At 34.9% G+C, this 72,089-nt stretch overlaps 1 pseudogene; it reads left to right on the top strand.

The window, feature by feature from the left end:
* Positions 1-43,139: 43,139 nt before the first annotated feature.
* On the top strand, positions 43,140-63,465 carry LOC141710964 (cytochrome P450 CYP736A12-like; annotated as a pseudogene).
* Positions 63,466-72,089: the final 8,624 nt, after the last annotated feature.

Below are 72,089 nucleotides of genomic sequence, written 5' to 3'. Positions count from 1 at the left end.
TTGGATTGAATAGTCACAGAAACATTCATATCACTATCAGAGGTTAGAAATTCACTTCAGATAACAATCATCACTTAAGTAAATTTCAATTTAAGCACAGACTACTTAAAGATAGTAATATCTGTAAATACTGATCATAAAGTCTGATGTATCAGAACATAAACTAAGCAAATTTAGAGAAAGAACCTGAAACCATTCCAAGTTCATTTACCAATCTTGTAAAAGTAGCTTCACATAGTGGTTTTGTGAAGATATCTGCTAGTTGTTGATCTGTTGGAACAAAATGCAATTCCACTGTACCCTTCATCACATGTTCCCTTATGAAGTGGTACCTAATGCTGATGTGCTTTGTCATTGAGTGTTGAACTGGATTACCTGTCATAGCAATAGCACTTTGTTTATCACAGTAAATAGGAATTTTAGAAAATTCTAACCCGTAATCCAGTAACTGATTCTTCATCCAAGGAATCTGTGCACAACAGCTTCCTGCAGCAATGTACTCTGCTTCTGCAGTTGATGTGGAAATTGACTTTTGTTTCTTGCTAAACCAAGAAACTAATCTGCCTCCAAGAAATTGGTAGCTTCCACTTGTGCTTTTCGTGTCAATTTTGCACCCTACAAAATCTGCATCTGAGTAACCTATTAGCTTAAAGTCTGATTCCCTAGGATACCACAATCCCATATCAGCTGTACCCTTAAGGTACTTGAAAATTCTTTTTACAGCTATTAAGTGAGGTTCTCTTGGATCTGCTTGAAATCTTGCACAAAGACAGGTAACATACATGATTTCAGGTCTACTGATTTGCCAGTATCCTTTTCAAACTTGGTTGCACTGGCCATGGGAGTGGATGCAGTTGAACAATCTTGCATTCCAAATTTCTTCAACAAATTTCTGGTATACTTAGATTGACAAATAAAAGTTCCTTCTTCATTCTGCTTGACTTGAAGGCCCAGAAAATAGCTAAGTTCTCCCATCATACTCATTTGATATCTTGACTGCATTAGCTTGGCAAACCTATTACAAAGTCTGTCATTTGTAAAACCAAAAATGATATCATCAACATATATCTGCACTAAAAGTAAGTCCTTTCCATGGTAGAGATAGATTAAAGTTTTATCAATAGTCCCTCTGTTAAATCCACTTTCCAGAAAAAACTGAGCTAATGTCTCATACCATGCTCTTGGAGCTTACTTAAGGCCATAAAGTGCCTTATCAAGTCTGTAGACATGATGAGGAAATTTTGAATCTACAAAACCTGGAGGTTGTTCAACATATACTTCTTCTTCCAATTCTCCATTAAGAAAAGCACTTTTTACATCCATTTGAAAGACTGTAAACTTTTTGTGAGCAGCATAAGCCAAAAATATCCTTATGGCTTCCAATCTAGCAACTGGTGCAAATGTTTCATCATAATCAATTCCCTCATGTTGAGAATATCCTTTTGCAACCAGTCTATCTTTATTCCTTGTAATTATGCCATCACTATCAGTTTTGTTTCTGAACACCCATTTTGTATCAACAACTGATCTGTTCTTTGGTCTTGGCACTAGGGTCCAGACTTTATTTCTTTCAAATTCATTTAACTCTTCCTGCATTGCTTGCACCCAATCAGCATCTTGAAGAGCTTCATCCACTTTCTTTGGTTCAGCCTGAGAAAGAAAAGAATGATAGAGACATTCATTTGATATTGATGTTCTAGTTCTAATACCTGCTTCAAGATCTCCAATAATCAAGTCAGGTGTATGTGCTTTAGTCCACTTCCTTGCAGACGGAAGATTATCTCTAGAACTGGATGCTCCCCCATGATCCATGTTATCTCCATCAACATTTTTTGATGCTCCCCCTGAAATTATGCTCTCTGAGTTGGATCCTTCAGAATTTGAGTTTCCAGAATTATCATAACTTGGCCCATCAGAACTTGATGAATCAGAATTTGAGTTTCCAGAATTATCAGAACTTGGCCCATCAGAACTTGATGAATCGGAACTTGAAGAGCCTGTTCTAGGTTCTGATGCTTCTTCAGATGTGGTTGGATCTTCAATATGCTCCCCCTGCACAGGTGCATTTTCCTTTGGCGTAGTCATCACAGTTTCAATAACATCAGAGTTTAACCCATCAGAGTTTGCAGTATTAGGATTTAGACTATCAGAATTTACAGAATCAGAATTTAAAGCTTCATTCTCAAATCTCAGCTGATCATGATCATTGAAATCTTCAAGTCTAATAATCTTCTTATCATCAAAAGAGACATTGATAGATTCAATGACAACCCTTATTTTTAGATTATAGACTCTGAAGGCTTTTGTGGAAAGTGGATATCCAACAAAAATTCCTTCATCAGCTTTTAGATCAAATTTGGATAGCTGTTCAGGATGAGTCTTAAGAATAAAATACTTGCATCCAAATACATGAAAGTACATCAGATTTGGCTTCTTTTTCTTCACCATCTCATATGGTGTCTTTTCATGCTTCTTGATAAGTGTTGCATTCTGAGTAAAACAAGCAGTCTGCACAGCTTCAGCCCAAAAGTAGGTTGGTAACTTTGCTTCATCAAGCATAGTTCATGCAACTTCAATAAGAGTTCTGTTCTTTCTTTCAACAACTCCATTTTGCTGTGGAGTTCCAGGAGCAGAAAATTCCTGCTTTATTCCATGGTCTTTGTAAAACTCTTCCATGATCAAATTCTTGAACTCAGTGCCATTATCACTTCTTAAAATTTTCACAGAGTCTTTGAACAATTTATCCAGTTGTTTGACATGATCAATCAAGATAGATACAGTTTCACTTTTTGTGTGCAAGAAATACACCCATGTGTATCTGGTAAACTCATATACTATGACCATAGCATATTTCTTCTTTGAAATAGACATGACATTCACTCGACCAAATAGATCAACATGTAGTAGGTGATAAGGTTCAAGAATTGAAGATTCAGTCTTGCTCTTGAATGAAGATTTTCTTTATTTTGCCTTTTGACATGAATCACAAAGGCCATCAGGAGCAAATACTGATTTTGGCAGTCCTCTCACAAGATTTTTCTTGATTAGTTCATTTATATTGTTGAAATTTAAATGAGAGAGCTTCTTGTGCCAATCCCAGCTTTCTTCAATTGATGCTCTGCTTAACAGACAGATTGCAGAACCATCAGAACTTGTTGAAAGCTTGGTTTCATAAATGTTACCATGCATATATCCCTTTAGAATAACTTTGCCTGTAGATTTGCTTACAACTTCACAGTGTTCTTCAAAAAAATCCACATGATAACCTCTGTCACAGATTTGACTAACACTTAGCAGATTGTGTTTAAGTCCTGAGACTAGAGCTACTTTCTCAATGATGACATTCCCAAGATTGATATTGCCATATCCTAGAGTTTTTCCCATATTGCCATCTCCATAAGAAACTCCTGTACCAGCTTTCTCCACAAAGTCTGATAGCTGGGCTTTATTTCCAGTCATATGTCCTGAACATCCACTGTCCAGAACTAGGATGTTTTTCCTGTTGCCCTGCAATCACAAAGACCACTAATGATTAGTTTTAAGGACCCAGACTTGCTTGGATCCTTTGGCCTTATTAAGTTTGTTAACATTTGCAACGGATTTAATATCAGAGTACATGTTAACATTTTTCTTATCAGAATTTACAGTATCAGACTTTGCATCAGAACTTACACAAGAAGGAATAATGCTAACTTTCTTCAAAGAAGGTTTTATTTGATAATAATCATAGTACAAACTATGATATTCCTTACAAGTATAAATTGAATGCCATAAACTACCACAATGAAAAACAAGGATTTTGTGGCTTAAACCTAACAGACTAACTCTTAACTCCTGACTTAGAAGGGAAGGAGTTTATATTCTTATTCTTCCTACAAAAAGAAGCCAGATGGTTAGAATTTCCACAGTTATAGCAATTCTTTCTAGGTGCATTAGGAACAGGCATATAATTATTGCTTTTATTAACACCTTCCTTTCCATTCCTATTTTTCCTAGGTGGCTTTACCTTGTTTACATTTTTAATCTCTTTCAGCTTATACTTAAGCTGCTTCTTTGTCATTAAGCCTATATTAACTTCAGCTGGTTTATCCTGTTTTAACTTATCAGAAGTTGACTCTGCCTTAACTTCTGTTTCACTATCTTTCATCTTTTCAGAATCAACCTTTACAGTTTTAGCTACAAACTTAACATGATTTACCTTTGGCTTATTGGTCTGTTTAACAGTAATTGGTTTAATTTGTTCAGCTCATGTTTCACTTTTATAATCTCCATAACCTAAGCCCTCTTTCTAGTTTCCACTACTTAATAAATTCTGAGTTGTTCTACCAGAGTTAGTCCAAGTCCTGATAATCTCTCTTTCCTTTTCTAACTCAGTTTTTAGAGATTGATTCAATTTTAACACTTCATCTCTAACATAAAAAGCATCATCTCTTTCTTTCTGAGTTTGATGGAACAAAACTAACTTTTTTTCTAAATAGTCATTCCTTTTCCTAAAAGCCAGATTTTCAGAAGTTAACCTATCACATGTTAAAGTCTGATCTCTATAGCTAATGAATATGGTTTTAAGATAAGATCTCAACTCAGTAATATCATCATTATGAAAAGCATAAGTTGTTTGAGGTACCTTTAACTCAGCAGCATCAGAACTGCTATCAGTATTTGCCATCAAGGCATAATTCACCTCATTTTTAGAATTTGAGGTGTCTGTCCAACTTTTATTTTTTGTGACCAGTGACTTGCCTTTGTCACCTTTTCCTTTCTTACAATCAGGAGATATGTGGCCTTTCTCACCACAATTGTAGCATTTAATATTTGAGAAATCTCCTCTATTAGACTTTCCAGCTTTGCCTTAAGATTTTCTGAATCCCTTCTTATCAAAACTTCCACTTTTCCTGGAAAACTTCCTTCCCTTTCTGAATTTCCTGTAGGCTATCTTTGTAATGCCCTTCACCATAAGAGCACACAATTTCATCATCTCTTCATCAGCATCCATCTCAGATAGACTTTCAGTTTCTGAATCCTTATCACTATCAGAACTTGATGACTCAGTATCAGACTTTGTGATGAGAGCCTTTCCTTTGCCTTTCTTTGAGGCAGCCACTTTGGGGGATTCTTCTTCAGCCTTAAGAGCAACTGTTCTTGACTTTCTCCCATGCCTCTTGCTTCTTTGATCCATCTCATGTTCATGAGTTTTGAGCATACCATAAATTTCATCTAGAGTAGTTTCATCAAGAGCATAGTTGTCTCTTATAGTAGTTGCCTTCAAATCCCAAATTTCAGGAAGAGCTAAAAGGAATTTAAGATTTGTATCTTCAAGATCATATTCCTTATACACCAGTGACAGATCATTCAAGAGTTTGACAAATCTGTCATATAAACCAGTTAATGACTCATCAGGTTTTGAGTCAAAGTGCTCAGACTCTTGAGTGAGTATAGTCCTCTTGTTCTTCTTAATTGCATCAGTTCCCTGGAATCTTGTCTCCAAGGCATCCCATATCTCCTTTGCAGTCTTGCAGTTAATTACCCTGTTTGACATGACATTATCAATGGCACTATGCAGCAAATGCCTTACCTTTGCATCCTTGGCAATAAATGAGATATCTTCAACTGTATATTCACTTTTCTCCTTTGGTACAGTCTGTGCTGGCTGATCTGCTACTACAATAGAGATTTTGGTTGGCTTATGTGGTCCTTCATTAATTTTGTCAAGGTATTCTGGATCTGTAGCTTCTAGAAACATAGTCATCCTCACTTTCCATATGGGATACTCAGAATGTTTCAGTATGGGAACCCTAATAGTCTCATATCGATTATGGATTTGAGTCTTTGGAGTTTCTTCAGTTTTGGTGGGCTTGGTTGGAGTTTTCTCTTCTTCAGACATGATTGTTTTGGATCTTTACTGTATATGTGTTAATAGATTGGCTCTGATACCACTTGGTAGGTCACACACACTGTAGATGGGGGTTGAATATAGTGTATACTACAATGAAATTGAATTAAGAACAGAAGTATGAAACACAGAATAATCTTATTAATAAAACAGTATTACAAAGCAGCCGTTCTCTTTCAGTGATGAACAAATATCACGAGAGTTGCTAGGGTTACAATGAATAATATTCTCGATTAAGATAACACTTATAGTGTAAACCCTATGCTGTGTTTATATAGACACACAGTTACAAGATAATCTTCTAACTGATATCGAATATAAGTCTGCATCCTATAATATATCAATTAGTTATCTTTTCCTCCAAGTATTCTATTCTTCATATAATTCTTCTCCATGCATATCTCTTCTTGTTTTAGTCTTGATCTTCTTTCCTTCAATCAGCCGCCTTCTTTATATGAACGTCTTCTTAAGTCCAGAAAATTTTGACATAATTTTTGCATTAATTAGATTAAAAATTATTCCCCGTTAATTATTAATTTTGAGCTAAATATTTTTTAAATGATATAATTAGGCCCTAAATAATTTTGGGGGTATTATTTTTATAACTATAAATACTATTTATCTATTATTTAATTATAAATAAATCAGAAAAATAAAATAAAAATTCGGAAAATTCTCTGAAAATTTGTTCTTGTTGTTCTTGAGCTTCTGAGAATCAAATCAATATTTGAAGATGATAAGGAACTTCGATTTCAGCTTATGAGTAATCGAATCGAAGCCCTAATCATGTTCTATCTGTTTATGCCTGCGAATCATTTCAACAATTGGTAATTTTTAAATTCGATAATTAGGGTTCTTGATCGAATTTGGGGATTTTCTATCCTTGAATTCTTTGATGTTTCTAGGGTTTATTAAGCTTCCCGTTGATGTTTAGAGTCGAATCATATATTGTTAGGTCCTGAATTATCGTAGAAGGGGGGGGGGGTTGAACACGATAATCACTAAATTAAAAATTCTTTTGAATCTTTAGCGGATATAGATTTAGTGCTCGGTTAGTGGTTTTGTGTTCTTGAGAGGAATAGTGTTTGAAACGATAAAAGCGAGGAACAAAAGATATTCGGGGAAATATATATTCGTATATAAATCCTCGAGGGTGTTGCTACACTCCGGTAAATAAATTAACCGGCTTCAATCTAAGAACAATAAAGTTCCTAACTTTCATAAAGATTTACAAATCAAATTCTATACAATGATATAGCTTTTGTTTGTACTAGGATTTAATTACCGGGTAACGATTATAATGCCCCTATGAATATACAAGAGTTAAATCGGGCATTATAACGTTACTCCGATGAGAAGAGTCGACAGCTCGATGGAGAATGGGTATATCACCCTGCTTTTATGTGGTTTTAAATAAAAAGGAGATTGATTCGCGTGAGAAATTCATATAAGAAAAGATAGATAAGTTTCAGGATGATTCTACTTAGAATTATGTAGTAGGACAAGCTTTAGACTGGAGGTAACGAGTTGATTGAAGCTGACGAAGAGCCAACGTCGCGAGTTTAAAGGCACCACTGTGGCGAAAAGCTTCGTATCATTTTTCGGGCGCCGCACAAGGAATGATATCTACCTTATTAGATAAACTGAAGATTAACAAGAAGATACGCTTTTATTTATGGATAGAATGTTGAATTGTGTTAAGTGGTTGTAAATATGACATCAAGGATGACGATGAAAATATCAAAGATAGTACCAGATGCCAGCACTGGAGTTAGAGTACGAATAAAATGGTATACAACGGTAAATGAAATTTTTGCCGACTAATGATGGCAAAATGAACCCAATAAGGGGTAGAAGATATACTGAAGTGGATGGACCCTTAGGTAGTCGTTTCTTCAATTAGGTACCTTGTTGTGGTGGAAGAGAACAACAACCAACTCATATAGTAAGGACGACCAAATGTATGATTTTTAAAATTCTAAAACAAATTTCGAAAAAGGTTTTCTTAACAGAATTTCTAAAAGATCTTTATAAAAAATGAGTTTTAAAATTTTGGTTGTCAAATTACTACTTGCGTTCTTGTTGTTATAAGCATTGGATTACCCGAAAGAATATTTGATCGAACTCAGTATCATTAATTCAGAGGGCCAAGTAGAGCCGCTAATACGGATAAGTTTAAAATTTCTTCGGAAAAAGAGTGCAAATCTTGTTTAATAGTATCAACAATCGAATCAACGTGCGAAAACATTATTTATCCAATTTATGAAATTATTAAAGTTTAAAAAGGTTCGGTGACCCAAAAGAAGCTCGAGGATTATTGAAGAAAATGGAGGAATCTTCGAGACGATTGAAGAAGAACAATATTTCTATCGACGGAGTCGAGGCGTTGCAGGATCAATGGTTACGCTATGCGGCATAGAGCAAATTAGAAATTATGATTATTAATTCCGTAAGAACGCGATTATGGTCGAATTACTAAACTATCAAACATGGAAGCATGACGCTAAAAATACAAAACCTACATGGCAGGGATGAAGCAAGAAGTTAAGATGATAAATTCAACGAGAAGACAATTATGCTCAGATTGTTAAAATGTTAAAAGTATTTCCATAGGATATTCCGAATCTATCATCTGACGTGGATCTGGATCTATTACTCGAACGAGCCCTGAAAGTATGCATAAGCGAAACGTAGATGGCGACCAACGGTGTCATTCTTTTCCACGACTACGTATACTCTTCTTGATTCTTAAAGGCGTATGAGCTTCTCTCAGTAACAAATATATGGGACAAGAAGGAAAGAAAATTTATTGTATCCCTTTCAAATTATTTTTTTTCTTCTCAGAATATTGCTTTCTGATCGAGACAAGCAGTATTATGATGTGACGCTTTGTCAAAATGATGAAGAGTCTGGTGGGACGCCACCTAGTCATGTGTTGTATGCCATATAGTATGAAAGACTGATCATTTTGAGTATAAATATGGTTGTCTCATTCATATCTAAATCATCATTCATTCTATCTTCTTCCATTATGACTTATTGAATTATGGATCCTTCCGATTGTTTCCTTATATTCTTATTCTTTACAAAAGGTTTCCAATCAGAATCATATACACAAATTCTCTTCTTGAGCAAAGTCTATTCTTTGAGTGAAAAAAAGTGAAATGACCTCGTGTCGCAGATGGAGTTATATGCTGAGTACGAATAATTACAAGCTAATAAATGATGGACATATTCGTGCAAAAGAAGAATCACTATGCCAATAATGTGGTTATTTTGAAGACATCAAATCAGAAGTGAAGATCTGTATACATGATATGTCTTAAGTCCAAGATTTTGGCGTGAATTGGAGTAGTTAGCAAACCGTATGAGGTAAATTAACCATAGAAATAAGAAGGTAAAGTTACGTTGTTAGGTCACACACACACTGTAGAAGGGGGTTAAATACAGTGTATAGCACAATCAAATCAAATTCAAATAACACAAGTAACAGAAAACAGACTTTATTCAATGCAATAAACTCTGTTACAATATGGAACTGTCCTCTCTCAGTGATGAACAAATATCACGAGAGCTGTTAGGGTTACAATGAATAATATTCTCAATAATGATAACACTTATAGTGTAAACCCTATGTCTGTGTTTATATACAACACAGTTACAAGATAATCGCTAATTGATATGGAATATAATTCTGCTTCCTAAAATATATCAATCAGATATCTTTTCTTCCAAGTATTCCATTCTTCATAGAATTCCTTCTTCATGCATATCTCTTCTTACATTTGTCTCGATATTCTTTCCTTTCAATCAGCCGCCTTCCTTATCTGAAAGTTTCCTTTAAGTTCTGATATTATCTCCTGATAAATATCTCCTGAAACTTAAATACTGATCACTTAAGTTCCGACTTCAATATAAGTGCTGATTTCAGTTAAGTACTGATTTGTCCTGTTTAAGTAAGATCTGAAAACTAAACATAAATCATATTAGACATGACATTATCAAATATATCTAACAATCTCCCCCAACTTGTAAATTAACATAATATACAAGTTTAACAGATATTTGATGATGTCAAAAACATTAAGTACAAATGCATGAGAAATTGACTAGATAACTACAACTTACAGTCCTTAAAGCTTTACCAACTTTAACTTCTGATAACAACTTTAGTCTGTGTATATATCAGAATTTGAGCAGTTATAGATCTTGACTTGGCTTCACTTTCTGATCTCTTTGATGTCAAGAGTTGTTCTGAGATAGTTCTTTAACAAACATCTCTCACCATATCTGAGTTCATCAATCATCCTCCTTTTAGCATCTTTGAGTTCTGCAGAATCTTCACCAGTTTGAAAGATAGTAGCCCTGAGATCATTTATTCTAGCTTTCCTTATGTCCTGATCCAGTCTGATCAAATATGCCTTGTCAGACTCAAGATTGAATTCTACATCCTTATAACCCAGAAAGGTAGTTATAATCTTAGCAGAGTTATGATTCATCTCAACAATATCACCCTTGTGATCTCTGTACTTTGGAAGATATGTGCTGTCAGACTTTACAGAATAAAGCCTTTTCTGTCTCTGAATTTGAGTCTTCAAATAGTTTACAGCACTTTCTGTAATTCTGTCATTCACTTGAAGTAAGAATAAAACATGTTCTAGTTCTTCAAAATACTTCAGCGGTATAGCATTTTCCCTTATATGGTAAACCCTACCATCTGTCATGAAATATAACAAGATGTGTTCTTTCAAGTAGGTATGGTAGACCATCTGTACATATTCTAGTTGATTCAATCTTTCAGGAGTTGCTCCAACACCTGGTTCACTTAAGGAAGTTGGATCATTGGTTGTGTTCTGCACTCTTCTTTCATCAGCACTACCCAATCCAGATTTATCTCTTGCTTCCTTTCCAGTAACCACTCTTGCTTCAAAACCACTTGCTGCAGTCTTCAAAGGTTGAGTCTGTTTGGCTTTAGTGAATCCTGGTAGGAGTAACCTTGAGGATTTAACATGAGCAATGTCAGAGGTTTCCTTTGATTTATATTCTGATATCAAGTCAACTTGAGCTATGTCAGAGGTTGCTTGCTTCATGGTTATATCAGAATTAACTATATTGTGACTCTGAACAACTTGAGCCATGTCAGAGGTTGTCTTAGAAATATTCCTTGAAGTCAGAGTAATATCAACATCTTCAACAGAAATTTCTTCATCCATATGAGGCACATAAACCTTTATAGGTTCACCAACTTTTTCTTTGCCCTTGGACCTTGGATCTATTTGCAATTGTGATTTGACCTTAGTTGCCACAAGATTTGTCCTTCCTTTTATCACAATGCCTTTAGCCGTAGGAAGTTTCTTTTTACCAACAGAAGCTTCAGATTTGGAGTTGACCTTTTCTGACTTAAGTCTAGCTTCTTCTTCCATTAGACTTTCAAAGTCCATTCCTGGATTTTCTTTCAGAAATAACTGTCTTGAAATTTTTTCATCAAGATCCAAAAGTTCATCAAAACTTATCCTTTTACCAGTATCAGAAGTTATTCTTCTCCCAGTATCAGAACTTGTTCTATGACTTGTAGTTATAGCTCTTCTTGATGAGAGACCTCTACCTTGACCATGACCTCCACCCATTCCAGAGTTTCCCTGGTCATCTTTTTCATCATCCTTCCCCTTTAGTGTCTTAACAGTTTTGCATTTGGACTTAATTACTTTCTCCCCCTTTTTGGCATCAGCAGGTAAAAGAAGAGAGACAAGCAATTCCACTGAGGATTGAATTTCATCGAGTTGAGATTGCCGAGAAGCTTGATTTTTCAAAATTTCATCAATCTGAGATTGTTGCTTCTCTTGGGTTTTCTCAATGTAAGCAACTCTGTCAAAGGTAGGTTGGAAAAAACTTTTCTTTTCAAGTTTCATAGTCATTTCTTGCTTGAGTAAAGCTTCTTGAATTTTATGCACCTCAGCATGAGTTGTTGAGTGTTGACCTTGAAGGTGTCTAGTACTCAATGCAGTAACTCTCAGCTGTGTCTTAAAATCATCATTAACTAGCATCTCATCAGCTTTTTCTAAGTGCTCAACAAGAATTCTTTCATTTGGAACAAAGGTAACTGTGTTCCACTCCTTAGTCCACTCCTGTCCTCTAGGAGTTTCTATCCAAGGTACTGGTGTATCTCCTCTAACAAACTTTTTAACTAGTTCAGCTTTTGAAGGAGCTTGTAGAGGTGCATGTCCAGAAGGACCAGCTTCATCAGCATCAGCATTTGTAGCAGCATCATCAGTATCATCAGCATTTGTAGCATCAGAACTTACAGAGTCAACATCCTCTGATAAAAGAACAGTATGAGAGGCTATTGAGGCGTCAACATCAACATCATCTTCTAAGTGCTGATCTGCTTCCAAGTTCTGATCAACAACCATAGTTTGATGCACACCTATAGTCTGATCTTTAATGTCTAGACGCAGAGAAGGTGTTGTAGACAATTCTGGAATTTCATTAGCATCAGGAATTGGTGTTGTTGATGGATTGATTGGAGCTGGTGGAGCTTCTAAGTAGAGAACCTCAGGCATAATTAGTTTGTGAATATCAATCTCAGCACTTGAGCCTGGGTCTGCAGTAGATACTGGTTCATTTACAGGAGACACAGGTGGTGTAGATACTTTATCTTGAGCAATTTCCTGAGTTGGTGACAATGGAGGTGTAGATGCAGCAGTTTCAGCAAATTCTGGCTCTTTTGAGATCAGAGATTCCTGATCTCCTTCCTTAGCTGCTGCTTCCTCATCCTATGAAACTGACTCAGCCCTGTACCTTTGTGCTCTCTGTTTCTTGTATCTCTTTGAAGGTGGAGATTCCTTGGGAGTTTCAGCAGAATACATCCTTCTAAGCCTTTTGAGAAGCTTAGAGCCCCCAATTCCAGTATCCTTCTGAGAAGAGACCTTCTCAGCTTCTTTGACAACAGGTTCTGACACAGGAACCTGTTCCTCACTATCTGACTCATCTCTCAGAACAATCCTCCTTCTCTTCTGTGGTGTCTGAGGTACAGTCTTTGTCATCTTGGGCTTTGAAGATGAAGGCCTCACAGTATGTGCTGATGATGAAGGTTGAGATATCTGTGAAGGTTTGATATATGTTCTGATAGAGGGTTGAGTAGGTCGAGGTGTATATGTGGTATGTTCTGACGGGTGTTGTGGTGTCTGGGATGTGTTGGTGGGTTGAACATCAGGGTAAACAGATCTATAGGTTTGAGGATCAGCATTTACCAGGATCTGTTTTACAGACTGAGGTATCTGTAAGGGTCTAACCACCTTCTTCTTAAGGTCAGCATTTACCAAGTCATTAAAAGCCCGTTTTGCAAGTTTAAAGGGTGGAAATAGGTCAGTGGTAGGTTGGGGTTCATCAGCACAACATAAGTTATATATAAGCTGACAGAATCTAGCAAAGTATACTACATTCCTAACTTCTGTCATCCTATCCCCTATAAAACCTAGCACAACTCTTGCAAAATCAAAATGAGTTTGGTGAATAATAGCATACCCGATGTGTTGACTCATAATTGGAATGGCATCAAAGTTGGAACACTTATTGGAGAATGCCTTAGTGATGCAGTCAAAGAAAAAGCTCCATTCCTTTCTGATATGTGCTCTTTTCAACTGTCCAAGCTTGGCCAAACTCTTCTCATACCCCAAATTTGCCATGAGTTGCTGTAGAACAGGTTCCTCCGCTGTTGAGAAAATGCAGCCTTCTGGTAAGTGTAGAGCTTTACGAACTGCTCCAGGAGTTACCACATGCTCAACATCATTTACTTCAAAAATAGTACTTAGAGTACCAGTAGCACCACCATTATCAAAATGCCCAGTCCGCCAAAACGTCAGAACTTGTTGGCTTGAAATGACTTGAGGTTGGGTCAACGCATACCCAATCTCACTGTGTGCTAGAAGATCTTGCACAAAATGCAAATTAGATGGAGCTTCAGCATGGTTCATGATTACAGCATAGTTGTTGGGTACAAACTTGGCTCCATCTATAATCAAATCCTTAGGTGCCATGAGTAAAGTTGAGAAATTAGGTTGCCTGTCAGGAGATGAGAGAGAATAGTAGTAAAAAGAGAGAGATAAAATGTTAAAGTAAATAAAAGATTTTAGAATCCTTTCTCTCTTTTACTTATACGTGGTAGGAAAAGTAACCGTTGGACACCTGTCAGACATGCAGCAGTAAAGGATAATTAATGGGCACGGGAATACAGTAATCATTACTTATCACATGCAGTTTTTCAAGGAAAAACTGTTCCACTTACCAAGTAATCCCATTAATTAAGGTAGTTCAGTTTTAGTTTAAAATTTAAAACTGTTCCCACTTAATAAATTATTTTCACTGCGAGACCAATATTCTGTAAAAATATGACCAATTAGAGTATGACCGTAAAGAAACCAAGTAGCAAATATTGACACGTCAGAATCAGAACTTGATTTGTATCAGAGATAAAACGGTCATCAGAATATGGATAAATCAGGATTTAAAAATGCATCAGAATATCAAACGACTCAGAGACAAAATCTTGCATAAATATAAAATTTCATTAATATATTGAGCAAATACATTCCATGAAATTTAAATTACATCACAAAAGTACAAGATTGTCCTAAGCTACAAGTCCTAACATCAACAGCTTTTGTCATAAGCTTTAGAAGCCAGACAAAGCTGACAGTGAAGAGAAACATGGAGCATAAACTATTTCTTCTTCCTACTCTCAACAAAAAGAACAGCGAGACGAATGATTCGCTCCTGCTGTCGGAGATGACGGAGATGTAGATCTCTTCGAACTGTCAAAAGATCTCGTTTAATGATATCTGGAAATTGAATCCTGAGATTGTGAGGGATGTTGTTGATATGGTATGGAGTTGGAATTCCATTTAGAAAAACATGTACCGTCTCAGTACCATAATTGTAAGACCAGCCAAACGCAGCCATTTGTGGTGATAAGAATAAGACGAGAGTGAGTTTGTGAGAAAATAAGAGATGTGTTGGCTGGAATGAAGTGTTGGTTTATATAGCCAATGGAATGTCAGGAGACGCAAGGAAAATTTAATGATTATAGGTAGAAATAATTCTACCTCGTCTCCCTAGACTGATGAGAAGAAAAACAGCCATTGGAAGTGTAAAATAGGATTTAATGCGCACATGAAACAAGTAAAAATTATTGTGCATGGACGTGTGCCACTAACCCTAATTGTATTGATTGTTAATATCTCACCCAAACATATTCTGATTTTAAATAAGACTGTTTCAGATTGTAACCACAAATAAGTCAAGTAAAGAATCAGAGTGAAATTTCAGAACTTAGACTCATATCAGAACTTAACAGTCATCAGAACATGATTTCTTAACTCAAAAAAAATGAATGCCTATTTCTGCAATTCTTCACACAAATTTTGATTTCATTTCTTCAGAACTTAATCATCAGAACTTCCATCAGAACTTGTCCTCGGACTATATGCAATCTGACACATAAAATGTTCATCTAAAACATCATTTATCACCACAACAATTTTCATCATTCATATGGAGTGAATGTGTGTGCAGTAAGCTAAATATCAGATAAAGATTAGAGTCTGATTCACTTCAATACATCTTAAAAATAAGGCATAACTAAGAACATTGCTCAAAACCTGTCATGATTCTGAAGTTTACTTTAGAATGAGTTCATGCATGAGTCTACCTCAACTGTTTTGTGCTCATTTCATGCATATTTTGAAATTCCATTTTATAGTGGCTTCTCAGTGTAAGTGAGTCACGACTGCTTATCAAAATTTATGCTATTATCAGAGTATTTCTCCAGTAATCATAGAGTGTGAGAAGTCACTAAGAAAAATATTTATTTTTGCTTTTCTAATGCATATTACTTAATACCAGCAATGCACTTGGGTCTTCCCTTCCACAGTTTTTACTCTAGATCTCAAAGGAGTACCTGATTTATATTTTTTTTCCTTTTCTTTTGATAAGTGAGGCTTATCAACACTTAGTACATTCATCAGATTTACTAACATCAGAACTTAACAGATGAGAAGCATTATTCTAGTTTTTGACTTAGTAATAAGATAGACAAAGTAAACTTAACTAAGCTCAATATCAGAATTTGCTTGTGTCAATAGATTTCCACATAAATAATTACTTCTAACATGGGATTTGTTAGTATATTAAAGACTACTAGGTCAGTATCTAGCATATTTATCCTCATTGGATTGAATAGTCACATAAATATTTATATCACTATCAGAGTGTAGAAATTCACATCAGACAACAATCAGTACTTAAGCAATTTTCAATTAGGCACAAAATACACAAAGATAGTAATATCTGTAAATACTGATCATAAAGTCTGATGCATCAGAACAAAAGCTAAGTATATTTAGAGAAAGAACCTGAAACCATTCCAAGTTCATTTACCAATCTTGTAAAATTAGCTTCACACAGTGGTTTGGTGAAGATATATGCTAGTTGTTGATCTTTTGGAACAAAATGCAATTCCACTGTACCTTCATCCACAGGTTCCCTTATGAAGTGGTACCTAATGCTGATGTGCTTTGTGATTGAGTGTTGAACTGGATTACCTGTCATAGCAATAGCACTTTGATTATCACAGTAAATAGGGATTTTAAAATATGATAACCTATAATCCAGTAACTGATTCTTCATCCAAAGAATCTGTGCACAACAGCTTCCTGCAGCAATGTATTCTGCTTCTGCAGTTGATGTGGAAATTGACTTTTATTTCTTGCTAAACCAAGAAACCAATCAGCCTCCAAGAAATTGGCAGCTTCCACTTGTACTTTTCCTGTCAATTTTGCAACCTGCAAAATCTGCATATGAGTAACCTATTAGTTTAAAGTCTGATTCTCTGGGATACCACAATCCCAGATCAGCTGTTCCCTTAAGATACTTGAAAATTCTTTTCACAGCTGTTAAGTGAGGTTCTCTTGGATCTGCTTAAAATCTTGCACAAAGACAGGTAGCATACATGATATCAGGTCTACTAGCAGTTAGATAGAATAGAGAGCCAATCATACCTCTGTAATCAGTAATATCTACTGATTTACCATTATCCTTATCCAATTTTATTGCAGTGGCCATGAGAGTGGATTCACTTGAACAATCTTGCATTCCAAATTTCTTCAACAAATTTCTGGTGTACTTGGTTTGACAAATAAAAGTGCCTTCTTCGTTCTGCTTGACTTGAAGGCCCAGAAAATAGCTAAGTTCCCCCATCATACTCATTTGATATCTTGACTGCATCAGTTTGGCAAACTTCTTGCAAAGTTTATCATTTGTAGAACCAAAGATGATATCATCAACATATATCTGAACCAAAAGTAAGTCCTTTCCATGGTTGAGGTAGAACAGTGTTTTGTCAATAGTTCCTCTGTTAAATCCACTTTCCAGAAGAAACTGAGCTAAAGTCTCATACAATGCTCTTGGAGCTTGCTTAAGGCCATAAAGTGCTTTATCAAGCCTGTAGACATGATTTGGATATTTGGGATCTAGAAAGCCTGGAGGTTGTTCAACATATACTTCCTCTTCCAATTCTCCATTGAGAAAAGCACTTTTCACATCCATTTGAAAGACAGTAAACTTTTTGTGAGCAGCATAAGCCAAAAATATCCTTATGGCTTCCAATCTAGCAACTAGTGCAAATGTTTCATCATAATCAATTCCCTCCTGTTGAGAGTATCCTTTTACAACCAACCTTGCTTTATTCCTTGTAATTATGCCATCACTATCAGTTTTGTTCCTGAACACCCACTTCCCACTTTGTACCAACAACAGATCTATTCTTTGGTCTTGGCACTAGGGTCCAGACTTTGTTTCTTTCAAATTAATTTAACTCTTCCGGAATTGCTTGCACCCAATCAGCATCTTGAAGAGCTTTTTCTACTTTCTTTAGTTCAGTTTGAGAAAGAAAAGAATTATAGAGACATTCACTTGAAGTAGCTGTTCTAGTTCTGACACCTGCATCAGGATTTCTAATTATTAAGTCAGGTGTATGTGATTTAGTCCACTTCCTTGCAGATGGAAGGTTTTCTCTAGAACCGGATGCTCCCCCATGATCCATGTTATCTTCATCAACATTTTCTGATGGTCCCCCTGAAACTATGCTCTCTGAGTTGGATCCTTCAGAATTTAAGTTTTCAGAACTATCAGAACTTGGCTTATCAGAACTTGATGAATCAGAACTTGAAGAGCCAATTGTATGTTCTGATGCTTCTTGAGATGTGGTTATATCTTCAGTATGCTCCCCCTGCACAGGTGCATCTTCCTTTGACGTAGTCACCACAGTTTCAATAACATCAGAGTTTAATCCATCAGAGTTTGCAGTATCAGGATTTAGACTGTCAGGATTTTCAGTATCAGAATTTAAGTCTTTATTTTTGAATCTCAGCTGATCATGATCATTGAAATCTTCAAGTCCAGTAATCTTCTTATCATCAAAGGTGATGTTGATAGATTCCATGACAACCCGTGTTCTTAAATTGTAGACTCTGAAGGCTTTTGTGGAAAGTGGATATTCAACAAAAATTCCTTCATCAGCTTTTAAGTCATATTTAGATAGCTGTTCAGGATGAGTCTTAAGAACAAAACACTTGCATCCAAATACATGAAAATACTTCAGATTTGGCTTTTTTTTTCTTCACCATCTCATATGGTGTCTTTCCTTGCTTGTTAATAAGTGTTGCATTCTGAGTAAAACAAGCAGTCTGCACAGCTTCAACCCAAAAATAGGTTGGTAGCTTTGCTTCATCAAGCATAGTTCGTGCAGCTTCAATAAGAGTTCTATTCTTTCTCTCAACAACTCCATTTTGCTGTGGAGTTCCTGGAGCAGAAAATTCCTGCTTGATTTCATGGTCTTCGCAGAACTCTTCCATTGTCAAATTCTTGAACTCAGTGCCATTATCACTTCTTATTATCTTCACAGAATCTTTGACCAATTTATCCAGTTGCTTGATATGATCAATCAAGATAGATGCAGTTTCACTTTTTATGTACAAGAAATACACCCATGTGTATCTGGTGAACTCATCCACTATGACCATAACATATTTCTTCTTTGCAATAGACATGACATTCACTGGACCAAATAGATCAACATGTAGTAGGTGATAAGGCTCAAGAATTGATGATTCAGTCTTGCTCTTGAATGAAGATTTTCTTTGTTTAGCCTTCTGACAAGAATCACAAAGGCCATCAGGAGCAAATACTGACTTTGGCAGTCCTCTCACAAGATCTTTCTTGACCAGTTCATTTATAGTGTTGAAATTTAAATGAGAGAGTTTCTTGTGCCAATTCCAGCTTTCTTCAATTGATGCTCTAGTCACCAGACAGATTGCAGACCCATCAGTACTTGTTGAAAGCTTGGCTTCATAAATGTTACCATGCCTATATCCTTTCAGAACAACTTTGCCTGAAGATTTGCTTACAATTTCACAGTGTTCTTCAAAGAAATCCACATGATAACCTCTGTCACAGATTTGACTAACACTCAGCAGATTGTGTTTAAGTCCTGAGACCAGAGCTACTTCTTTAATGATGACATTCCCAAGATTGATATTACCATATCCCAATGTTTTTCCAATGTTGCCATCTCCATAAGAAACTGTTAGGTCACACTTTCACTGTAGAGGGGGTGAATACAGTGTTTATTACAATCAAATCAAACTTCAAGAACTTATGTAACAGAAAACAAACTTTATTTAAACAATAAACTCTGTTACAATCTGGAACTGTTATCTCTCAGTGATGAACAAAATATCACGAGAGCTTCTAGAGTTATAATAAATAATATTCTCGATAATGATAACACCTCTAGTGTAAACTCTATTTCTGTGTTTATATACTACACAGTTACAAGATATTCGCTAATTGATATGGAATATAATTCTGCTTCCTAAAATATATCAATCAGATATCTTCTATTCCAAGTATTCCATTCTTCACGGAATTCCTTCTTCATGCATATCTCTTCTTATGTTTATCTTGATCTTCTTAACTTTAATCAGCTACTGTCCTTATCTGATCGTCCTTCAGCACTTAAGTTCTGATATCTATCTCCTGATAACATAAGTACTGATATCCCTTAAGTTCTGACTTCCAGTACCTTAAGTTCTGACTTCCAGTATAAGTACTGATCAGTTAAGTACTGATTTGTTCTGTTCAAATAAGATCTGAAATCTAAACATAAAACATATTAGCCATGACATTATCAAATATATCTAACAATCTCCCCCAACTTGTAAATTAACAAAATATACAAGTTTAACAGATATTTGATGATGTCAAAAACATTAAGTACAAATGCATGAGAAATAGACAAGATAACTACAACTTACAGTCCTTAAAGTTTTTACCAATTCAACTTCTGATAACAACTTCAACCTGTATAAATATCAGAATTTAAGCAGTTGTAGATCTTCAACTTGGCTTCATCATTTTCTGATCTCTCTGATGTCAGGAGTTGTTCTGAGATAATTCTTCAACAAACATTTCTCAGCATATCTGAGTTCATCAATCATTCTCCGTTTGACATCTTTAAGCTCTGCAGTATCTTCACCAGTTTGAAATATTGCAGCTCTGAGATCATTAATCTTTGCTTTTCTCAACTCCCGATCTAGTCTTATGACATAAGCTTTGTTAGACTCTAGATTGAATTCAAGCCCCTTAATACCAAGATATGTTCTGATCTGTGCAGTATTAGGCTTCATATCAACAATATCACCATTGTGATTTCTGTACTTTGGAACATATCTGCTGTCAGACTTAACAGAATAAAGTCTTTTCTGTCTCTGAATCTGTTCCTTTAAGTAGTTTGCAGCAGTCTCTGTTATTCTGTCATCCACTTGAAGTAAGAATAATACATGCTCCAATTCTTCAAAATACTTCAATGGAATGGCATTTTGTCTTATATGATAAACCCTACCATCTGTCATGAAATACAACATGATGTATTCTTTCAAGTAGGTATGGTAAACCATCTGTACAGATTCTAGTTGATTCAATCTCTCAGGAGTTGCTCCAATACCTGGTTCACTCAAGGAAGTTGGATCATCAGTAGTGTTGTGTACTCTTCTTTCATCAGCACTTCCCAATCCAGTTTTATCTCTAGCTTCCTTTCCAATAACTACTCTTGCTTCAAAACCACTTAAAGTAGTCTTCAAAGATTGAGTCTGTTTTGCTTTAGTGAATCCTGGTAGGAGTGTTTTAGATTTATCTTCTGATATCAAGTTAACTTGAGCACTGTCAGAGGTTACTTGCTTCTTCTGAATATCAGAACTTATAATTTCTTGACTCTGAACAACTTGAGCCATGTCAGAGATTGTTTTAAGAATTTTTCTTGAAGTCAGAGCAAGATTATGTTTTCCATCAGTAATTTCTTCTTCCTCAGGAGGTACATAAGGCTTGATAGGTTCACCAACCTTTTCTTTACCCTTGGATCTTGGATCTATCTGTGGTTGTGATCTAGCCAAAGTTTCTTCAGTATGTATCCTCTCTTTGATCACAATGCCTTTAGGTTTTGGAAGTAACTTTTTACCAGAAGCTTCAGATTTAGATATGACTTTCTCTGATTTAAGTCTGGCTTCTTCTTCCTTTAAACTTTCCAAGTCCATCCCTGGATTTTCTTGAAGAAATAACTGTCTTGACATTTCCTCATCAAGATCTAGAAGTTCATCAGAACTTATCCTTTTACCAGCAGCAGAACTTATTCTTTTCCCAGTATCAGAACTTGTTCTGTGACTAGCTTGTCTTGATGTAAATCTTCTACCTTGACTATGACCACTACCCATTCCAGAGTTTCCTTGGTCATCTTTTCCATCATCCTTTCCTTGCAGTGACTTGTTGGTTTTGCATTTGGACTTAATTACCTTCTCCCCCTTTTTGGCATCAGCAGGTAATAAAAGAGAGATAAGTAGTTCCACTGAGGTCTGGATTTCAGTAAGTTGCGATTGCTGAGAAGCTTGATTTGTCAGAATTTGATCAATCTGAGCTTGTTGCTTCTCTTGAGTTTTCTCAATATAAGCAACCCTGTCAATGGTAGGTTGGAAGAACTTTTTCTTATCAAGTTTCCAAACTTGTTCCTGTTTAATAAAGTTCTCCTGAATCTTGTGTAGCTCTGCATGAGTGTTGGAATGAAGACCTTGTAGATGTTTAGTACTCAATGCAGTGACTCTAAGCTGGGTTTTAAAATCATCAGAATTTAACATTTCATCAGCTTTAGTCAAGTGCTCAGCAAGATGTAAAGCATTTGGAACACATGAAACTGAGTTCCATTCCTTAGTCCACTCCTGTCCTGCAGGAGTTTCACTCCAAGGTACTGGTGCATCCCTGATAACAAACTCCTTTAGCAGTTCAGACTTAGGAAGAGTCAGTGGAGGAGTATGTCCTGAAGGACCTGCTGCATCAGCATCTACAGTTGTAGCAGCTTCACCAGTATCTCCAACATTTGCAGCATCAGAACTTAAAGAATCAGTATCTTCTGATAAGACAACTGTATGAGTAGCAATGGAGGCTTCAACATCCTCTAATTGCTGATCTGATACTAAGTTCTGATCAACAGCCATATCCTGATGCTCACCTAAAATCTGATCATCATCTTGATGCAGAGAAGGTGTTAGTGATAACTCAGGAGTTTGAACAGCATCAGTAACAGGTGTTGTGGAAGGATTATTTGCTGTTGGAGCTTCTAAGAAAAGTATTTCAGGCACAACCAAGTTCTGAATATCAATTTCAGCACTTGTGCCTGGATCAACAAGAGATAAAGAAGGTAAATTAGCCGTGTCAGATACAGGTTCCTGAAATGGAGTTGATGGAGAAGAAGTGACTGGAGCAAATTCCTTGTCTTGTGAGATCAGAGATTCCTGATCCCCTTCCTTAGCTGCTTCCTCCTCATCATCTGAAACTGGCCTCTGTGCCCTCTGTTTCTTGTACTTCCTTGTTGATTTGGATTCCTTGGGAGTTGCAGGAACAGTCATACGTCTAAGCCTCTTGAGAAGCCTAGAACCCCCAATTGCAGAATCCTTCTGAGAAGTTGCCTTCTCAGCTTCATTTATCATAGGTTCTGAAGAAGGAACCTGATCTTCAGAATCTGTTTCATCTCTCAAAGTAATCCTCCTCTTCTTCTGAGATGTTTGAGGAACAGTCTTTGTTCTCTTTGGCTTAGAGGATGTAGGCTTCACAGTACGTGCTGAAGAAGAAGGTTGAGCAGTCTGTGAAGTGGAGAGATATGATTTGAGATAAGTTCCGAGGGTAGGTTGAGTAGAATGAGAGGTAGGGACTGAGGTTGATGGATTTTGGTTATGGTGAGTTGGTTGAACATTTGAGTAAACAGATTTGTAAGTAGCTGGATCAGCATTTACCAGAATCTGTTTCACAGACTGAGGAATCTGTAATTGTCTCACCATTGATTTCTTTGTGTCAGCATTTATCAGGTCGTTAAAGTACCTTTTTGCAACCTTAAAAGGTGGGGTTTGAGTGCTGACTAACTGGGGTTCAGCAGTACAATACGTATAAATAAGTTGACAGAATCTAGCAAAATAAACAACATCTCGATCCTCTGTCATCCTATCCCCAATAAAACCAATTATTCCAGTTGCAAAATCAAAATGAGTTTGATGGATAATAGCATACCCGATGTGCTGACTCAGAATTGGGATAGCATCATAATTAGAACATTTGTTCCCAAAAGCCTTGGTGATGCAATCGAAGAAGAAACTCTATTCTCTTCTGATATGAGCCCGTTTCAACTGTCCAAGTTTCGTCAGACTCTGTTCATATCCCAAATCAGTCATTAACCCCCGAAGTTCTGATTCCTCTGGTATAGAGAAGGTACAATCTTCTGGAAGATGTAATGCTCTTCGTACTGTACCAGGAGTGACTACATAGGAAGAATCACCCACTTGGAAGATAATACTGGGAGTTCCTCGTTTACCACCATCATCAAAAATTCCAGTCCTCCAGAACCGCAGAACTTGTTGACTTGAAAATAATTCAGGCTGAGTTAAGGCGTACCCAACCTCACTATGTGCAAGAAGATCTTGCACAAAATGCAATTCAGATGGAGCGTCAGCATGATCAAGAATTGCAGCATAGTTGTTTGGAACAAACTTTGCTCCATCAATGATTAAATCCTTTGGTGCCATGTGAAATAATATTGAAATTCAAGTATGCCTGTTAGGTGTTTGAGATAATATCTGTATGAAAACAACGGAAATAGTAAAGTGAAGGAGAGTAAAAGTAAGAAGAGAGATAGAAGATGAAGAAATTAAAAAGATTAAAGAAATCTTCTCTCTGCTGTACTTATACAAAAGAAATATTACCGTTGGACACCTGTCAGACATGCAGTAATAACGGATAGTTACTGGGCTCGAGAAAACAGTAATCATGACTTACCCATTTGCCGAGTTTCAAGGAAAAACTGTTCCATTTATCAAGGGAAACAATTCAAATTTTAACCCGTTATCACTGATTGGATTATTTTGCACTGCAACATTAATATTCTGAAAATGAATCATGTTAAAAATGACCGAGATAATTTCGATGAATAAGTGCTGACAAAGAATCAGAACTTAAATCAGAACTTAAGACAAAATTTAAATGGTCATCAGAATATCAAGCAGGATTTAACAACACAAGATAAAATAACTCAGAGACAAAATCTTGAAGTAAAAACAGTTTTCATTAATATATCAAGTCAATACATAGATGAAATAGAAATTACATCAATACAAGATTTTCCCTAAGCTTCTAATCCTAACGTCAACAGCTTTAGTCCTAGCTAAGAAGCCTGACAAAGCTGAGGATGAAGAAGAACAGGAAGAAGACGAGATTAAGTCATCTTCCTCTTCCTATCTTCGACAAACAAGATGGCGAGTCGAATGATTCGCTCTTGCTGACGGATAGCTTCCCGCCGTTCCGCCTCCAATCGATCAAGATGAAGCTGGTAGTCCATCTCGAAGAACAGAAGTTGGTTCAGCACCGCCTGTGGGACAGAGCCCCATATCTCTTCAGGAATGGCAGTTACATGCCACTCCTGCTGCCAGTCGGCGCAGCTTAGCTCCATATGAAAATTTTGGTAATTCAAAAACATGTTGTATCGAACCATGATGCTTTTGAAAAAGAATATGAAGTTAAGATTGTGAGAAAAATTGATGAAAGGGCTAAAGTGAAGTGGCTGATTATATAGGCAAGAGAATGCCAGGAGACGCGAAGATATTGAATGCAGACAGGTAGAATTAAATCTACCTCGTCTCCCTAGACTTTGAAAAAGAATAACAGTCATTGGAAAAGGAATGTGCACATGGAACAAGAGTGAACTGTTCAAGGACGAGTGCCATTATGTTTTAACCATAGACTATTAATCTTCCACTTCAGCATTTCGAAATTAATCTGAGACTGTTACCAAATTTTATTTACAGATAAGTCAAGTAAAGGGTTAGACTGAAAAATCAGAACTTAGACCTATATCAGAACTTAACAGTCATCAGAACATAATGTCTTAACTCGAACAAGGAATATCTATCTTAGTAAATACTCATACAAGTTCTTAGTTATGAACGTCAGAAATTAATCATCAGAACGTGTAACTAGAACTTGTCCTCAGAATTTGTGCAGAAGTGACACAATGACTGTTTATCTAAAATAACATAGACCACCACAGAAATTTCATCATTCATATGGATTGATGTGTGTGTGCATTAAGCTAAATAACAGACAAAGAATAAAGTCTGATCTACTTCAGTACATCTTAGAAATAAGTCATAATTAAAATTTTGCTAAAGATCTGTCATTATCCTGAAACCTACTGATAAATGAGTTCATGCATGAGTTCACCTCTACTGTTTTTGTGCTAATTTTATGCATCTTTTGAAATTCTATTTTACAGAGGCTTCTCAGTGTAAGTGAGTCACGACTGTTTATTAGAATTTATGCTATTATCAGAGTATTTCTCCAGTAATCATAGAGTGTGAAAAGTCACCAAGAAAATATTTTGCTTTTCTAATGCATATTTACTTAATACCAGCAATGCACTTGGGTCGTCCCTTTCACATTTTTACTCTAGATCTCAAAGGAGTACCTGATATTATTCTTTGATTATTGTTCTTCTTCTTTTGATAAGTGAGGTTTATCAGCACTTAGTACATTCAGCAGTTTTACTAGAATCAGAACTTAAACAGATGAGTAGCATTATTCTAATTTGTGACTTAGTAATAAGATATACAAAGTAAACTTAACTAAGCTCAGTTATCAGAATTTGCTTGTGTCATAAGATTTCCACAGAAATAACTACTTCTTTCATGGGATCATTTGTTTATTGAAGACTAGTAGGTCAGTATCTAGCACAGTTATCCTCATAGGATAGAATAGTTACTAAAACAGACATATCACTTATCAGAGTTTAGACACATATATCAGACAACAGTCAGTACTTGAAGACATTTATCAATTAATGCACAGAATATACAAAGAGATTAATTCTGTAAATACTGATCATAAAGTCTGATAACATAGAACAAGTTTAAGCAGATTTAGAGAAAGAACCTGAAATCATTCCAAGTTCATTTACCAATTTTGAAAAGGTAGCTTCACACAGTGGTTTTGTGAAGATATCTGCTACTTGTTGATCTGTGGGAACAAAATGCAATTCCACTGTACCTTCATCCACATGTTCCCTGATGAAATGGTACCTGATGCTGATGTGCTTTGTCATAGAGTGTTGAACTGGATTACCTGTCATAGCAATAGCACTTTGATTATCACAGTAAATAGGGATTTTGAAATATGTTAACCCATAATCCAGTAACTGATTCTTCATCCAGAGAATCTGTGCACAGCAGCTTCCTGCAGCAATATACTCTGCTTCTGCAGTTGATGTGGAAATTGACTTTTGTTTCTTGCTATACCAAGAAACCAATCTGCCTCCAAGAAATTGGCAGCTTCCACTTGTGCTTTTCCTGTCAATTTTGCAACCTGCAAAATCTGCATCTGAGTAACCTATTAATTTAAAATATGATTCTCTAGGATACCATAATCCTAGATCAGCTGTTCCTTTAAGATACTTAAAGATTCTTTTTACAGCTGTTAAGTGAGGTTCTCTTGGATCTGCTTGAAATCTTGCACAAAGACAGGTAGCAAACATGATATCTGGTCTACTAGCAGTTAGATAGAGAAGTGAGCCAATCATACCTCTGTAATCAGTAATATCTACTGAATTACCAGTATCCTTATCCAGTTTTGTTGCAGTGGCCATGGGAGTGGATGCACTTGAACAGTCTTGCATTCCAAATTTTTTCAGCAAGTTTCTGGTGTACTTAGATTGACAAATAAAAGTTCCTTCTTCACTCTGCTTGACTTGAAGGCCCAGAAAATAACTAAGTTCTCCCATCATACTCATCTGATATCTTGACTGCATTAGATTGGCAAACTTTTTGCAAAGTTTATCATTTGGAGACCCAAAAATGATATCATCAACATAAATCTGGATCAAAAGTAAGTCCTTGCCATGGTTGAGATAGAACAATGTTTTGTCAATAGTTCCTCTGTTGAATCCACTTTCCAGAAGAAACTGAGCTAAAGTCTCATACCATGCTCTAGGAGCTTGCTTAAGTCCATAAAGTGCTTTATCAAGCCTGTAGACATAATCTGGATGTTTGGAATCTACAAATCCTGGAGGTTGTTCAACATATACTTCCTCTTCCAATTCTCCATTGAGAAAAGCACTTTTCACATCCATTTGAAAGACAGTAAACTTTTTGTGAGCAGCATAAGCCATGAATATCCTTATGGCTTCTAACCTAGCAACTGGAGCAAATGTTTCATCATAGTCAATTCCCTCCTGTTGAGAATATCCTTTTGCAACCAGCCTTGCCTTGTTCCTTACAATTATGCCATCACTGTCAGTTTTGTTTCTGAATACCCACTTTGTACCAACAACCGATCTATTCTTGGGTCTTGGCACTAAGGTCCAGACTTTGTTTCTTTCAAATTCATTCAACTCTTCCTGCATTGCTTGCACCCAATCAGCATCTTGAAGAGCTTCTTCCACTTTCTTTGGCTCAGACTGAGAGAGAAAAGAATTGTAAAGACATTCATTTGAAGTACCTGTTCTAGTTCTGACACCTGCCTCAGGATTTCCAATTATTAAATCAGGTGTATGTGATTTTGTCCACTTCCTTGCAGATGGAAGATTTTCTCTAGAACTGGATGCTCCCCCATAATTCATGCTGTCTTCGATTTCATTTTCTGATGCTCCCCCTGAAACTATGCTCTCTGAGTTGGATCCTTCAGTATTTAGATTTTCAGCACTGTCAGTACTTGGCTTATCAGAACTTGACGAATCAGAATTTGACGAGCCAGATGTATGTTCTGATGCTTCTTGAGATGTGATAAAATCTTGAGTATGCTCCCCCTGCAATGGTGCATCTTCCTTTGACGTAGTCACCACAGTTTCAATAACATCAGAGTTTAATCCATCAGAATTTACAGTATCAGGACTTAGACTGTCAGGACTTGAGGTATCAGAATATGAATCTTCATTTTCAAATCTCAGCTTATCATGATCAATGCAATCTTCAAGTCCAGTGATCTTCTTGTCATCAAAAGAGACATTGATAGATTCCATGACCACTTTTGTTCTCAAATTATAGACTCTGAAGGCTTTTGTAGAAAGTGGATATCCTACAAAGATTCCCTCATCAGCTTTTAGATCAAACTTGGATAGCTGTTCAGGATGAGTCTTGAGAACAAAACACTTACATCCAAATACATGAAAGTATTTGAGATTTGGCTTCTTGTTCTTCACCATCTCATATGGTGTTTTTCCATGCTTGTTAATGAGTGTTGCATTTTGAGTAAAACAAGCAGTCTGCACAGCTTCAGCCCAGAAATAGGTTGGAAGCTTTGCTTCTTCAAGCATTGTTCGTGCAGCTTCAATTAGAGTTCTATTCTTCCTTTCAACAACTCCATTTTGGTGTGGAGTTCCAGGAGCAGAAAATTCCTGCTTTATTCCATGATTTTTGCAGAACTCTTCCATTATCAAATTCTTGAATTCAGTGCCATTATCACTCCTCAAAATTTTCACAGAATCTTTGATCAATTTATCCAGATGTTTGACATGATCAATCAGGATAGATGCAGTTTCACTTTTTGTGTGCAAGAAATACACCCATGTGTATCTGGTGAACTCATCTACTATGACCAACGCATATTTCTTCTTTGCAATAGACATGACATTCACTGGACCAAATAGATCAACACGAAGTAGATAGTAAGGCTCAAGAATTGATGATTCAGTCTTGCTCTTGAACGAAGATTTTCTTTGTTTAGCCTTCTGACATGAGTCACAAAGACCATCAGGAACAAACACTGATTTTGGCAGTCCTCTCACAAGATCTTTCTTGATCAGTTCATTTATCTTGTTGAAGTTTAAATGAGAGAGTTTCTTGTGCCAATTCCAGCTTTCTTCAGTTGAGGCTCTACTCACTAAACAGATTGCAGAACCATCAGAACTTGTTGAAAGCTTAGCTTCATAAATGTTACCACGCCTGAATCCCTTCAGAACAATTTTTCCTTTAGATTTACTAACTATTTCACAATGTTCTGCAAAGAAATCAACATGATAACCTCTGTCACAGATTTGACTTATACTCAGTAAGTTGTGTTTAAGTCCTGAGACCAGAGCTACATCTTTAATAATGACATTCCCAAGATTGATATTGCCATATCCCAAAGTTTTTCCAATGTTGCCATCTCCATAAGAAACACTTGGGCCAGCTTTCTCCACAAAGTCTGATAGCAGGGCCTTATTTCCAGTCATATGTCCTGAACATCCACTGTCCAGAACTAGAATATTTTTCCTGTTGCCCTGCAATCAAAAAGACCACTAATTATTAGTTTTAAGGACCCAGACTTGCTTGGATCCTTTGGCCTTTTTAGGTTTGTTAACATTTGCAGCGGATTTAACATCAGATTTTATGTTAACAGTTTTCTTATCAGACCTTATACTAGAAGGAACAACAGAAACTTTCTTTAAAGAAGGTTTTATTTGATAATAATCATAGTACAAACTATGATATTCCTTACAAGTATAAATGGAATGCCATAAACTACCACAATGAAAACAAGGATTTTGTGGTTTGTATCTAACAGACTGACTCTTAACTCCTGACTTTGTAGATAAGGAGTTAATATTCTTATTCTTCCTGCAAAAAGAAGCCAGATGGTTAGAACTTCCACAGTTATGACATGCTTTCCTAGGAGCATCAGGAACAGATTTATAGTTATTGCTTTTATTCACACCTTCCTTTCCATTCCTGTTTTTCCTAGGTGATTTTACCTTGTTTGCATCCTTAACATCTTTCAGCTTATGCTTAAGCTGCTTCTTCGTCATTAAGCCTATGTTAACTTCAGCTGTCTTTTCCTGTTTTAGTTTGTCAGAAGCTAATTCCTTTTTAACTTCTGATTTCTCATTTTCGGATTTTTCAGTTACAAACTTAACAGGTTTTAACTTCGGCTTTTGCTTATCAACAGGCTTAATTTCTACAGTTCCTTTTTCATTTTCTCCATAGCCTAAACCCTCTTTCCAGTTTCCACTGCTTAGCAAATTTTGAGTTGTTTTGCCAGAGTTAGTCCAAGTTCTGATAATCTCTCTCTCCTTTTCTAACTCAGTTTTTAGAGATTCATTCATTTTTAGCACTTCATCCCTAATATAAAAAGCATTATCTCTATCCTGCTGAGTTTGATGAAACATGACTAACTCTTTTTCTAAGAAATCATTTCTTTTCTTAAAAACAAGATTTTCAGAAGTTAATCTTTCACATGTTAAAGTTTGATCTCTATAACTAACAAACATGGTTTTAAGATATCTTCTCAACTCATCAATATCATCAGTATGAAAAGCATAAGTAGTCTGAGGTACCTTTGTTTCAGCAGCTTCAGAACTGCTCTCAGAACTTGATTTATCAGCATTTGCCATCAATGCATAGTTCTCCTCACTTTCAGAGTCTGAGGTGTCTGTCCAGCTTTTCTGCTTTGTGACAAGAGCTTTGCCTTTGTCATTCTTGGTCTTCTTGCAATCAGGAGATATGTGGCCTTTCTCACCACAATTATAACATTTAACATTAGCGTAATCTCCTCTGTCAGACTTTCCTCCTTTTCCTTCAGATCTTCTGAAATTCTTCTTATCAGAACTTATGCCTTTCCTGGAAAACATCTTTCCCTTCCTGAACTTCCTGTATGCAATCTTTGTGATTCCTTTCACCATAAGAGCACACAGCTTCATCATCTCCTCATCAGCATCAGTTTCAGGCAAGCTTTCAGAATCTGAGTCATCATCACTCTCAGAACTTGATGACTCAGTATCAGATTTTATGATAAGAGCTTTACCCTTATCTTTCTTTGAGGAAGGTGGTTTGGGGGATTCCTCTTCAACCTTGAGAGCAACTGTCCTTGACTTTCCTCCTTTTCTCTTGCTTCTTTGTTCTATCTCAAGTTCATGGGTCTTGAGCATTCCATAGATTTCATCAAGAGTTGTTTCATCAAGATTGTAGTTGTCTCTTATTGTTGTTGCCTTCAAATCCCAACATTCAGGAAGAGCTAACAGGAATTTGAGGTTTGTATCTTCAAGATCATACTCCTTATTTACTAATGACAAGTCATTCAAGAGTTTGACAAATCTATCATATACATCAGTCAATGACTCATTAGTCCTAGAGTCAAAGTGTTCATACTCTTGAGTGAGTATTGTCTTCCTGTTCTTCTTAACTGTTTCAGTTCCTTGACACCTTGTCTCCAGTGCATCCCATATCTCCTTAGCAGTCTTGCAGTTGATTACCCTGTTTGACATTACATTATCAATGGCACTATGCAATAAGTGACGTACCTTGGCATCCTTAGCAATAGATGCTATATCTTCAGCAGTGTAATCAGTCTTTTCCTTTGGTACGGTCATTGCTGCTTCACCTGCAACTACAACAGCGAGCTTGGTAGGTTTGTGAGGCCCTTCCCTGATTCTATCAAGGTATTCTGGATCTGTTGCTTCCAGAAACATGGTCATCCTTACCTTCCATATGGGATATTCAGATGGTCTCAATATGGGAACTCTGATAGTCTCATATCGACTCTGAGTTGATATCTTTGATGATTCCTCAGTTTTGGTAGGCTTAGTTGGAGTTTCTGTGTCAGACATGATTGTGTTTGGATCTTTAACTGTATGTGTGTTAACAGATAGCTCTGATACCACTAGTTAGGTCACACTTTCACTGTAGAGGGGGTGAATACAGTGTTTATTACAATCAAATCAAACTTCAAGAACTTATGTAACAGAAAACAAACTTTATTTAAACAATAAACTCTGTTACAATCTGGAACTGTTATCTCTCAGTGATGAACAAAATATCACGAGAGCTTCTAGAGTTATAATAAATAATATTCTCGATAATGATAACACCTCTAGTGTAAACTCTATTTCTGTGTTTATATACTATACAGTTACAAGATATTCGCTAATTGATATGGAATATAATTCTGCTTCCTAAAATATATCAATCAGATATCTTCTATTCCAAGTATTCCATTCTTCACGGAATTCCTTCTTCATGCATATCTCTTCTTATGTTTATCTTGATCTTCTTAACTTTAATCAGCTACTGTCCTTATCTGATCGTCCTTCAGCACTTAAGTTCTGATATCTATCTCCTGATAACATAAGTACTGATATCCCTTAAGTTCTGACTTCCAGTACCTTAAGTTCTGACTTCCAGTATAAGTACTGATCAGTTAAGTACTGATTTGTTCTGTTCAAATAAGATCTGAAATCTAAACATAAAACATATTAGCCATGACATTATCAAATATATCTAACAGAAACACTTGGACCAGCCTTCTTCACAAAGTCTGATAGCAGGGCTTTATTTCTAGTCATATGTCCTGAACATCCACTGTCCAAAACTAGGATGTTTTTCTTGTTGCCCTGCAATCACAAAGACCACTAATGATTAGTTTTAAGGACCCAGACTTGCTTGGATCCTGTGGCCTTATAAAGTTTGTTAACATTTGCAGTGGATTTAGCATCAAAGTTTATGTTAATATTTTTCTTATCAGTATTTATACTATCATACTTTATATCAGAACTTACAGTAGAAGGAACAATGCTAACTTTCTTTAAAGAAGGTTTTATTTGATAATAATCATAGTATAAACTATGATATTCCTTAAAAGTATAAATGGAATGCCATAAACTACCACAATGAAAATAGGGATTTTGTGGCATATATCTAACAGACTGACTCTTAACTCCTGACTTTGAAGGTAAGGAGTTTATGTTCTTATTCTTCCTGCAAAAAGAAGCCAGATGGTTAGAACTTCCACAGTTATGACATGTTTTTCTAGGAGCATTAGGAACAGGCTTATAATCATTGCTTTTATTTATACCTTCCTTTCCATTCCTATTTTTCCTAGGAGACTTTACCTTGTTTATATTCTTTACATCTTTCAGCTTATGCTTAAGCCGCTTCTTTATCATTAAACCTACGTTTACTTCAGTTGTCTTTTCCTGTTTTAGTTTGTCAGAAGTTAATTCCTCTTTAACTTCTGATTTCTTAGTTTCAGAGTTTACAGCTATAAACTTAACATGTTTTAACTTTGGCTTTTGTTTAACAACTATAGGCTTAATATCTACATTTCCTTTTTCATTCTTATCATCTCCATAACCTAAGCCCTTTTTCCAGTTTCCACTGCTTAACAAATTCTGAGTTGTTCTGCCAGAGTTAGTCCAAGTCCTGATAATCTCTCTTTCCTTTTCTAGCTCAGTTTTTAGAGATTCATTCATTTTAAGTACTTCATCCCTAACATAGAAAGCATCATCTCTATCTTTCTGAGTTTGATGGAATATGACTAACTCTTTTTCTAAATAATCATTCCTCTTTTTACAAGCAAGATTTTCAGAAGTTAATCTTTCACATGTTAAAGTTTGATCTCTATAACTAATAAACATGGTTTTAAGATATCTTCTCAACTCATTAATATCATCAGTATGAAAGGCATAAGTAGTTTGAGGTACCTTTAACTCAGCAGCTTCAGGACTGCTATCAACATTTGCCATATCAGCATTTGCCATCAAGGCATAGTTCTCCTCACTTTCAGAATCTGAAGTGTCTGTCCAGCTTTTCTTCTTTGTGACAAGAGCCTCGCCTTTGTAACTCTTCATTTTCTTACAATCAGGAGATATGTGGCCTTTCTCACCACAGTTGTAGTATTTGACATTTGAGTGATCTCCTCTGTCAGACTTCCCTCCTTTGCCTTCAGATTTTCTGAAATTCTTCTTATCAGAACTTGCACCTTTCCTGGAAAACCTCTTTCCCTTCCTGAACTTCCTGTATGCAATCCTTGTGATTCCTTTCACCATAAGAGCACGCAGCTTCATCATCTCTTCATCAGCATCCATCTCAGGCAAGCTTTCAGTTTCTGAGTCATCATCACTATCAGAACTTGATGACTCAGTATCAGACTTTGTGATGAGCGATTTTCCCTTGCCTTTCCTTGAGGTAGCTGCCTTGGGGGATTCTCCTTCAGCCTTAAGAGCAACTGTACTTGACTTTCCTCCTTTCCTCTTGCTTCTTTGTTCCATCTCAAGTTCATGAGTCTTGAGCATCCCATAAATTTCATAAAGAGTTGTTTCTTCAAGATTATAGTTGTCTCTTATAATTGTTGCCTTCAAATCCCAACTTTCAGGAAGAGCTAACAGGAATTTAAGGTTTGAATCTTCAATATCATACTCCTTATCAACTAGTGACAAATCATTCAAGAGTTTGACAAATCTGTCATATAAATCAGTCAATGACTCATTAGGCTTTGAGTCAAATTGTTCATACTCTTGAGTGAGTATTTTCTTCCTGTTCTTCTTAATCGAATCAGTTCCCTGGCACCTTGTCTCCAAGGCATCCCATATCTCCTTTGCAGTCTTGCAGTTAATTACCCTGTTTGACATTACATTATCAATGGCACTATGCAGCAAGTGTCGTACCTTAGCATCCTTAGTAATTGAAGCAATATCTTCAGCAGTGTAATCACTCTTCTCCTTTGGTACAGACTTTGCTGCTTCACCTGCAACTACAACATCTAGTTTTGTTGGCTTGTGAGGTCCTTCATGGATTCTGTCAAGATATTCTGGATCAGTAGCTTCCAGAAACATAGTCATCCTCACCTTCCATATGGGATATTCAGATGGCTTCAGTATGGGAACTCTAATAGCCTCATATCGACTATGGATTTGAGTCTTTGGTGGTTCTTCAGTTTTGGTGGGCTTGGTTGGAGTTTCTGCTTCAGACATGATTGTTTTTGGATTTTAACTGTTTGTGTGTTAACAGATAGGCTTTGATACCACTTGTTAGGTCACACACACTGTAGAAGGGAGTTGAATACAGTGTATAGCACAATCAAATCGAATTCAAATAACACAAGTAACAGAAAATAGACTTTATTCAATGCAATAAACTCTGTTATAATATGGAACTGTCCTCTCTCAGTGATGAACAAATATCACGAGAGCTGCTAGGGTTACAATGAATAATATTCTCAATAATGATAACACTTATAGTGTAAATCCTATGTCTGTGTTTATATACAACACAGTTACAAGATAATCGATAATTGATATGGAATATAATTCTGCTTCCTAAAATATATCAATCAAATATCTTTTCTTCCAAGTATTCCATTCTTCATAGAATTCCTTCTTCATGCATATCTCTTCTTACGTTTGTATCGATCTTCTTTCCTTTCAATCAACCGCCTTCCTTATCTGAAAGTTTCCTTTAAGTTCTGATATTCTCTCCTGATAAATATCTCCTGAACCTTAAGTACTGATCACTTAAGTTCTGACTTCAGTATAAGTGCTGATTTCAGTTAAGTACTGATTTGTCTTGTTTAAGTAAGATCTGAAAACTAAACATAAATCATATTATACATGACATTATCAAATATATCTAACATACGTACACCAGGAAAGGCAAACAATTGACGGGACAACTGAAGTAGATGAAGGAATTCACAATAATGGCCCAGACAATCGATTAATACACTGTGAAGATGAAGCATACCTCAATCATGCGGAAGATACTTGTCATGAAGGTTCAATATCGAAGGAATTCTAGTTACAAATAAATGAATTTGAATGTGTTCTTTAAGGGGCTTTCCAACTTGAGTGAATAAGTTATGGTAAATTTGATGCTCATAATTGAGCCAACGACGAAAGTTCCGTATATGAAAATATAAATAGAGATAAAGAACTGGTGATCCAACTGCGTCAAATCTTTTAAGAAGAAACACTTTAAAACCAAATAAGTTTTCATAGAATATGATACGGATGGAGACCATGTGTTGGTTATCAGAAATTAGACAAGTTAATTAATGAGAAGAAGCATATATTCTTAAGGGGAGAGGACTTGGTTGATCGGTTGAAAGATGCAGTATAGGTTCTTAAAAGTATCCATATACAAGTATGAGTCATGGAAAATAAGATTAAAAGATTTCTTTAGAATGGATTTATGAACAGGTATAAGTGATATGAATTGTTAATTAAAGAGCTTAATGATGAACTAGAAGAATTTTTGAATAAAGTTTTTGAGAAACAGCGAAATAATTTATATTCACTAGTGAAGTTCCGAGGTATTTGGAAGGAATAAATGAAAGGTATGGAGATGTCCCTAGTTGGATAAAAGGATGTATGTTATGTTAGTTAGTAGTATATGTAAATATCAGTATGATATGATCCAAAGTATGGTGAAATGATGAGTTCATGGTGGTGGATTGATATGGTTGATTGTTGGTGTCGGCTTGAGTCCGACTGGTAGTCCATAATGTAGAGGAGATGCTGCTCAAATTTTTAGAAATACCCTACTTTTAAAGGCAAAAGTATACTTCCATGTGTTATTAATATTCCTGTTGATACTCCAAATGATTGCGATCTCGGTTCTTGAAAGAAGTGGTTATAGCCAAACTTACTTTATATAATTGGTCTCTGATTTCATTTAGCTAGTCATCACTTGGTTCGATTGATCAATTAAATGAGTTAATTGGTTAATTTCACCAACTTTTGGTCAATTAGATGGAAATCGATTCCAATTAGATTAAGTCAAATTCTGATGTGATTTCAGATCCAAAGTCAAAGCAATGAAAAATTTGGAGAAAGTATGGACACCAGTAGAATTCAGAAGTTCAGCGGAGTTAGCGCAATGTTATTGCAAGTGTGCGAGGCTTTAATTGGATAAATATGCCTTTGTAATAGATAAGAGAATTAAAATGTTATTTGCACATGCGAGTGAGAAGAATGTTTTCAAGAACTCAAGGATCAAGATAAGAACCAAGATAAGAAAGGAAGAGAATGAAGAAGAGAGGTTGAAAAAAGAAGGACTTGGAAACTACGTCAATATGGATATTGTTAGAAAATTAAAGAAATTTTATCATCTGCGATAAAGTTTTATTAAAGGATTTGAAGGTATACCAATATAGAATGCCAATGTAATAAGAATTATTCCAAGATACCGGAGGACTCACGAATACAAATACTTGATATAAGCTGACAATGTTAGCATATGAACTAAAGAGGGAGATATTTTAATTATGCAGGAAAGACGATGTACAGCGGGCATAGACCTCAATAATCTGAAACATATCTTCAATGCGAAGAAGCAAAAGATGTGACAGAGGATAGTTGGAGTTGATAAAAAATGAAAGTTGTGCGATTAGTAATTATGTGAGTAAGGCTAATGAAATAGATGTCAATGGATTTTGATAGTTCTGTTAACAAGAATTTAAATATTTATTAAGAGAAAGCCTTCATTCCAGTATTAGCCTCAGAATAGCTTAAATAATAACCCAAATCAGTACAATTAGAAAGAAGGAATCACTTATGTTAAGAAGAAATAATAAGGTATGAGAATGGAGAACTTGGCTAAAAAGGAAAGTGGAATCAAAAGGATGATAAAGAAATTTTATAAGGTTGTCCAGGATATAAGAAAGTTATGAACGTCAGGGTGCCAGAGCTAATGTAAGGCATGAAGTGAGACGCCTATATTTGGAGATAGGAATTTCATTCGAAGACTGTGATTAAATATGGAAATTTAAACGAAGGTATTGATTGACATGGCATAAGAATGGAAATAGATGGACATATATGTCATATTTATTGAAGAATCAAAGCCAGCATCAGAGGGTGGACCTATTACCACAACCTTTTCAAAAATGAGTATAGCTCATTAAGGAGCAATATAGAGAATCACTTGAAAACCAGAGATGAAGCAACCATTATTTAAATTATTAAGGATAGGTTAACTAAACCTAACCATCCTTTTATAAATGAATACTCTATCTAAGGAATAAGTTGATATTGCTACAAGAAGATTATGGCGCGTTATCAAATTCAATATGGATTGGAATTGATTGATAGTATTACTTAATCTAATATTTTTGGACAGAAGTAAATGGAAGAATTGGATGAAACATTGGTAGATTGAGATAGGGAATGCATCCTAGGAATACGATTAAGTACCGAGGGCTAAAAGAAATATCTAGTGACTAGACATGAAGAGAAAATGAAGGACAACGTTAGTTGAATCATTATTGATAGGTTATCACAAACCTAGTCATTCTCTTTTATTAATGAACAGCTTGTCCAATAAGTGGGTTAGTTGCTGCTTGAAGAAATGGTGATACGTCATCAGATCCAGGAATCGATTGTAAATGATCAAAATACTATTTGATTGGAGATGTGGCAGAAATATTTAGAATACGATGAATTATGTCGAACCAAAATTGTATATACCACTCCTAGATGAACGAGTATTAAGTAAGGCATAACTAAAAGAGAGGAATTTAGCTAAACATTATTAACTCAAGGGAGTCAAGTTATTTCAAGAATATGAGGCAAGACATAGTTGTCAAAGAAGACTTTCTGATAATATGAAATAAAGAAAAGAATAGACGTTATATGTGACTAGACGTCAAGGGAAAGCATTGCAGTTAGTTTCGTATGAGAACTCCTTGGAACCAAAATAAATGATAATATGCATTAGAATATGCGGGTGATACCTCCAGGTTACTAAATTTTCTCTATTCGATTGTGATTCAAGGAATTAAGATACGATGATACATTTGTGTGTCAATCATATCCAATCGAGATTCTTTCGTAAATTTTGATTCTGAAGTAATTTCGAAAACGTTAGGAATCGAACACGCCATGGTTTCCGTATATTATTCGCAGATAGACAAGAGATTAAGAGAACGATGAAAGAACCTCGAATACAATTGGAAGCGATTATGAACTAAGTTAACTGAATAAAGAAACACGTGGGAATGAGGTTTAATAACCAATAACTATTGGAACGTTTATGAACACGAGTTACTAGAATTAGAAAGAAAAGAAAATTTATATGCATTATGCTGGCCCTTTTGAGATAATAAAATAGGCAGGATAAGTGTAAGTGAGTTGGTTTCACCGCCACATGCATAGCAGGTTCATAGGGTGTGTATATGTGTATACTCGGGATGAGTAATTTAGCTCCATTATATATAGAAGATGGAGATTTGAGTTGAGTTATACGAGCAACTAATAGAATATGATGTCAGCAAAAGGCTGTTGAGGAATGTTTAATATTGTAAGTTAAAGTTTATGAAAAGTTGTAAGGTTGAAAGATTCACCTGAGAGAATGAAAGTGAGATACTTGAAAAGTATCAGTATTTATTCCTTAGTGTGATAATTAAAGTATTTTTCTAGTAATTTTTAGAATGTTATATGATTTTATAATGATTTATGAATTTATTAATTATTTTCTGAATAATTACAAAAATGTTTTATAAAGCCAGGAATCGTCCAACTTCAACCGTTTTTACGTTTTTACAACCCGAAACTCTTCCGAAAACTCCTTCCTAACCTAATCTGATAATTCCGGACATTTTTCATGTGTTAACTTTTTCAATCCGGATTACGGTTTGACCCGGGTGCGGCCCGACGCAAAATTTTCAATACGATAATCATTTCGATAAATCAACAAAACCCGTATTCTCAAAAGATGGGATAATATTACATTATTTTCGTATAAAGTGTTTTATAAGAAGCCCGGTTTGATAAATATCCAAATCAGGTATCAAATTGGATCGTTTTTGTAGTTACTTAGAGGCTAAGTAACCTATTTTTCGATCCAATACGATCCAACGAATATTTTTTTTAACTATAAATACCATTTATTTAATTATTTTGTTCTTATTTTATTAAATAAAATCAGAAAATTGAGTTGGGGGTGAGGGTTTATGTTCTTGAATTCTTAGGAATCAATCAGATGTTTGAGGATGATTTTGATCTCCGTTTTCGATGCTCAAATATTCAAATCGAAGCTTGTGATGAGCCCTATCATTTCCTACCATTATATTTCAATGTTTGGTAAGGAATCGAAAATTTCGATTTCTAGGGTTTATATCTTTTTTTTATCGCAGGTAAACCCTACGGGCTCACGTAATAGCCTGCAAACCACGTGAACCAAGGTAAACCGCATTTAAGCGACAGGCTCTGACTCAGGAGACATAATCATAAATTCTCCTCCCGTGGTATTTGAACCTGTGACCAAGAGGATAATTATCCCCTCTTTAACCAACTGAGCCAACCCTTGCGGGCAGAGTTTATATCTTCAATTTTAAGGATTTTTATTTTGTTGATTGTTGACTGAATTTGATGATTCTAAAAGCTTCCCTGTATGAATTACTATCGAATTATGCTATTTTATTGTACGTGGGATTGCCGAATTACGTGGTCAAGTTCTTGGTTATTTTTATTTTTATTTCGATTTTCCGGATAGTACATGTTTTGGTGGTTGATTTTGGTGACACAAACAGTTTGGGAATGATCTGAGCTTCGTTTTGAATTAATAAACTTTGTTTTTGGTGAGGAATTTTTCGAAATTGGAGTTTCACCGGAACCCCGCCGGTTTTATTTCGAATTTCATCGGATTGTAAGTTAGGTTGATGTTCTGTGAACTTTGAGGTCGGAATGGGTTTCCATTCGACGAGTGGAACGATTTTGGACTGAATACCCGAGCGAACCACCCTGTTTTGCCTTCGTCGGAGCCAACCGACTGTCCGCCGGCGGCGGCCGGATACTGGGGAGGTGTCCGGAGTTCATCCCGACCCGGATGGGTGGGATGACCCGGTGGTGACCCGATTGGGTCATTCTTTTTACCCGGCTTTGATCTTAATTACCCCTTTCTGTCTTCTGAAAATAAGTTTTTGAAATTTCTGTTTTATTATTAATTCAAAAAAATCATTTTTCAATTCTAAAAAAAAATTGATTGTAAATTCATTTTAAAATCAAAATTAAATTATTTAATTATTTAAACTAATTTACTAAATTATATTTAATTCTAGAAAATTATTTGCTTTGATTATTTTCAAAAATATAAATTTGATTTAATTATTTATAACTTATTTTAGTTAATTATTTAAGGATTTAGTTAATTGATTAAATTAATTAATTTTATAAATAGTTAAATAAAATGTAATTATTTATAATTAAGCCAAATAATGATTTAAAAATCATTTTGAGCTTTTAAAATTATGTAAGGGTATTTAAAATTCAATTAATATTATTATTAATTGAATTATTCTTATTTTATTCATAATAAAAAGACCGTTCATCCGTTTAATACGAAACGAACACGTCTAGACTCAGAAAAATAATCTGCTTCTATTAAAAATATTTTCAAGACCTAAATTCTTTTGTATCGAAAGGTCGTTTGTATTACAAGTCGTTCTGAGTTAGTTATTGATCGATAAATACTACATTTGACCTGATTTCAGTGCTAAAAGTACTGAGTTCTACCTTTTAACGATTTGGCTTATGTATTACATGAATTATGTGTTCACGTGTTGTATGAATAACATGATTACGTGCTATGTGACCTGCATGCTATCTGTTTATAGTTTTTAATGCCATGAGTGGGTATAAACGATCGGGTAGACATCGAGACGTATAGTTACATCGATTAAGTTTTGTCTTGTTAATTAAAATAATATCTTTTATGATAGATACATCTGGTTCAAAGCATTCAAAGCCAGAAAATAATAGTGAAAGTGAAGTCTGATTATGTATGATAATGGAATGAGTTAATACATAACAGAGGTGAGCATAGGATGGAAATTGAAGGCTAGAAAGCGGATCCATTTGAGGCAAGTATTCCTAAACTTTCTTCTAAAATACTGCAAATATTTCTTCATTCCTATTCTAAGTTCAGAATAGTTAAATGTTTTTATATTTCGCTGCAATTACTCTTATTTTTGAAAGTACCATTTTGATCTTTTTCCTTGATTATCGATTGATCTCTTGAGCAAATACCCATTCTTTCGGGTTATTTGCGGACCCTGAATTGAGGTGTTTTGAAATTAAAAGGATTTGATATCAAAATACTCTACGAACTGGATGGTTGCGATGAGGGCCAGGAATGAGCTGGATCCTAAGGGCCAGGGATGGATGGACCCTTGATTATTAGGCCATAGTTGCCTGGGTACCCCATATGTTGGTGGGTCTATGTAGTTGGGTATAGATCTGCACTATATCCTGACTGATCAGCAGGTTATAGTGCATATATTGGTTCTAATGTCCAGTCTAATTTATTGTTGATCTCTATTAATGACATTCCTTCTTGGAAAGTTTATGATTACAAAAACTAATAAAAATTTGATTCAAAGAGATGAATCAGTAAAATGTTCATTGTTCTTTTACGGAGAAATGTGATTTATGATTAAAGGCCAATGAGGGCCGATGTTTTCATTCGCTCAACAGTTTTAAATAAATAAAAGTGTTATCTGTATATTTGTTTTAATATACAGGTTTATATTATTTAAAGTTATTTAGTGACACCCAATCCTGACCCCGGATTTGGGGATGTTACATGAAAAAATATCCAAACTCCATGAACGTCATTAGAAGCTACTATATAGTCAGTGGTCATATTCAGTTTCCTGTGATCTCAGTAGCCATGCATTAGATAAGAATTGTTTTATACTCACTGTTGTTTGCTTATTTTTTCCGGATAAGATCTCACCATTTAAAATAAGGGAGGTGATCTCAGAGACAAGAAAAAACATCAAGGGATGTTCATATTAGTTTCTCCTCCTCTATATTAATCACAAGTTTTAAAAACTGATGTGTTGCCTCTCAAATTCTCAACTTATAACAATGTCTCCCAATATTGACAGTATTTTAGCTTCGGTCGGAGCCTTCCAACTCTTAATCCTTTTCTTCCGTACCATCAGGTCCAAGACCCTGCATCGCATTCACAAGGCACTGCCTAGTCCCCAAGGTTTACCTCTTATTGGTCACCTCCACATGATAGGAAAGCAGTCGCACCACACTCTAAACAAGTGGTCACAAAAATATGGTCCCATTATATCCCTTCAGCTTGGCTCTGACGTTACTATTGTCATCTAATCTCCAGCTGCATCCGAGCTCTTCCTCAAGACCCACGTCAACATTTTTGCTAGCCGACCTAAAATTCAGGTCGCGGATTGTTTGTGGTATGGCACCAAAGGCATGATTTTTACATAGTATGGCCCCTACTGGCGTAGCGTCATAAACTTTTGTACGTTTGAGCTTCCTAGCGTTGCCAAGATTGATTCCATGGCAGGGCTTAGAAAGGAGGAGGTGGGGTTGCTAGTGGAGTCGCTGAAAAGAGATGACAGGGCACGTGAGGTGGTAGATGTTAGCGAGAAGGTGACACAACTGATTGAAGGCATGACTTGTAGAATGTTGTTTGAAAAGAGCAGATTTGACAGGTTTTAGTTGAGGGACACAATACACGACATGAGAAAGATTATCAGAGCTTTTAACATTGCTAATAATGTCCCATTTTTAGGGGCACTTGATCTCCAGGTAATGACTTGTGAAGAAATTTACTCTAGATAATAGTTCTGAGAGAAAATCATTCTCTTTGTATTGATCGTTTTATCTTATGAAAAACTTACAAAATAAACTAAATATATACAGAACTGTCTAATTCTATCATTGGTGTTTGTCAACTAATAAGACAAAGAACCATCATACTTTCTAGCACATATTAAAGCTAAAGGCTGTAATGAAAAATGACAGAACATCACTTCAAACAGACAAAGAAGACTAACGGCTAGAAGTCCATACTACATTACAGAAGTACAAATGAACTATTTTCTACAGCCGTCCCTCAAGTTGGACTTGGGTTAGCAGGAAGAAGTCCTAACTTGAATGACAAAAACCTGTGCGCGCCTTCTCCCAGGGGTTTTGTCATAATATCTGCAAGTTGCAGAGAAGATTTGATGTAGACGGTAGAAATGAACCCTTCTTCAAGGTGTTCTCTAACATAGTGACAATCTAGCTTCAGATATTTAATTCTCTCGTAAAATACTGGATTTTGCGCTATGTGAATTTTGCGCTATGTGATGAGCGGATTTATTATCCCAAAATGGAGGAATGGGCTTAGGAATAGAACCCAGCATATCTTTGAGAATTACGTCCAAACAAACCAGTTCACTAGCAGTGTATTCTGACTCTGCAGAAGACTTCGAAACAGTCTTTTGTTTTTTAGTCATCCATGAAATGAGGGTTTCACCAATGAAGACATAATATCCTTTAAGAGAACGGCCACTATAGGCATATATTCCCCAATCTGTATCACAAAAACCTGTAAGGTGCAAATCTGAAATGGATGAATAAAATAACCCCCAATCACTAGTTCCCTTTAAATAACTGATCACGTGTAAAACAACTTGTAAATGCGGTATTCTGGGTGTTTGCATAAATTGACTAAGTTGTTGTACTGAATATGAAATTTTTGGCCTTGTCAAATTCAAATACAACAATCTTCCTATAATTCTTATATATTTCTCAGGATCTTTCAACAACTCTCCTGTATCAGTAGAGAGTCTAAGTCCCTTTTATAAAGGAAATTTGATTGCTTTGCAGCTATTCAAACCTGTAGCTTCCACCAAATCATGAATATTTTTTTGTTTGATTTAACATTATTCCTTGAGAACTTCTAGATACCTCAATTCCTTGAAAGTACCTCATTAGTCCCAAATCCTTGATGGCAAAATCTTTGTCAAGTTGCCATTTCAACATTGCTATACAATTCTCATCATCACCGGTGATGATTAAATCATCTACATAGACCACCACCATAGTTGTCTTCCAATTTTGAACTTTACTAAAAAGGCAGTAGTCTCTTTTGGATTGTGTCATCCCAAAATTCTTCAAAAATTTAGATAATTCCAGATTCCATTCTCTTGATGCATGTCTGAGTCCATATATGCTCCTTTTCAGTTTGTATACTTGTCCTGTTTTAGCTTTTGTATATCCTTCTGGTGGTATCATATACACCTCCTCCTCCAAGAAACCATATCAGAAAGCATTGTGGATGTCCAATTAGTGTAGATTCCAATCTCGTGTGGTTGCGAGAGCTATAAGACTTCTTACTGTGGTGAATTTTGCCACAGGTGAGAAGGTCTCTTTATAATCTTTCCCTTTGATTTGTTTGTCTCCCCTTGCTACAACTCTTGCTTTCAACCTGTTAACCTCACCATTTCGCTAATACTTAGTCTTAAATACCCATTTGTTGTTTATCGCTTTCTTCCCCCTTGGTAAATAAGTTAATTCCCAAGTTTCATTTTCTTCAAGAGCTCTCAACTCCTTATCAATAGCATCCACCAACCCTGATTCTTTACTTGCCTCTCTCTATAGGTACATGGTTATTTTATTTTAAAAACGTTATTAAGTGAACACATATACTCTTCATAATAAGTACTAGTATCAATTTCATTCATCCCCATTCTTTTTGTCATGTTTGATGATCTTTCTTTTCCTGGGATTTTGTAAACAAAATCCTTGAACTTATCTGGGATGAAAGATACTATGGTGCTCCTCCTTCCTTCATGTTGTTGTGGTGGTATTTTAATAACAACCTGTTCCTGCATTTCTTCATTTTCAATCAATATTTCATCCCCTTGCTCAATATCTACAATAACAATATCTGAATTGCGTTCTAAAGCTTCTTTATACATTGCTTCTTCTTGTTCTTCACTCACACCATGATCATTATATAGGAGTTCATCATCATCATCTTGATTGCTAATTATTTCTTCTATGTCACAACTAAAAATTACTAAATCCGTCTTCTTTCCCTCCTTTTCTGATCTGAAATAAGGAAAGGAAATATTTTCTCCTTAAAAACTACATCTCTTGTCACAAATATTTTTCTTTTATCTAAATCAAACACTATGTATCCCTTCTGTCCACCTGCATATCCGACAAGCACGCACCTTATCCCTTTTTCTCCAGAATTATTCAACTTCCTATCTATATTAGAAGCATAGCATAAAACCTATAATTCTTAGATGTTCATAATCTGGCTGTTTCTTTAATAACCTTTCATAAAGTCTTTCCCATCCTATCACTACACTAGGCATTAAATTAATCAAGTGTGTTGCTGTCTTCACGCATTCTCCTCACAAGTATCTTGGTAATCGAACATATATTCTTAAGGTTCTTGCGGTCTCTATTAGGTGTCTATGCTTTCTTTCAACTCTTCCGTTCTATTATGGCACACCTGCAATGTTTCTCTAATGCATTATACCTCTTTCATTAAACTATTTTTACATTCTGTTTGCACCACTTCAGTCCCATTATCACTTCTTAAGATCTTAACCTTGACCTTGAATTGATTTTTTACATAATTAAGAAAAATAAAGAGGATATCTTTTACTTGTTCTTTACTAGATAACATGTGTGTCCAAGTTGTTCTGCTATAGTCATCTAATATCGTAAGAAAATACTTTTCTCCTGTAATTGTAGAAACCTTATACGGCCCCCATAAATTAACATGAATAAGATCAAATATATTTCTTGCAATAGCATAACTAGCTTTAAAAGGAAGTTTATGAAACTTTCCAAACCAACATGCATCACAAAAGAAATTCTTTAAACCATCTGAATTACAGATATCAATATGTCTCATTTTTGATACTGAACTATGTCCTAATCTGGCATGTAAAATATTAAGTTTTACAGCTTCATTGCACATAGTTACATTACTACCTTGTCTTCAAAATCTCTTAGCTTCAACTTGATCCTCCTCTTCTCTTGTCACTTCTAGTCTATAAAGCCCATTCTCTTCTTTTCCTATCCCAACTATCTCCTTAGTTAAATGGTCCTGTAAGATACAAGCCTTTGTATCAATCATTACATTAATTTTGCTGCTTTCAATTAATTTACTAACTGAAAGAAAATTATGATTGAACTCTTCAATATATAGGACATCATAAAGAATCAGTTTTTTTAGATAGTCTCACTTCCCCTATCTTATCAACGACCTTAACGTACTATAATAACCCCAATATTTGGAAAATTTTTGAAACCCTTATGAATAGTGTTTTTGATGAATGAGAAAACTTTTCATGCCACAGTATGTAGGGGTTCTGTTATTGATCTTCTGGGATATTATTAGTACTCTATGTGGTATATAAGTGTATGTAAAGATCGTCAGAATCCAATTCCGAACACTTTGATTTTTCCCGGAAATCCACTAGATACGGAAAGAATTAAGTATAAGGTAACAGGATAAAAAAGATTTAAATTAAAGGATTATAAGAGAGGATCATAAAAGGATTATAATGTATTGAGAAAGGTTAAGGAAACCCAAGTAATAAGATCCCGGGTATGATCCCTCAAACGATAAACGAAAACGAAAGTTAAGCGAACCGTATAACAGATCAGCGGTCATTAGGCAAACAATTAGGAAGTTAATCAAAGAGATTAGAGGGGATGATGTCATCCAACCAATGAGAAGAGGACAGAGAGGGGATGATGACATCACATGATGACATAAGCATGACATAGGGAGGAAGGAGATGTGGTTGGTTTATAACCACACAAAGTCAAGGTTAGAAAGGTAATTACCCAAAAACAAATCAAAAACAACCAACCAAAGAATCAAATCAAAGCAAAAACACAAAAATCTCTCTTTCTTCCAAGCTTGCTCTCGGCTTTTCTTCTTTTTCAAAGAAGAAATTTCCAAAAATCAAGTTCCAAGCATTGTTAAATCATAAGGTAATTATCTAAGGTTCCTTGTACATAGATATGGATATCCTATAAGTTTAAGCTCCTAATTCCTTCATAATCTCTTCCAATAAATCAAGGAAGAAGATGGTGAATAGTAACCTCCAAGAAATAACTTTAGTTTTCTTGAATTTTTATGAAAGTTTAAGGTTATACAAGCAAGGATCAAGGTTCTTTAGGCATTCAAAGCTCTTGTGTTGTGTTAAGAAGCTTCAAGGAAGGTATAATCTCTTAACCAAGCTTTGTTATTGAATGTTAAGAGCATAATATGAGTATTCTAGTTCATTAGAGGCTTGATGGTTGTGTATGTAGAGATTAGTTGGTTTTGGGATGTTTTTGGAGTTGTAAATCTTGGTTGTTGATTAATGAACTTAAGTGTAGTTTAAATTCATGATAAAGAATAGTATAAATTGTTAATGTTGAGTTTTTGGGGCTGTTATGATAAAGTATGGATGGAGTTTTGATTGGGTTGTGATTGTGGGTTGATTGGGAGATGATTTGGAGTGGTTTAAAATTGGGTAATCGCGTAAACATAGCCGTCGTAATGCCCGATTTACCGTAGACTGTTTTTGTTCTTAAGATCAGAACCCTTGAACTCACTGCTAGATTTTGACCATTGCCATGTTTAGAAAGTTCATGTTACGAGCTTCGTTTTGATATGTAGTTTATTTGATTCCGATGTACGGTTTAGGAGAAACGACCGTTTTAAGTAACGGCGTTTCGTGACCGAACCATTACCCCTAGCCTTACTTTGAAACCTTGGTTAAAGACCTTAAAGGACTAATTGGAGTATGAAACAATTATGTTAAGTGGATTAGGCAGTTGGTAAGGCACTCGCGAAAGAATCACTTTAAAACTCGTAATGGGTAATTTATTAAAAATGGTGGAGCCGAGGGTACTCGAGCGACTTAAGTAAATCGTTAAGCACGAAAGCGAACGTTAGGACTCTAAATGGTTAAAGTCTAGTTTCTTAAGCAACCGGGGTTTAATTCCGACTTATGTTGTTGTTCATAGGTTATCGGACCCACTCTAAGCTTAAGTCTATCCGGGAGCACTCAGGCAAGTTTTCTACCCGTTATACTGTTGTTGTGATGTATACATATGTATATGCATGATCTTGTGATAAATGCATATTTGTTATTAGCAAATTCTTGCGATATATTGTAGCATGTGATATGGTATATATGCATGCTTGTTTCGTATCCTTGCCATATATATCTGTTGATTCAGTTGATAATACCTATGCTAGAGAATATCGGTAATTTGCATATACCCTTAGTATAGGGACCCAAAGGTGAAAACATTTTCTAAAACCGGGAGTCGAGGATCCAGAGTAGATTTTATATATATATATATTTATATATATATATGGTTATAATTTTCAAAACTATTGATCGAATAAGGTTTATTCGATAACTTTATTTTATTTAATGAATATTATTTTGAATATTCATTTGAGGATGTATGACTCCGTTTATTTTATTTAATGAATATTATTTATAATATTCATTCGAGGTATTATGACTCCGCTTATTATTTAATAATATTCTTTATTTTATTAAAGAATAATGTTTCGATAATCAAACTTATTTTCGATTATTCAAATAAAGATTATACTTTTGTATAAGTATATCTTTGGTTATTTAATATCCATTTCAAGTATGAGTTTTAAAACTTCTACTTCAATTATTTTTATAAAGATTTTTCTTTATGGGAATATTATTTAAATAATAATATTCATATATTTTCTAAATATATTGGGACTGATTTATTTTAATAAATCAGCAGTACTCCAAACATTTTTAAAAAAATGTTTTCGAGTCTTCAAAATGATTTTTAAAGTTAGAGTGGACCCCAAAACTCATTTTTATATTTAAGATCTTCCTTTCAAAGGAGATTTAAATACTCGCTCAAAACCTGGGGGATCCAGCTCTGTGGTGTATTTTACATTCGCAACGTGGTTGCTGTTTTGAGAAAATAATTTGATTACCTGCCCAACGTTCGGGAAGTAAGTCCATCTAATTGAGTCGGCATAAGTGACAGGCCGGGGTACGGTCTATCAAAGTGTAAGTGGCTGGGTGGCAGTCCATCAACGCGTAAGAGGCCGGGTGGCGGTCCAGCACAAGGTCCTTATGTGGCCAGGGTGATGACCGGTGGGGGATTCATCCATCTACTAGTAGAAAAGGTTACTTATTGGTATCTTTGCCTGATCAGCAAGATATCAGGTTTATGCCAAAATTCTTTCCTTTCCAAATTTATTGGATATTGGAATTCTGTTCATACTTTACATGACAGAGGTTTTCAGGAAACGTATGTATATATATAGGTGTATATATATATAGGTGTTAGATATATGAGATCACCTTGTAACGATATTTTTATACAGTTATACACTGGAACTCTGTGTGTATTATGCATGGAAGAGGACTTCCTAGATTTTGAAAAGTATATATGTATATATACTGAATATTTTGCGACTTCATCGCATTAAGATATCAAACTTGGTTCATTTCTTTTGACCAAGACTTTCATGAGTACTATGAGAAGGCTCATATAGTGTTAATCATTATACATATTATTTTGGTGGGCTTGCTGCTCACCCTTGCTTTCTTCTTTCATCACACAACAACAGATAGAAAAGATGAACAGGACCAAGCTCCCAATTCGCGAGCTGATAGGAAACGTTCCGCAGTTTCCTATAGGTGTTGATGTCGCTGTAGCTGAGGTAGGAACTACCAATAGGCTAGGCTTTCAACTTTTGACGTACTAGATTATGTATATTTATGAATTGTAATAATGGCAAAGAAATGTAAATTTATTCAGAAACCTTTTTAAGGTATATTGACATATAATTGTGGAATAAAACGACTTGTGATTATTTTGGATATTCATCTCTGAGACTATAACTTGTGGTGTGTGTGTTTATTGTGGGGTCACAGTACAGAGTAGTTGATAATTTATTAAGATTGGGTGTTATTAAGGGAAATGGAACTCGTGACAACCCGGATCCCCGACCCCGGATTTGGGGGTGTTACAGAAGTGGTATCAGAGCTAAGCGTTATAAACCTCAGAGATGATGTGACGTTAAGATAATAACTAAGATAATAAGAACTCTTGCCAAGTTCATAGTCGGGCTACCTAACATAGTACTGACAGTTAAAACCCTTATGGGAACCCTTATAAATATCGTGATAGAAGAGTAGTTCGTTATTGTATATGGTAGCGGGACTCCGAACCCTGAGGTTGAGGAGCAACAACGCGATGATGTTTTATTACTTATTGGAGATCAGATAATGGATCCGATAGAGCGTCCTTACGCGGGATCGGATGATGTTCATATTGAGGATGTAGCGGTTGAGGATGTTGTCCTAGAAGGGACAGTTGCTGAGGAGAATCCCATGGAGGATCCTGACAAGAATGAATAAAGGACCACTGATGAATTGATGACCATGGTTAGGTCGACTACCGGAGGTAGGATTGGTCGGTCACTACCGGAGGTTCGTTCAAGTTTGTAAAGATAGTAGCCCCCTTTAATGCGGCTTACTCGTAAGACTGAGAAGTTCGAATGGACAGAAAAATGCGAGAACAGCTTTCAAGAACTAAAGCAAAGGGTGGTGACGACCCCTATGTTGGCGTTGCCGGATGGAAAAGGAGATTTTGTGATTTGTAGTGACGCTTCGCATAAGGAATTAGGGTGCTTCTTATACAGCACAGGAAGATAATCGCGTCCGCGTCAAGACAATTAAGGGAATATAAAATTCGATATCCCCACCCATGAGCTTGGGCTCATGGCAATAGTTTTGCCCTAAATATTGGAGGCACTACTTTTATGGAGAGAAGTGCGAGATTTACCTAAGCCATAAGTGCTCTAGTACATTTTTTACGCAGAAAGAGCTCAACATACGCCAAAGGAGGCGGTTAGAGCTAATCAAGGATTACGATTATGAGATTCTTTATCATCCAGGGAAAGCCAAAATGGTGGCTAATGCCCTTAGTGTAAAGGATAGACTCAAGATGATAATGTCTTTGGGAGAGTTGATAAGAGATTTTGAGAAAATGGAAATAGATATGAAGGTAACCAGAGCCGGTACCGAAAAGCTGTTTGAGATTGCAACACAGTCCAAATTATCAGAAAAGAACATATTGTGCCAGAAAAAGTGATGAAGGAAGGCAAAGAGCCAACAATTAGATAAAAGATTAATACCAAGAAAGATGAGAAAGGAATAATGAGGTATTCCTACATAATTTGGGTTCCAAATGTTCAAGAGCTTAAAGATGGGATCTTAAATGAAAGCTAGTTTGAGGAATATGATTTAGAGCAAAACCTGAACGTGATAGTCAGGGAGGTCGCCATCAAGATAAAATGAACCCATAACATAATGAAGTGGAAAATGAGGATTTAAAATGTATAAGATAACCCCAAGTATGGGAGAAGGATGAAACATTCCATACTAAGGAAACAGAAAGTCGAGTAAGGAAAGGAGACCCGAGACGGCACTCCTATACGACAATTTATGGACCTTTCTAGACAGAACTAAGACTATTATCCCCAACCACCACCCTGAGGAAACAATGTGGTGAGAAATTCTTTCAGGACCTTTAAGTCGCTAAGCTCTCAGAGTTCCAAGGAACAAGCTGACCCAGTCGAGGCAAGAGCCTGGCTAGAGGAAATATAGAAATTATTTGAGATTCTAAATGATTGACGAATCACAAAAGACTGTTTTGTCATTTACCCTCCTAAAAGAGAGGCCACCCGCTGGTGAAAGACCAAGAAAGGCACGGAGCCAGAGGTTAGAATAAACTGATTTAAGTTCAGTCAATTGTTTTCGGGAAAGTAATTCCCAAGGTTATGGAGATAGTATAAAAGCTTTAGAGTCAGAACAAAGGCAGACGAGTATGATAAATTATGAATCTAAGTTGTAAAAGTTATCAAGATTCGTTTTGAGGACACAAATCCAGAATGACGGGATGTTTGAAATCAATACTTATGTTGTGTTAGTTCATGAAATAATGATAAGGGAAAGGAAAATAAAAAGAAACTGAAGTGGAAAGGAATATAAAGGCAGTAGAGTGTGAGGAATGATACAGGAGTTGGGTATGAGGAAACCCTAAAGACTCGTAGCAATAGAAATAGAAAAGTATGTAATCGTCAGGATGAGGGTGATTCACCATGAGTTAAATTGATGGTTGAAGGAATAAGAGATACATATATTTTATCTCCTGTAAGTTGGGAAGATTTGAGGAAACCTTGAGATAGTTCGAAGGATAAATATTGAGACACGGATAGACTGAGGAGACAAGAAAGTAAGAAATTAGGAAAAAATTGGATGAAGGAAGTGACCTTCAAGAATGTGAAGTGTAAGACCGGTGGCTTGATACCCAGAAAGGGAGACGCCATGTATGAAAGATATCCCAACATTGAGGTGACTGTTGAGATAAACAACAAAAGTAAATAAGGAATTATTAAGAAGAAGTTCACGTTGAATACGACCAATATCTTCCAGAACATCCTTGTTATCGTTACCAAATTAGGCAAGAAAAGCGGATAACCATTGTTATCTTTTGGAGGCCATATTGATTGACCTCATTTTGAATACAGATGTTATTGTGAAACTAGGCATATACTATCGAGGTGGGAATGATTGAATAAGACACCCTTATCAGGGATATATGACTTGATTTATCCATGGAAGGATGCATGTACTTTTTTTAAAGGTGGAATTAAGGATAGAACATCGGTAACTTAAAATGAATCCTAGGGGAATGCATAAAGGTTGGCATTTCACCCTTAATAGGGATAGTATGAGTTTTGACAGTATGAATTGGAAAGGATTAAGGTAATAACAACCAGTAAGAATCAGTGGAGAAATTTTTTAGAAGTATATAGACAATGGTTTTAGTATTAGTAAATGGTATTTTGATATGCCCTGTATCTAGGGAATACAAGAGGAACGATTGAAGGATAACCTTAGAGGTTTTACAAGGAGAAAGGTAATATTCAAAAATTCTCAAGAATAGAAATGTTGATAAAGGGAATATGACATAATTATAATGATGCCAAGTGGGGCACGTGTTAAACCACGAGAAAGTATGGATCGAACCAGTAAAGGTCGAAATTGTTAAGGGCGATTAGAGCCTAAGATAAAAGATGTTCTAAGTATAATTGAGAGTCAGTCGTGACAGTGATTAACCTCTAAAGACTGAGGCAATAACTTATGGAAAAATGGTGATATTTTTTTTTACTCATCAGATTTTAAGGAAAACATCTTCACATAAGCTGTGATTGAAATGAGGTATAAAATTTATTTGGAGGTGGTTAAAATGACATTGACTGTAAAGAAATTTTACTATCAGGAAAGGCCAAAGAGGTGGCCGACACTTTAAAGGTAAGAGGATAATTATAGGCGCTTGTGCCAAAGGAATACAGTGATGATGGTTAAAGCTATGAAGGTTGTATTATGGTTTGGAAGATTGATATTCCTTCTGATGACTGTGCAATACCCAACCGTAATAGTAGTTTGGTAAAGGTTTAATTCGTGTAATCGCCATGAGCGGGCTATCTATCTCAGGAGATACTATCTTGAGATAAGCCAGGACCATGTTTCAAAAAGGACTAGACGAACCCTTGAGTTAAGTCTTCTATTTAAGGCATACGAGTAAGAATGGTATTAACCTGCTATCGTTACTTTGATTGAAACTCTTCTGCAATTTTATCTGCTTCATGTCATGTATGTATGTCAGGATCAGGAGTGTTCTTCATGAATCATGAATGGTGATTATGTTACCTCCTTAGAAGAATTTTATACGACATATATGGACTCCGTATGGTTAGATATTAAGATTTCATGGAAAGAGAATGATGACAGTAGGTCAGTGGTGGACCATAGTAAGGCAGCAATGATTTTGCGAGTAATGAGTTGATTACAACCATGAGAGTTGTATTGGAATGGATGTTGAGATTAAGTACCACTAATCGGGTCGTGGTAGTGTATAAGTTATCATTGATAGACTAATTAAGTAGAGTATCTGCCTATTAAATATTTATTCCTTCTTATCAATAGAGAGTCGTATTACTATAGGAGGAAGGTTGCGGTGCGAGCATAGAATCCTAGTAACGGTGATATATAGAATGAGATCCCAGATTCGATTTTCGATGTCGAGGGAGTTTCAAAGGTGATTGTGTATAAGCTCGAGGAAGAGCATGGGTCCATAGAATGATGGACGGGATAGCGAAAATATTTAGGCATGTGAAATACGATGCTATAATACTTGATGTTGATATAAATACATATATGTTTTGTTCTCCTATGACAAACCTCTATAGTTCAGAGGTAGATTCCAAGCCAGATATTTTGTGGCAGTATATTTTTATATATATTTACAATTCTCTTCAATTCGTTCTTTTCTCTTCTTTTCATTTCATATAAACTGAGAAGAACAACCCTTCCAGAAGGGGAGGTATTGCCGAATGACTATCTATCTGTGTGATAGAAGCCGAGTAGGATACCAACTACTGTTAAATTGCTTGTCAAGTACTAAAGGCTGGCCACCTTCTATACTAACTATGCAATGTAACAAGTGTTCATGATCATAGTGATCTCTCAATGAATTCTTTTACTTCTATATGATGGATCAAGCTTTCAAAAATAGAAACAGCTGAAAAAGGAGTAGTAAAGTTATGGTGGTATTCGGAATGGAAACACATTCGTGATACTAAGGTTGACGTGGTTACTAAAAGGTTATAGAATGCTAACGAGCAAAGGTATAACCAGTATAATATTAGGAACGGAAGGTAGTAGCGATTACGAACTGGAAAAGAATGGGTATTGAGAAGCAAAAGCTCTAATGCTAAAAGCTATATTGAGAGTTTGTGCAATAGACTTGAAAGAAATTGGAATGATCACTTAACACGGATTGAGTTTTCTTACGACAATAGATCGTATGTCAGGTATCGAGATGTCGTCTTATGAGATCCTTGAGGGAAGACAACGTCGATCTCCCTTATGTTAGGATGAAGTTGTAGAGCGCAAGATGCTCGGACCAGCAGTGGTCCAAAGGACCAAGGATTTAATAGATTTAATCAGAGGACGGCTGGTAGTAGCCCAAGATGGACATAAGAAGTATGTTGATTTGACATGAAAGGACAAAGAATAGGAAGTAGGGGACCTAGTGTTGTTAAAGGTATCCCCTTGGAAACCCTTGGAAAGGATTGATGAGATTCGGAAAGAAAGGAAAGCTAAGTCCACAATTTGTCGGACCCTTGGATATATTAAGACGTATTGGGAAGTTAGCATATGAGCTAGCCCTACCCCCGAACATGTAACAAGTTCATAACGTGTTTCACGTATCAATGTTAAGGAAGTGTAATTCAGATGCCAGATAAATAGGGGCATATGAGCGCATAGACATGCAACCAGACGTAACCTATATGGAGCAACCAGGAAAGGTTATAGAGTGAAAAGGAACAAGTGCTTAGGAGAAGGGTTATCAAACTAGGCGGAGTTTGGTGGTAGGACCACAATGTGGGAAAATTTACTTGAGAGTTAGAAAGTGTAATGCTAAGAGAGTATCCCTATTCATTTTCTATCTGATTCCGAGACGGAATCCTTTTAAGGAGGGGAGACTGTAATAACCCCAATATTTGGAAAATTTTTGAAACCCTTATGAATAGTGTTTTTGATGAATGAGAAAACTTTTCATGCCACACTATGTAGGGGTTCTGTTATTGATCTTCTGGGATATTATTAGTACTCTATGTGGTATATAAGTGTATGTAAAGATCGTCGGAATCCAATTCCGAACACTTTGATTTTTTCCGGAAATCCACTAGATACGGAAAGAATTAAGTATAAGGTAACAGGATAAAAAAGATTTAAATTAAAGGATTATAAGAGAGGATCATAAAAGAATTATAATGTATTGAGAAAGGTTAAGGAAACCCAAGTAATAAGATCCCGGGTATGATCCCTCAAACGATAAACGAAAACGAAAGTTAAGCGGACCGTATAACAGATCAGCGGTCATTAGGCAAACAATTAGGAAGTTAATCAAAGAGATTAGAGGGGATGATGTCATCCAACCAATGAGAAGAGGACAAAGAGGGGAGGATGACATCACATGATGACATAAGCATGACATAGGGAGGAAGGAGATGTGGTTGGTTTATAACCACACAAAGTCAAGGTTAGAAAGGTAATTACCCAAAAACAAATCAAAAACAACCAACCAAAGAATCAAATCAAAGCAAAAACACAAAAATCTCTCTTTCTTCCAAGCTTGCTCTCGGCTTTTCTTCTTTTTCAAAGAAGAAATTTCCAAAAATCAAGTTCCAAGCATTGTTAAATCACAAGGTAATTATCTAAGGTTCCTTGTACATAGATATGGATATCCTATAAGTTTAAGCTCCTAATTCCTTCACAATCTCTTCCAATAAATCAAGGAAGAAGATGGTGAATAGTAACCTCCAAGAAATAACTTTAGTTTTCTTGATTTTTTATGAAAGTTTAAGGTTATACAAGCAAGGATCAAGGTTCTTTAAGCATTCAAAGCTCTTGTGTTGTGTTAAGAAGCTTCAAGGAAGGTATAATCTCTTAACCAAGCTTTGTTATTGAATGTTAAGAGCATAATATGAGTATTCTAGTTCATGAGAGGCTTGATGGTTGTGTATGTAGAGATTAGTTGGTTTTGGGATGTTTTTGGAGTTGTAAATCTTGGTTGTTGATTAATGAACTTAAGTGTAGTTTAAATTCATGATAAAGAATAGTATAAATTGTTAATGTTGAGTTGTTGGGGCTGTTATGACAAAGTATGAATGGAGTTTTGATTGGGTTGTGATTGTGGGTTGATTGTGAGATGATTTGGAGTGGTTTAAAATTGGGTAATCGCGTAAACATAGCCGTCGTAATGCCCGATTTACCGTAGACTGTTTTTGTTCTTAAGATCAGAACCCTTGAACTCACTGCTAGATTTTGACCATTGCCATTTTTAGAAAGTTCATGTTACGAGCTTCGTTTTGATATGTAGTTCGTTTGATTCCGATGTACGGTTTAGGAGAAACAACCGTTTTAAGTAACGGCATTTCGCGACCGAACCATTACCCCTCGCCTTACTTTGAAACCTTGGTTAAAGACCTTAAAGGACTAATTGGAGTATGAAACAATTATGTTAAGTGGATTAGGCAGTTGGTAAGGCACTCGCGAAAGAATCGCTTTAAAACTCATAATGGGTAATTTATTAAAAATGGTGGAGCCGAGGGTACTCGAGCGACTTAAGTAAATCGTTAAGCACGAAACCGAACGTTAGGACTCTAAATGGTTAAAGTCTAGTTTCTTAATCGACCGGGGTTTAATTCCGACTTATGTTGTTGTTCATAGGTTATCAGACCCACTCTAAGCTTAAGTCTATCCGGGAGCACTCAGGCAAGTTTTCTACCCGTTATACTGTTGTTGTGATGTATACATATGTATATGCATGATCTTGTGATAAATGCATATTTGTTATTAGCAAATTCTTGTGATATATTGTAGCATGTGATATGGTATATATGCATGCTTCTTTCGTATCCTTGCCATATATATCTGTTGATTCAGTTGATAATACCTATGCTAGAGAATAGCGGTAATTTGCATATACCCTTAGTATAGGGACCCAAAGGTGAAAACATTTTCTAAAACCGGGAGTCGAGGATCCCGAGTAGATTTTATATATATATATATATATTTATATATATATATATATGGTTATAATTTTCAAAACTATTGATCGAATAAGGTTTATTCGATAACTTTATTTTATTTAATGAATATTATTTTGAATATTCATTTGAGGATGTATGACTCCGTTTATTTTATTTAATGAATATTATTTATAATATTCATTCGAGATATTATGACTCCGCTTATTATTTAATAATATTCTTTATTTTATTAAAGAATAATGTTTCGATAATCAAACTTATTTTCGATTATTCAAATAAAGATTATACTTTCGTATAAGTATATCTTTGGTTATTTAATATCCATTTCAAGTATGAGTTTTAAAACTTCTACTTCAATTATTTTTATAAAGATTTTTCTTTATGGGAATATTATTTAAATAATAATATTCATATATTTTCTAAATATATTGGGACTGATTTATTTTAATAAATCAGCAGTACTCCAAACATTCTTAAAAAAAATGTTTTCGAGTCTTCAAAATGATTTTTAAAGTTAGAGTGGACCCCAAAACTCATTTTTATATTTAAGATCTTCCTTTCAAAGGGGATTTAAATACTCGCTCAAAACCTGGGGGATCCAGCTCTGTGGTGTATTTTACATTCGCAACGTGGTTGCTGTTTTGAGAAAATAATTTGATTACTTGCCCAACATTCGGGAAGTAAGTCCATCTAATTGAGTCGGCATAAGCGACAGGCCGGGGTACGGTCTATCAAAGTGTAAGTGGCTGGGTGGCAGTCCATCAACGCGTAAGAGGCCGGGTGGCGGTCCAGCACAATGTCCTTATGTGGCCAGGGTGATGACCGGTGGGGGATTCATCCATCTACTAGTAGAAAAGGTTACTTATTGGTATCTTTGCCTGATCAGCAAGATATCAGGTTTATGCCAAAATTCTTTGCTTTCCAAATTTATTGGATATTGCAATTCTGTTCATACTTTACATGACAGAGGTTTTCAGGAAACGTATGTATATATATAGGTGTATATATATATCGGGACTTAATGAAGTATATCATAACTTCATTTCCTTCAAAATATTTCAAAGATTGAATCTATTCAAGTCTTATCTTGTAGTCTCATCAGTGTGATGAACTTTTGAAACTAATTATAACTTGAACGGTGGTAGTTCAAGTAGTATTTGGAAAAGATATAAGTATATTGGAGTATCTTGTAACTTCATCTTTTAAACTTATATCTAGTAAATGATTATCTTATGCATGATAAAGATTTTCAGAAAAACGTTGAGACAAGGTTAGATATATGAGATCACCTTGCAACGATATTTTTATACAGTTATACACTGGAACTCTGTGTGTATTATGCATGGAAGAGGACTTCCCAGATTTTGAAAAGTATATATGTATATATACTGAATATTTTGCGACTTCATCGCATTAAGATATCAAACTTGGTTCATTTCTTTTGACCAAGACTTTCATGAGTACTATGAAAAGGCTCATATAGTGTTAATCATTATACATATTATTTTGGTGGGCTTGCTGCTCACCCTTGCTTTCTTCTTTCATCACACAACAACAGATAGAAAAGATGAACAGGACCAAGCTCCCGATTCGCGAGCGGATAGGAAACGTTCCGCAGTTTCCTATAGGCGTTGATGTCGCTGTAGCTGAGATTGGAACTACCAATAGGCTAGGCTTTCAACTTTTGATGTACCAGATTATGTATATTTATGAATTGTAATAATGGCAAAGAAATGTAAATTTATTCAGAAACCTTTTTAAGGTATATTGACATATAATTGCGGAATAAAACGACTTGTGATTAATTTGGATATTCATCTCTGAGACTATAACTTGTGGTGTGTGTGTTTATTGTGGGGTCACAGTACAGAGTAGTTGATAATTTATTAAGATTAGGTGTTATTGAGGGAAATGAAACTCGTGACAACCCGGATCCCCGACCCCGGATTTGGGGGTGTTACACGTACCACCTGAAAGTCCAACTTTAACAGGAAGTTTAAGGTCCTTTAAATTGTAAAATATATTTTTATTTCCGCACATATGATCGGAAGCCCCTGAATCTATAATCCATGTATTCTTATCATAAGGTTTAACTACGCTGACTACATTAGAGGCTAAGATTATACCTATGAAGTTCGCCATTTTATTGTTAGATCCTGATCCTTGTTTACTATTGAACAACTTCATCATCTCCTGCACCACTGTTGAAACAAGTTTCCCATCTGGTTTAACCTCCTTTCCAGTTTCACTACCGCAAGCCATGTCCAAAGGATCATCCTGTTCATATTCCACATCTTCTCTTCCGAAATTAGTTGCATACTTCATGTTTCCTCTATTTATCTTATTTTTTCCAGGATTCCCAAACCATTCAGGATATCCTATCAATTTAAAGCACTCATCAACAGTGTGCCCCTTCTTCTTGCAGTGGTCACACCATTTCCTCATCTTCATTTCGTTACTTTCTCTTTTCTGTGACCCCATATAGTTTTTTCCTTGACTCATTCTTCCAACAGCGAAAGCACTAGCATCTCCAATATTCTAATTTTCAGCTACCTGCTTCTGCTTCCCAGCTTGTTACACAAGATGAAAATCCCTATTCAGAGTGGGCAGTGGCTCCATGGCCATGATGTTTCCGGCTATATTTTCATTCCTTTTGTTTAATCCCAACACTAAATCTATCACTTTGTTTCTTTCTTGAATCTCTATGAACTTCTTCAAAAGCTCACAAGTGCTCTTTTTCATTGCCTCACATGTGTATTCGGGCAACCCTTCCACATCTTGAAGTTCATCCCAGATTTGTTTCAGCTTAAAATAATACTCAGAGACAGACATGTTTTCTTGCTCTAAATTTTTCACTTGCCTCTTTAGCGATTACAAGAGTGGAGCATTGGTCTTAACATTCCTTTCCTTCAACTCATTCCATAGTCTCTCAACCGAGTCTATGTAGGTGAAGTTGTTTGCAATCTTTTCATTCATAGATAGCCTTTCCCTTATCATGTAGTCATTCCTTATCCAAAGTGGATACTTTGCATCATCACTTGTTGGTTTCTTCATCTTTCCATATACGAATCTCAATTTATTCTTAAATCCCAAAGCAAGCTTTATGCTTCTACTCCAATTAAGAAAATTATCCCCATTGATGATAACATTCCCCAATGTTATGTTAGTATTATCTGAATTTGCAAGAAATAGTGGATCTGAATATCCATTCTCATTTTTTATTTCCTTATCTTCTGCAGCCATCTTCTTCTGCAGCCATCTTCAGCTTGTCTCCTTGCTCTGATATCATGAAGAAATTTACTCAAGATAACAGTTCTGAGAGAAAATTATTCTCTTTGTATTGATCCTTTTCTCTTATAAAAAACTTACAAAATCAACTAAATATATACAAAACTGTCTAATTCTATCATTGGTGTTTGTCAACCAATGAGACAAAGAACCATCCTACTTTCTAGCACAAATTAAGGCTAAAGGCTGTAATGAAAAATGACAGAACATCACTGTAAACAGACAAAGAAGACTAAGAGATAGAAGTCCACACTACATTACAGAAGTACAAATGAACTATTTTCTACGGCTTGATTAATTGTTTTCTTTCATGAATCACAGTAATATAGGAGACATCCATATCTTGTTTATTGAATCATATTATGTTATTTGTAATATTAGAAATTAGATTCGGATTAATTAGTTGAATTAAAGTGTTTCCTATTTAGGTAAGATACAGTATCGTAGCTTTGATATTGTGGTTACTTGCTATATATTATACGAAACTAGAAAGTGTAAGAGAAATCGACTCCAGTGCAGATCATTCGAGGATACTCATTGTATATAATTTTGAGATAAAAGACATCATAGGATGATAACTAGTATAATTTTTGTCATCAGGGATTAAATAGGCGGGCTAAAGTTATTCACAAGGCACTTGACAAAATATTGGAAACTGTCATTGATGATCATGAACAAGATGCTGCAAATTGTTATAACAAGCCTGATAGGGATTTTCTTGACTTCATTCTATCTGTGAAAGACAGTCCTAGCACTACTCATGAGCAATTAGCGTAGAACATTGATCGATCAAATATCAAAGCAATTTTGTTGGACATGATTTTCGGAGCAACAGACATCACCCACATCGCAATTGAATGGATTATGTCAGAACTGATACGACATCTAAGGATGATGAAGCTACTTCAACAGCAGATAAGAAATGTTCTAGCAGATGGTGAATTAGTGGAAGAATCTCATTTGCCAGAATTACCTTACTTAGATACGGCAGTCAAGGAAAGTTTGAGAGTACATCCAGTTGGACCACTATCAGTTCCCCATGTATCGATGGAGGACAGTACTATAGATGGATATTACATACCGAAGAAATCTCGTATTATCATAAATAATTGGGGCATGGGAAGAGATCCTAGAATTTGGTCTGAAAATGTTAAAGAAGTCCTTCCAGAGAGATTAATAGGTAATAACATAGATATTCGGGGAAATAATTTTCAGCTCACACCATTTGGTTCAGGTAGGGGTTGTCCAGGTGTGCATTTGGGCCTCACGAGCATAAAATTGGTGGTAGGTATCTCATGAGCATGTCAAGATCAAAACATCTTCTTACTATACCAAGTACTGGAGAACGATAGAACTCAACGTTCATGGAGACATGCACAGATGCCATTTTGTTGAGATGGTTCTTAGTATAGGGTTAATAGTTTTAGTCTATTATGTGTAAAAATAATTGTATGTAAGCTTTAAAAGATTCTCACAACAACAATGCTATATTGATATTGATGTGAAATTAGCCAATGTACAGATGAACTTATTTATTGTGAATTGTTAATCTCATACTGCTGCAAACTGCAGCATTCCGAATTGTGATATAATTGATTTTTATTAAAAATTAAAAGAAATTAAGATATATATGCAAATACTTGGTGCATAAGTAACGGGAGGCTGTTTTACCGAATTAGGCGGCCCATACAGAAATATATAAATAAGCAGCAGCTACATTATTTTTTCCAGATAAACCAGCATACAGCGAGAGCTGAGAGAGAGATTGAGAGATAGAGATAGAGATAGAAAGAGAGAGTGAGAGAGAGAGAGAGAGAGACAGCGAGATACAGATATAGAGATGGAGCAAGAAGATAATCGTAATAGTTGTGCATGCAAGTGTTTGAGAATACCAGGGTTCTGTTTCGCACCCTCTGATGAAATACTTGTTGGATATTATCTACGCCAAAAAGTTGAGGACAGGCCACTTCGTTGCAATCATTATGTAACAGAGTTCAAGATTTACGATGAATGTCTAATGCCATGGGATATTCTTAAAGATGACGATCATCATTGGATCACATCTTCTTCGTCTAATGATTCACGTACCAAGATCACCAAGACCATGTATGTGTTCACTCGGTTATGCAGAAATAAATCACGCGTGACTAGGAGAAGTGGCGCTGGTTCTTGGATGGCTCAAAACACTCGCGTTGTAAATAATGTCGCAGGGGATAAGATTGGCTACAAGAAATTATTCACTTTTTATAGAGATAATGACGATAAGCTTAAGAAGAAGAAGAAGATCATTGATGTGGATCATGGTCATTGGATTATGCACGAATATTCACTGTTGGAGATTGAAGATTATGTGCTGTGTGAGATTATTAAGAAAGTGGAGATGTCCAATGAAGCAGCTATAACAAAGCAAGATTTCCATACTCATGGTCAAAATCTACTATCCCGAAAACAAGTAGTTCTTCCGGTCGCAGATGTCATTGTCGCAGCAGATACTTATCCTCCACATCAAGTGGAAAATTTGAATGTGGTGTTAGGTCAGTTGGGAGGCGGTGATCATGATGATCAACCTGTTGATGAGTCGGGAGCAGACTGGGACCAAAACGGTTGGAGCGCTGAATTAGATAAGGAGCTTGGTCTCGATATATTGGATGATAAAAGTGCTGACAAATGCTTGGATGCCTTTGGAGATGATTGGGATACGAATGGATGGACAAGTGAATTATTTAAACAGTTTGATGGTGCTGAGAATCATGACTGGAACCAGGTTTTGGATGATACAGTTGCTGATGTTGTTCAGGATTTACCTATACTTGCAGTTGCAGGAATGAATGAGCCTCTACAAGTACAGAGTGTTCCTAATATTTTTGTAGAGGAGAAAGATGTTACAGTTCCGCAAGAGTTACTGGTTGTAGCATGGAGTAAGAATGAAAAGAATAATGAATCATATAAGGGCTTGGACGGTTATGATACTAATGATGTAATCGACCAGCAGATTACAAATGACTTTGCGAATTATGAGCAAGTAGAGGCTGCCCTTGCAGTTGAACCGACAAACACGACTCTGGATGGATTAGATGAAATGCTGGATTTTTCTTTTAATGATGACATGACCAACTTAGTGGGAGCTGAAACCGACCAGCAGAATTGTTGTAACATATTTCAAGAGCAACCCCGCAAGAGGATGAGGACTGATTTAGACGACTACCAGAAATGTTCCAGCAGGAAGAGGCAAAGGTATCTTCAAATATAGTAATTATCGCTGTTGGAAAAATTCCCATCACTAAATGGATGCAGAAGATAGATAAACATTGCTTTACATAAAGAAAGAGATGCAGTTTGGAAGACTGTGGAGTAGATTGGTCTAAAAATGGTGAAAATGCTTTGATTGGGCACCAACGGATTAATGTCCAGAATTGTCAACAATCAACATAGAAGGTGTTAATGAGATAGGAAAGAACAAAATTCCTAATGATTGACCTCAAGTTCTGTTTGGAGATAAAAATGGAGAAGAAGACGATAAATTTGTACAAGGTTTCGGGTGGGGTGATGATAATGATTTATACGAGACTGCAGATGTTGATTGTTAGACGTGGGACTAAATATGCAGCAGGTTTGTGGATAAATGAAGTCAGTGTGGAAAAGCCAAGATACATATTAAGTTGGGAGTTGGGGGGGGGGAACTCCGCCTGTGTCATGTCTTAGACTGACATTGCCGGTCCCAAGCCCGGATAAAGGAGGAGGGACCCAAGCCCGAATAAAGCGATGCTGTTTGGATGACTGGAGCAGTTTGAATGTATTTCAACTCTATTATAAAAGAAGAGAGTTATATTTTTTTGGTAGTTCCTTTGTGTTTTGTTATGATAAAGTTGTATACTGGTATAGTTGTAACATATTATTTGCTCATTTTGTTATGTCCATGATGTGTTGAAAAACTGAACAGTAAACTAACATTCTTGAGTGTTGACAGAAACAGGTCTGTGGTGAACTTTGAAGAACTTAAGATTTATTTAGGCTAGTTGAACTTCTTTCAAATTTGAGATGAGCAGGCGTGCAGGGATTTCTTGAAAAATATAATGTTTTTTTAAGTCTGTAATATATTGCTCCCTGTGAAAGAGTTGGCTCGAACACATGGATCAAATTCTTGGGCTTCCCACTCCATTGATTTATCACTTCTCTGCTGTAACAACCAAAGGTTAAAGTTTCTGGACAACTCAAGTTTCACATACGCAGATGTATCACAAATCAGTGGAAACCAAGAAAAGAAGCGTAAATCAGAATCCATAGCTCCTGGCTTCGCGATCTCATTGAAACCTATCCTAAATTGGTGAAACTAAGAAAAATTGATCCCCTGGTGCAAGAGCTTCTATATCTGATCTATGTGTGGAAGGAGTGGAGTTAAGAGAGCCAATGCGCGAAGCAATCACGATGCAATGCCTATGTCATGTTACAATTTCCCAAGAGGTTCAAAGAACAATTTGCAGAACAGTTTGGCACAAGATTTATGTGTTGTAATCTGTCCATGTAATCAATTTTTTAAGGAATCCTTAAAAGTCATATCCCATATAAACCTTAAAAAATTATAACAGGAAATGAGTGTATGTGAAACGAGCAAACATAATTTTACATGCCTTGTAAAATAGTTATGATAATAGATTTATGGCTCTGCCTCTGAGCCTGTGGAAATATTCGGCCATCGTCTTCTAGGCCACGCCGTCTTCTCATCTAGATAGCTTAGTTTCCTGTTGTCTTCAAGCATATTTTGGCAATGCAAAAATGTTAAAGTATGTGCTGAGCAATGAGATTTGTGCATATAATGAGATTGGGATTCTTCTATATACAGGACATTTAGAGTACTCGAAAAAAGGAAACGGTTAAACAGAGACAATTTGAAGAAAGCAAACAGAGAATCTGTTTCCACGTTTACTAAAAAATCTGGTAAAATATAAAGAAAAAACTTTAAATTTACGTTTTTGTCCAGGGTTTATTATTTAAAATTTAAAAATTTATATTTCATAGTTGGCCAATTCTCTGAGTTACTAGGGACCTTCTAGCCAAAAATTTGTAATTTTCATATTTTTACGATAAATATATAAGAAAAATATTTTCTATTCATTTTGATAATTTAAATTTTAATTTGACGGTAAAAGTCATGGTTTCCGGTTGTACCGAAAAATGAAATAGTATTTCTCTAAATGTTACGCTACACGTTCTCTAGCCAAAATTCTTGTTATTTTTTTATTTATTACAATGAACAATTGAGGATGTTTTTACAATTTATTTTTGGTCATTTTAATTTTAATTTGACGTTATTTTAAAAATATAATATTTTACTTGATCATCGCATTATTTGGAAACTTATAAAATGTTAATTTCAAAAATATGTATAATGCACAACATTTTGAAATAATGTAACAGCTAATATGAATTTCCTCCACAACATTTATTAAATATAAACAAACTAAAAAAGAATATAATTAACTGTATATGTAGTGATTTGTGCATTTAGTAATGAAAAATATTTTTGGAAAGATTGTTACAGAGTATAATTCCATAAAAGATATAAATCCCAAATGTCCAAAGTGCATATGCAAAAAAATTAACACATCTCTTTTTCATCCGGATTTCACACCAAAAGTTTTAATTTTCAGAGTAACGATATGTTAAAAATGGAGGTAATATGATTATTCACATTACCCTTTTCTATTAAAATAAAAATAACATATTAACTGATTGCTTATCGACTTTCTTTTGGACGATGACTCATACTCCATAGCTAAAAAGTATAATAGAGGACATAAAATAATTTAGGGAAAAAATTTAAAATAATATATCTATTCATAATTTCTCGGCGTCTCGTATTCTGCAACTAAAAAGGTATAATACATGATATAAAATAATTTTATAATTGGAAAAAAATCACAATAAAATATTAATTTAGTGTTTAATCGGTTTTGTATTCGACAACGCCTCGTTATCTATTACTAAAAATTATAATAAAGGATATGCAATAATTTTTAAATTGGAATAAAATCAAAATAAGATATTTATTTATAGTTTCTCGGCGTCGTCGTATTCTGCACCTTCAAAGGTTTAAAAGGATATAAAATAATTTTGAAATTGGAATAAAATTCAAATAAGATATTAAATGACTGTTTCTCAGCTTCGTTTTTTATGAGACCTCGTATTCAATAACTGAAAACTACAATAGAGGATATAATATAATTTTAAATGGGAATAAAATCAAAATAAATATTTATTGACGGTTTCTCGGCGTCGTCGACGACGCCTCGTATTCCGCAACTAAAAAAGGTATTAAAAAAGATATACAATAATTTTGAAATTGAAATAAAATTAAAATAAAGTATTAGTTTACTATTTTTCGGCTTCGTTTCGACGAAGCCTCGTATTCCATAACTAAAAAATCTATATTATATTTTTATAAAATGGAAAATAATCGAAAATATGTATAGTTTACCTTAACCATGTTAATACATGCTATATATAGATTTACAATATACTTTCATTTCTATGAACATTAGGAACATACATACGTATATACATATAATTATTATCAAAGCATTTTTTTTAAAAAAATTAATCAACAAATTTCATATATTAAATTTTTTAATTCAAATTAAATATAATAATATTATATGTTAAAAAATGTGACAATGCCCCGTTATAACTCAAATTTACATAAAAATTATTTTATAATATTTTTTTTAACTCAATTCGACGACGTCTCGTATTTCATAAGTAAAAAGTACCTAGAGTATATACAATAATTTTAATATTGAAATGAAATCAAAATAATATATTTATTCGTATAATAACTAAAAATGTATATGTGAGGATACATAATATTTTTTAAAATTGAAATAAAATTAAAATAAAATATTCGTTGACCGTTTTTCCGCTATATTTCTATAACTAAAAAGTATAATAGAGATTATTTATATTATCTTTCTATAAAAATTAACCGAAAGTATGTATAGTTCATCTTAATCATGTTGATACCATGTTATATATAAATATAAAATATACTTTCATTTATAAAAATACAAGAAACATATACGTGTATTTACATATAATTATCATCAAATCATATCTTTTAAAAATTTAAACCAATAAATCTCATATATTAAATTTTAATTCAAATTAAATACAAAAATAAAAAATGTTAAAAAAATATGTCAACGCCCCGGTATAAATTAAATTTACATAAAAATATCTTTATATTTTTTTTTAAACTGAATCACTTATCGGCAATACTTTACTATAGTAAAATGAGAGTTTATACCATATGGTAAATTACTATGAAAAGGCTATCTTTCACTAAATTATATAGATGCTAATACAAATTATAAATAAAAAATTTCAATAATAAAAATAATTGGTGAAGATGCGGAATATGAAGAAAAAGATATTATATATAACTTATGAAATTAAAAGTTAATGAACTTATGCAAATAATTACATAAACTCATTTAAATTAACCTGAATCATGTAATTGATGATTTAATGAGCATATAATGAAAAATAATTTGAAAAAAGTTATTAGCGAAAAATTTCTCGTAGTCACTTTACTCGTAGTATTAGTAGTAATAATAGTAATAATAATAATAATATTTTTTATTTTTATTATAATAAAAATATCTATATGAGCTATTATATAAAATTTTTATTTTATATAGATATCAAAAAGTTTACTTAAATCATCTTCTCAAAAAGAAATTTACATAATTGATTATCAAATCATATAATATAATTTCTTATATTGTTACATTGAAAATAAATTATATAAATTCCTTAAAAAACAACACCTATTAAAAATTTATAATAATGACTGTCTTTACAAATTTTCATTTTTCTTCTATATTATTAGTCAAAAAGGGGATGATAAATTTACATGGACACCGCATCAAAATAAGATTTATAACATCTATATTTTTAGTGAAAAAATTTCAGTTTTCTTTTATATTGTTGGTCAAAACATTTTATTCTAAATTACATCGAAACACATGAAAATAAGATTTATATTTACATGGACCTCACTAAAATAATATTTTAAAACTCTATGATAATTATCTTTTTAAAAATTAGATGTTAAAAATATGTTTAAATAATTAGATATTAAATATATTTACGATATGTCTGATATCTAATTATTTTAAAATATATTTTTAATAAGTTGATTATTTTTAAAATTTATTATAGTTCACATATTTACCATGAAAATTCGGACAAAAAAATAATATGTTCTTTGTTATATTTGTTATTGGATTTGTTATTTCAAACCTATAATTTGGCTTACTATTTACTGTTTTAAAATTCTCTTTTAAATAAAAACATATAAAATAGTCTATTTAAAATATCTTTGACATCTGATTGTAAAAAAGAAACCGCTTTTAACAAATCTTAAAAATATCATGTGCATCCTTTTCTATTTGATATAATATGATCATTCAAAAAAAATATCATCATATGAACACGTATTAATTAGAAAAAACACATTTTATGATCACATAAATGAATCTAAATAATACAAACACAAAATTGGAGTTACAGACTTCATAAATACCTACATATTTATTTTTATAATTTTTTTTAATCTTATCAAATGATGTTAGTTATAGACTTATAGGAGTCATGAACATATAGACTACAAAATATAATAGTAAATAAAAAGTTTAACCTAAACAATGTGATTTGATAAAAATATAAGCCAGCTTCAACACCCGTTTGGCTGTCAAACTACTTCCCATGCTTTTCTTTTCCCAAAATGTTTGTCACCATGCTTTAGTTTTCTTCTCTTTCTTTGGAGCAATGACATGACCTTTTTGTGTTCCGTCTATTCTCTTGGAAGGAATATAACAAAAATTAAAATACTAAAATATATTTGGAAGGCTAAAGGGAAAAAGAAGTGGCTGTTTAAGGACATATACAATAACTAAAGACTTGTAAAATGTAATACAATACTCCATCTTCTTCAAGCATTTGACAGAGGACACTAAACACAACAATTACTTTCCTTCTGCTAATTAACTCAATACATCTTGAAATATATATTAGAAGATTTTCTATCAACTTTTTGTGTTATCATCTGTGAAAATATCTTCAACCGACCTCATCTCCAAATGAAAGGGGAGGTGTTCAGACATTCAATCTTTATCACTATTTATATTAAGATCCTTACTATGACACATATCAAAGAGATCCTCAAGATCAATCTTCTCCTTACCAGATGTACCATCTGCAAAAGAGTTATTCAAGTTATTGTCTCCACCTGGTGAATTTGTCAAATTATAATTTAATAGGTTAATTTTTGGAGATCTATGGACACGACCATCCCGTTCATCAACTAAACTAGAGGTTTGCCTTACTCTATGAATTGTCAAACAAATTTATTAAGTGAATCTTGTATTTTGCAACTACTTCTTACTGCAAGATATACCACCGGGAAATTTTAATATATGAAGACAAAACGCAGAGAGAAAAATGCATATTGTACCCATTTGACAATTTTATATATCATATTTTCTACCGTGAACAGGACATAAGGTCGAGATCAGTTCATGGTTTCCCAATCATCCTCGTATTTTATATGATAAGAGGATCCATCAAGACTCCGACAGACTATAAAATGAATTTATCAACATTTACAACACAAAGAAAATTATGAGTAAGTGCACAATGATCAGAAGAATATAAAACTACGGGGAATTATAAGAACTTTAAGCAATAAGAATATATTTAGGTATCTCACAACAAATCAAACTTACTTGATAAACCCGAAAAGCACATAGAAAAATCAGTTTCATAAAAAAATTGGAAAATATTTTTCTTCTCCTTTGACATCGAATGCACATGCATGAGAGATATTTTATCGACCATAAAAAAGATATTATTTATCAAATCGTCACTCTCAACCTTTTCTTCATGTTCCCCTGCTTCACAATCATTGGATCAATTGTCTCCATCAAAATTAATATAGTTTTCCTAGGAAATTAGTGGGTAAAAGTTATATCGGAAATAGTAGCCTTTAAGATAATATAGATGAA

This window comes from Apium graveolens, chromosome 3 (genome assembly GCF_009905375.1).
Source record: "Apium graveolens cultivar Ventura chromosome 3, ASM990537v1, whole genome shotgun sequence".
Taxonomy (NCBI): Eukaryota; Viridiplantae; Streptophyta; class Magnoliopsida; order Apiales; family Apiaceae; genus Apium; species Apium graveolens.
The sequence above is the reverse complement of the archived record's forward strand: the minus strand, read 5'-3'. Positions and strand labels throughout refer to the sequence as shown.